The 72,089-nt window shown below is 44.0% G+C and overlaps 1 protein-coding gene across 1 annotated transcript; it reads left to right on the top strand.

The window, feature by feature from the left end:
- Positions 1-35,236: 35,236 nt before the first annotated feature.
- On the top strand, positions 35,237-65,980 carry LOC138672361 (stromelysin-1-like). Its single transcript, XM_069760301.1, has 5 exons — positions 35,237-35,372; positions 57,152-57,372; positions 61,620-61,768; positions 61,963-62,088; positions 63,479-65,980. The coding sequence occupies exons 1-5, from the start codon at positions 35,262-35,264 to the stop codon at positions 63,652-63,654; spliced, it is 783 nt and encodes a 260-aa protein (XP_069616402.1). The 5' UTR covers positions 35,237-35,261; the 3' UTR covers positions 63,655-65,980.
- Positions 65,981-72,089: the final 6,109 nt, after the last annotated feature.

Genomic DNA, 72,089 nt, shown 5'->3' with positions numbered 1-72,089 from the left:
CAGACCCATCCAGCAGCGCAGCAGCAGGTGGGCCTTCCACACTAACTGGAGACCAGGGAGCTGGCCCATCAGGTCTTCCCCTTTCGCAGTCATCTTCCACAGCACCCTTTTTTTTGGGCTCAGCCCGGCAGCAACAGAGGGCTTTGGACAGGTCACTCATGCCCGAGTTTTTGACCGCAGCGGATGATGATGGAAATCAGGCAGAGGGTGTGCAACTGGTTCATCCAGTTCAATGTGGGGGCGCTCCTTAGTAATTATGTAATTGTGGAGAACCACACAGGCTTTGATCACCTCGTCGACTGTTTCCACTTTTAGATTTATGGCTGTTGCAAGAATGCGCCATTTAGCAACCAGAATGCCAAAGGTACACTCTACTGTTCTCCGGGCCCTGGTCAGTCTGTAGTTAAAGATCCTTCTAGTGTGGTTCAAGTCCCAACTGGAATATGGCTTAAGTAGATTTTCACACATCTGGAAGGCCTCATCCCCAACCATAACAAATGGTAGCTGTGGGTCTTGAGTGTTGGGGAGGGGGAAAATTAAAATTGTTGCCATACACACGCCGGCCCATATCCGAGCTTTTGAAAGTCTGGGAATCATTGCCACGGCCAAAAGCTCCAATGTCCACGGCGATGAAGCGACAGTCCGCATCAGCTATTGCTATGAGCACTACAGAAAAATATTTTTTGTAGTTGAAAAACTCCGATCCGGTTCTGGCAGGTTTGATAATGCGGATGTGCTTTCCATCCACCGCTCCTAAACAGTTGGGGAAATTACACACATTCAAGAATTTATCTGCAATTTCACGCCACATGTCCGCGGTGGGTACTGGTATAAACTTCTCACGGAGTACATTCCATAAAGCCCGACAGGTGTCCACAACTATTCAGGACAGGGTGGATATTCCAATCCGGTATTGGAAGTGGAGGGAAGATAAACTCTCCCCTGTGGCAAGAAATCTAGATGAAAAACACAAACAAAAAACAACATTACAATCTACTCTTTTTAGGGTGTGGTTTAAAAAAAAAAAGAGGAAAACACAAAAAAATTTTCAGAATAAACAAAATTGGGACTGTCATTAGTTTAGATTTTTAACGTACCTTAATGTCACCAGCAGACGTTCCTCGGGTGGAATCGCTCTACGGAGCTGGGTGTCCTGGCGCCGTATCGCTCCTTGGACACAAGACAGCAAATCCCGGAACGATTCTTGCGACATTCTCGTGTACTTCTGGAATTTCTCCGGGTTGGCATTCAGCTCGGCATAGAGCGTGTAATAGGCTCCACGGCTCTTACGCACTTCTATTATGGGGTGCCTCCAAAAACGCCTACGTTGTCTCTTTCTCCATCTTTGGCGGTTTCGGTCTTGCTCCCAAGCAAAAGCACAGGCCAGAAAAATCTTGAAGCTGAAATCCAGGTTGAAATAAAAGCTCTCCATGCAAAGATCCATCATGACACAGGAATCAGGAGCAAGCTGTTAAAATTTATGTAGCCCTAGGATCTATACATAGAGAGCCCATGATAAAAGCCCTCTCTATTCCTATTGGTGGTGTCTGGTTATCTTTTTTTTGGCTCCTGTGATATTTCTGGACATGTGCACAAAAAAACGCAAACGCATGAAAAAACGCATGTGAACGCGTACAAACGCTGCGTTTTTTTGGCGCATGCATTAACGCATGCGGCTAAAAAACACAGCGTTTGTACGCGATCACATGCGTTTTTTCATGCGTTTGAAAACGCATTAAAAACGCTGCAGATCAAAACGCAAGTGTGAAACCAGCCTTAAACAGTTCTTTAGCAGACGGCAGTAATGAAAATAAATCAATAAAATCATTACGCCAATTTTTCCCTTTTATGCCTGCTGACAGATGAAAACTGAGAGTGGATAATTCACAAGCTAAAGACTCTTTTAACTAAACCTCATGAGCATTTTCAACATTAGCTGTGTTATCATTAAAATGGCCAATGGCATCACTTCCAGCGCCACCCTTTTCTTTCTGCTTTCCCGTCAGTAGGGGAGTATGCAGATGATGGTCTCCTTCTTCTGTCGGTAGCCTTTCAACTAGGAATCTTCTCATTCTACTGTCATCCGATGTCCTCCTGCCAAGCTCTAGTGGGTACTGTCAGTTACTCCTCAAATCAGCAAAGCAGCCAAGCTTCCCCTCCGGTCCTTTTCTCCCTGAGATGGATGAGCAGCTCCTCCATCCTGGATCTTCAAACTTGACAGGTCAGGATGCTGACAGCCTGGGGGTTAAGTAGATGGCTCCTCTACCGCCTTTGAGCTGATCCACCAAATCCTGGGGGTCTGAGATTCTGGCAGGATAAGGTTCCACATCTGCCCAGCAAGCTCACTCCAGCCAAAAAAGTGCAGGCTTGACCCTTTAATATGCTCGCAAACATGAACATTATTAGTAGAGTGCAGAAGGGCACAATTTTACAAAACTGTGCCTTAAATTCCCATGTGCCCCCTTAATTTAATACACGTGGGCTAAATATTTGAACGGTTTCTACCTGGGAATCAATTTCTTTCTTTTTTTTTTTAACCTGTGCTGGTTCCTCTATTTGGTGCTTTCTTTTGTCCAATTTGGGGGAAAAAATGATTTATGAGTCATCCGACTATTAATGGCACCCCACTGGCTGGGAGCCCCTGTGAGAGTGGGGGCCCTGGGCAAATGCCCAGTTTGCCTCATCCTAACACTGGCCCCGTCAATGGGACTAAAATGGAGACCTTTATAGTCTTTGTTATGCTTAATACTAAACTGACGGACAATCCATGCATGAGAAAACCTTTTTTTATATTTGATCTATGGGATTTAATTCGCTTATGCAGGTGTTATGTTATCCTCCCAAAATACTGCTTTTTACAATGGCATTCAATTACGTATATCACAAAAAGATGTTATGCACGAAAGGTAGTTGTTAATGGAGAGTATTTCACCAGTACTATTAAAGGAAATAGTAGTAGAGCCATAACAAGTGGAGGAGCAGCAAAGGCAATTTCTTAAGTTGCATTTGAAAATACCGTATGATAATTATGAATGATTCACACTATCAGTATTGTTATTACACTGTGATTTGAGTTGGCTCGAGGCCACAATGTTTTTAATTGTAGGTGCTTTAGGGAAGGTCAATGGCTGGTTTATCAGTACAGTAATTATTTACCCTAAATGGGATCATTTAAATGGATGGGCCAGTGCTCTTGAAAAACTTATATTTCCTTGTGGAATACATTATAGGGGGTAATCAAATTCTATTAATATTCATCCTGTTTAGTTATTTTCCTATCAACTTCAAATAGTGTCTCTTGATTATGTGTGATAGCATTAGAAAAAAACACAATTTAGCAGTTTTTGGGGATATTTTTGATCCTCAAACTTTTCACTTTGAGTTTTAACCCTAATATTGAAATCAGAGTCTAATGTACAATTTTTTGATGCTCATAAATTGGTTTTGTGGTATATTTTGCAACCATTTACTATAGTCTCCACTGTTAAAATGTAAAGAACTGTTAGAATCAACTTTTAAAGAAAAAAAAAAAAAAGACGTTCTGGTGCAAATGCGATTGTCAGAGACGAAAATGGTGATATCCAGAAAATTGATTGGGGAAAATGAAGGGGGGAAAATATATACCCCAATTATTTATGTTAATATCATGAATAAAAGATTGTATGATTTTTTTTAGAATTATCCCAAATGAGAAAGAGATAATTGATAAATGTTTATTATGAAATTATGCTTCCCTTGTATTCGTCATTATAGATATATATTTCTTTAAATGCCCCTATAAACGAACAAATTAACATAAGTAGGTGCGATCTTGGACCCCATTGCAGTCCCACACATCTGGTGATAATATTCTCCTTGAAAAGTAAAGTAGTTGTTCTTTAGTATGAAGGACAGACTGTTAGGGTTGGCGGAACGCACCAAATATATAATTTATTAAATGGAATTGGTGCGTTCGCAACCCGGGATCCACCGTGCAGGAAAGCACCTGCTGCTAAATAATGGCGGCTCTATATGGCGGTATATACCAACTCTGTTAGCTTCACAGAGTAACCGCGAGAGGAAAGCTCTGTGCCCTGTTAGACTTTCACAGAGGCACAGGCCAACTACCCAGATGTGAGCAGTGAGTGGTCATGCATGCATACAAAACTCCTCGCCGGAGGTGCCAGCATTTTAGGGGCTTATTTCAGCCGGGTCCCTGAACACACTTAAACACAATCTCCTCGCCGGAGGTGCCAGCATTCTAGGGGCTTATTTCAGCCGGGTCCCTGAACACATTCAAACACATGACCACATTGGCGCAAAGCATATAGCATAAGACGAAACTAGCGCATAGCCATGCGGTCATGCGCAGTTTATATAGTTGCAGCACAGGAAGCTGCTACTGAAGTTTTTGCCCTTTCAGGACCTTCCAGAAGGACCAATGGAAAGTGCTGCAGTACCTGAGCATGTTTTGCCCTTTCAGGACCTTCCAGAAGGACCAATGGAATGTACTGCAGCACCTGAGCATGTGACCGAACATGTGGTCCTCGACCTCCAATGGGAGACCCTGCCCTGGGCATGCTCAGTGTGAGTAAACAAGGACTTAGTCCCAGAGAGGCTTGCTCGCCGCAGATCAGTGCAGGGTACCACAGGAAAGCCAGAAAAGGCAGTAGTGACCCTATGCACCGAATCAGCCCCAGCGAGACGCTGGGAGCGACGTCTCTGCTGAGCAGAGCTCGCTGCGGCCGATACCGAATGGGAGACCGCAGCAGACACGGATCGAGATTCCCCCTGTGCAGCAGAGGAAACTCGACTCCTAACATTACCCCCCCCCTCCTAGGGCCCCCCCCCCCTCCTTGAGCCTCACTACGCTCAAAAGCTGCGATAAGCAGCGGAGCCCGAATGTGCTCCACAGGCTCCCAGGTTCTATCCTCTGGGCCGTGACCCTTCCAGTCCACCAGATAAAATTTCTTGCCACGTACCACCTTGCACCCCACAATAGCATTCACCTTAAACTCATCCGTGGATGAACCCGATGTCCCTGCAGATGACTCGGAAAACCGGGACAAATGAACGGGCTTTAAGAGGGAAACGTGGAAAGTATCGGTGATACCAAGGCGTGGAGGAATAGCCAAACGGTAGACCACAGGGTTGACCTGTTCCAGAACCTTAAACGGGCCAATGTAGCGAGGAGCAAACTTAGTGGACTCAACTCGCAGCCTGATGTTACGGGCGGAGAGCCACACTAAGTCGCCAGGAGCAAAGACCGGAGCGGGGCGCCGGTGTGTATCAGTCGAAACCCTCATTCTCTCCTTGGAGGCCCGGATGGCATCCTGTGTGCGGTCCCAGATGTCACGTGCCTCCACCGCCCAGTCTGCCACCCTAGAATCGGTGGATGACACGGGCATGGGCACAGGGACACGCGGATGCTGGCCGTAATTAATGAGAAAAGGAGTTTGACCAGTGGAATCGGCTACGGCGTTGTTCAGGGCAAATTCCGCCCAAGGTAGCAAAGATGCCCAGTCATCCTGCCTAGCAGAGACGAAATGTCGCAAATATGTCACCAGAGTCTGGTTGGTTCTCTCCACCAACCCATTCGTCTCGGGATGGTATGCGGAGGAGAGGTTTAACTCTATGCTGAGTAAACGGCAGAGCTCTCTCCAAAACCGAGATGCGAACTGGGGACCCCGATCGCTGACAATCTTATCAGGCATACCATGCAAACGGAAAACGTGTTTAATGAACAACACCGCCAAGGCCCGTGCTGAGGGTAACCGAGGAAGCGGCACCAAATGCACCATCTTGGAGAAATGGTCGGTGACAACCCAAATAATGGAGCAGCCACGCGACTTGGGTAGACCCACCACAAAGTCCATCCCGACCATCTCCCAGGGCCTGTCTGCCACCGGTAGAGGGTAAAGCAACCCAGCAGGCCGTTGCCGAGGAGACCGATTCTGGGCGCAAGAAACGCACGCCTGAATATAGTCCTTGACATCTCGGGCCATATGCGGCCACCAGTATGTTCTCGCCAGAAGCTCAGATGTCCTCTTGGTCCCAAAATGCCCACCCACTCTGGAGGAGTGAGCCCAAGAGAGAACCTCCGGTCGCAAGTTAGCTGGTACGAAAGTCTTGCCCGGGGGCACAGACTCTAGCGAAACCGGAGCTACAGTTCTCAGGCTCTCAGAAGGGACAATAAGCCGAGGCTCCTCCTCCTCCGATGACACCACGGAGCGGGAGAGAGCGTCAGCACGAACGTTCTTCTCCCCGGAGAGGAAATGGAAAGTAAAATGGAACCGGAAGAAGAACAGGGACCATCTAGCCTGGCGAGAATTCAGCCGCTGGGCCGTTTGCAGATACACCAAGTTCTTGTGGTCAGTGAAGACTTGGAAGGGAAAGCGAGCTCCCTCCAAGAGATGTCTCCACTCCGAAAAAGCCAACTTCATGGCCAGCAACTCCCTGTCCCCGATGGAATAATTCCTCTCCGCTGGTGTGAAGGTCTTGGAGAAGAAGAAGCAAGGATGCTTCCGACCTTGAGCATCCTTTTGGAAAAGGACTGCTCCAGCACCAACGGATGAGGCATCCACCTCCAAGATAAATGGCTTATCAACATCGGGGCGATGTAGGATGGGAGCGCTAGCGAAGTGTGACTTGATCGAGAGAAAGGCTTTGGAGACCTCCTCTGACCACAACTTGGGATTTGCTCCCTTCTTGGTGAGGGCAACCAAGGGAGCTACCAAAGTTGAGAAGTGTGGAATGAACTGGCGATAGTAATTAATGAACCCCATAAAGCGCTGCACCGCTTTAAGAGAATGGGGTTCCTGCCAGTCCATTACAGCCTGTAGCTTGGCAGGATCCATAGCCAAACCCTGGGCAGAGATGATATAACCAAGGAAAGGCAAGGACTCCTGCTCAAACACACACTTCTCCAACTTGGCGTAGAGGGAGTTTGCCCGTAAGAGGTCGAAGACTTTGCGAACATCTCTCCGATGGGAGTCAATATCTGGAGAGAAGATGAGAATATCATCCAGATAGACTACGACCGAGGTGGTGAGCATATCCCAGAAGATGTCGTTCACAAAGTCTTGGAAAATGGCTGGGGCATTACAGAGCCCGAAGGGCATCACCAGATATTCATAGTGCCCATCCCTGGTGTTAAAAGCCGTCTTCCATTCATCCCCCTCACGGATGCGAATCAGGTTGTAAGCACCCCGCAGATCTAACTTTGTAAATACCCTTGCTCCCCGTAGCCTATCAAACAGCTCAGATATCAGGGGTAGTGGGTACTTGTTCTTAACGGTGATGGCGTTAAGACCCCTGTAGTCTATGCATGGACGTAAGTCTCCAGTCTTCTTCTGTACGAAGAAGAACCCTGCCCCTGCCGGTGACACTGACTTCCTAATGAATCCTCTTGCCAGATTCTCCTGGATGTACTGGGACATTGCCTCCGTCTCCGGGAGAGATAACGGATAGACTCGACCCCGGGGAGGCTCAGCACCAGGCAAGAGGTCAATAGGACAGTCATAGGGGCGGTGAGGCGGAAGAGTCTCCGCAGCTCTTTTAGAGAACACGTCTGCATAGGGCCAATAGTGCTTGGGGAGAGAGGAAAGATCTGCGGGTACCTGTGTAGTGGCAACCTGAACGCACTCCCTCAGACATCTACCCTCGCAAGATTTACTCCAGCCCAAAATTCTCCCAGAGGACCACTCAATATGAGGAGAATGGTAGCGAAGCCATGGTATCCCCAACAGGAACCCATCAACTCCCCCAGGAATGACCAATAGGGAGATTATCTCCTGATGTGATGGAGACACAGATAGCGTGAAAGGAATGGTTTGGTGGGTAATCTGTGAAGGTAGTGTTGACCCATTTACCACTCAAACGGTTACCGGCTTGGCGAGCATCACCAAGGGTATTGCGTGACGCTGGGCAAAAGCGGAAGACATAAAGTTACCCTCTGCCCCAGAATCCACGCATAGCTCGACCATAAGAGTGGATGGGCCTATGGTAATTGTCCCCTTGAAGGACAACTTTGAGGCAAACGTCGCCGTGTCTAGTGTACCTCCTCCAACTGCCACTAGACGCTGACGTTTCCCCGACCGCTGAGGACCCTTGGAGGCAAGGTGTCCTGACTGCTGGCAAACATGACGGACCTTATGTGCACGGGCAGACTGAGACTTGGATCCCGCTCGTGTCACCTCTAAGGCCTCATGTGACTCGGATGCCTGGACTGGAGATTCCAAAGGTTTGGTGAAGGTGGGAGCCAGCCGAAACCTCTGCTTACACTGGGCTCGCTCCAACCTCCGCTCGTTAAAACGGAGGTCAAAACGAGTAGATACGGCTATGAGCTCCTCCAGTGTGGCGGGAATCTCCCTAGTGGCCAAAGCGTCCTTCACATGGTCAGCCAGCCCCCTCCAAAATACGGGAATGAGGGTTTTATCTGGCCATTCCAACTCAGACGCTAATGTCCGGAAGTGAACAGCAAAATGGCTGACCATGGTTGAACCCTGAGTCAAAGCCAGCAGTTGGAGCGCTGTATCATGGGTGACTTGAGGTCCTAAAAAGACCTGTTTCAGAGTGTCCAGAAACCTAGGAACACTCCACACCACATGATCGTTGCGCTCCCACAGCGGCGTAGCCCACTCCAACGCTCTGTCCGACAGGAGAGAGATTATGAATCCCACCTTTGCCCGCTCAGTAGGGAAACGTGCAGCCAGAAGCTCGAGGTGTATACCACATTGGCTCACGAAACCCCTACAGGACTTACTGTCCCCAGAGTATCTCTCAGGCAAAGGAAGGTGAGATAGGGTCGGAACAGAGGTGGCAGTGGGTAAAGCTGCTGCAGCCATGCTAGCAGCCTGAACAGCTATTGCGGTAACATCCACCGCCGAGGTTGCACGCTCAAGAGACGCCAACCGGCCCTCCAGCAGCTGGATGTACCCCTGCAATCGCTGTTCATCCGCCATTACTTAGCCAGATCCTGGCGCTAGTATACTGTTAGGGTTGGCGGAACGCACCAAATATATAATTTATTAAATGGAATTGGTGTGTTCGCAACCCGGGATCCACCGTGCAGGAAAGCACCTGCTGCTAAATAATGGCGGCTCTATATGGCGGTATATACCAACTCTGTTAGCTTCACAGAGTAACCGCGAGAGGAAAGCTCTGTGCCCTGTTAGACTTTCACAGAGGCACATGCCAACTACCCAGATGTGAGCAGTGAGTGGTCATGCATGCATACAAAACTCCTCGCCGGAGGTGCCAGCATTCTAGGGGCTTATTTCAGCCGGGTCCCTGAACACATTCAAACACATGACCACATTGGCGCAAAGCATATAGCATAAGACGATACTAGCGCATGGCCATGCGGTCATGCGCAGTTTATATAGTTGCAGCACAGGAAGCTGCTACTGAAGTTTTTGCCCTTTCAGGACCTTCCAGAAGGACCAATGGAAAGTGCTGCAGTACCTGAGCATGTTTTGCCCTTTCAGGACCTTCCAGAAGGACCAATGGAATGTACTGCAGCACCTGAGCATGTGACCGAACATGTGGCCCTCGACCTCCAATGGGAGACCCTGCCCTGGGCATGCTCAGTGTGAGTAAACAAGGACTTAGTCCCAGAGAGGCTCGCTCGCCGCAGATCAGTGCAGGGTACCATAGGAAAGCCAGAAAAGGCAGTAGTGACCCTATGCACCGAATCAGCCCCAGCGAGACGCTGGGAGCGACGTCTCTGCTGAGCAGAGCCCGCTGCGGCCGATACAGAATGGGAGACCGCAGCAGACACGGATCGAGATTCCCCCTGTGCAGCAGAGGAAACTCGACTCCTAACACAGACCTTCAAGAATAAAGGTTTGTCGGTGACCAGGAAGTTTTAAATCACTCATTAAATAATTTTCAAAGCATAATAGCCCAATATCATGTGATATACTGGAACACAGGGAGGCAACATTTAATATAAGAAATATGTACGTAGTGTTTCATCCAATGCTTTGCATTAATTGAATCAAATGAGTCCCTGAGGTGGCCAGTTAGATTAAAAACATGAATCTGCATGGATTGTCAATAACAATTTTTATAATGTCGATAAGGTAATTAGATGGATAAAAAAGAAGAGATCTATGTATAATAAAATCTTGAAAAGTTCAATAATGTATTATATTAAAAAACATGCAAATAAATAATGTCATAAAACAGGGAGTACCTCTAGGGACATAAACATGCCTGTTATAAATCATTAATACTTACTATGTGATAAAAGGATCCAAAACATTTATTAGTATAAATTAGACTAAGCTGTGTGATAGGCTCCAACAAAAAGTGTATGTGGTTCCCATGAATGTCCAAAACCTCTTATATCTATATACATGTGCAAAGTAGAGGAGTTTCTAATATGGAACATAAAGGGCCATAATTGGTATCATCAAACACCTATTACCGTATTTTCTGGCGTATAAGACAACTTTTTAACCCCTGAAAATCTTCTTGAAAGTCGGGGGTCGTCTTATACGCCGGGTGTCATCTTGTACGCCGGGTGCAGACACCAATGTGTATATGGTGGGTGGGGGGGAGTGGTCCCAATGACGAAGAGGGGGTGTCTCACAGGAAAGTGTGAGTGGAGTATCCCCCATTACCTCATTGTAGCTGCAGCGTGGGGTCTCTGTGCTGGGGAGCGGCAGAGGCTGCTCCTCTTTGTGCCGCGTAGGTGCTGTGCTGTGGGGCAGCGGCTACTCTTCGTGCAGCGTCAGGGCTCTGTGCTGTGGGGCGGCGTATCTTTGAGGAGCCCCGACTCTGCACGAAGATACGCCGCCCCACAGCACAGAGCCCTGATGCTGCACGATGAGGATCCACCGCCCCACAGCACCCACGCGGCACAAAGAGGAGCAGCCGCCGCCGCTCCCCAGCACAGAGACCCCACGCTGCAGCTACAATGAGGTAATGGGGCATACTCCACTCACACTTTCCTGTGAGACGCCCCCTCTTTGTCATCGCGACCACTCCCCCCCAAAAGGCACATTAGTCACGGGCCCTATAAGACGACACATGGCATAAAGACCCCCGACTTTTAAGAAGATTTTATATTTTAACTGGAAAAGTTGGGGGGTCGTCTTATACGCCCAGTCGTCTTATATGCCGGAAAATACGGTAAGCCACATGTAGGTATGTGAAAATTAATAACACAATTCTAGTGCATAGACAAACACCCATATACACCCACATGATTAATACACTGCATTCTCTTGGACTGCATATTGCCAGCTACTGTACCAACCCATATAATGGGACAAAGTGCTTTAAAAATAGAGAAACGTAGTGCTGGATATGATTTGAATAGTGATTGCAGACCACTGGCATGAGAAAATCCCGCTACCCTGACACGCCCCAAAAAGATGCAGAAAATGGTGGAACGCGCATTGGGGTAGTGGGAGTTTTTCATGCCAGTGGTCTGCAATCACTAATCAAATCATATCCAGCACTACTCATAGTTGGTCGTGAAAATTTTCCATGACTCATGTGGATAAAAGGATAATAGGATATTTCCTTCCCTTGATGGGCAGTGTATAATATTATGCAGGAGCTGGGAAGCAGAATGACAGCAATAGGATCTTACCTGGTAGAAATCCACAGGTTGTCCGACTGGTATTAAAGATATGGGAGAAATTTGTTGAACTTCTATTGAATTGATAATAAGGTCCAGATACTGTATTTAATGCCAGTTTTAATTGACGCACTTCAAAGAACACACACTTCCTCAGGATAGAACCACGTGTAAATATATGAAATATAGATGTATTCAGGGAGTCACACTAGAGAGAGATGTTTATTGAAGGACTTGGTCATGTGACTCCTTCTTTTATATGAGCTTGTTGATTTTGTACTGACAAATGTTCAGATGTTATGTTAATGGATTTGTGAGATATGGAATAACAAATAAGGAAAAATAAGCAATACCCCCCTGAAAGATATTTGGGGGTCTGGTATGATTGGACATAATAAGGTATCGAGAGACACAATATTTGTTTATTAATGATGCAGCAAGCATCTTATCTATACCTAATGTAGCAACTTAGATACCCGCTTTGGTAATACAGATAGGGTACTATGGCTGTGTTATTTATTACTTTACCTATGAGTAACCCATTGTACCTACGGGAACCATAGAGCAGGTCTAAGTAAATCCGAACATTCTGTGTACTGGGGTAACGAGACCACAATTCTCTGAGAGCATACTAAGAGTGGCTGAACCCGTACACTTTGGTATACAGACGTTATTTTATTTTGCACTGGATATATTTTTTTCTTGGCACTAAGAACGTTTTATACACCGCTATGTTCATTGCACATTTTTTTGCAATTTTAAGGAGTTTGTAGTAAAAGTTAAGTTTTAAAACAATTTCTCAAGGCTGCTGGTACCTTTTTACTCTATAAACTTCTGACAACATGTCTCCGAAGCAGTAAATTTTGTATTTTTTTTTCTGACAAAGAAAAATGTTCAAAATTAACAAAAAAAAACTTTCAGACCTCAAATAATGGAAAGAAAACAAGATCATATTCATTTAGAAACAACAATACTAATGTTCTAACTCAGGAAGAGTTCAGAAATCAATATTTTGTGGAACAACCATGATTTGTAATCACAGCTTTCATGCGTCTCGGCATGCTTTCCACCAGTCTTTAGGAATGGTTGTATGTGGAATTTCCTGAAGAAGAGGTTGCACTGACCTTGAAACGTGTTGAATAAACCACCTTTTAAATGTATTATCCTTGGAACTTCATCATTAAGGCAGCGCGGATTTAATCCACACCTCCTGCACAGTTTATATTCCACCAGTCTTTCACACTGCTTATGACGCAAAAATGTAAGCAGTTCTTCTTTGTTTGACGGCTTGTGACTATCCATAATCCTCTTGATTACATTCCAGAGGTTTTCAATGGGGTTCAGGTCTGGAGATTGGGCTGCCCATGACAGGGTTTTGATGTGGTGGTCTCTTTTTTTCAGAGCTGTATATGGTGTCAAATCATCACTACACATGTAGATAAATTCCTAAAGGGGTGTAATTTCCAAAATGGGATCCCTTGAGGGGAGTATTCTACTCTTCTAGCACTTAAGGGCTCTGTATGTGGAGTCTGCAAACTTTTCTTGGAGAATCTGCGCTCCAGGAGGCCAATAGTGCTCCATTCCTCCCGAGACTCGATGTATGGCAAAGCAGTACTTTTCTGCCCAGTGGGTCATAGCACTTGCAAACCCTAACAGTAAGACACTAAGTTACGGTGCTCCTTCCCTTTTAAGATTTGCACTGGGCCTCAAAAGTACTTCCTGATTACATGTAGGATATTGGCGCTCTCAGGAGAAATTGCAAACAAACTGAGGGGTCCTTTTCTTCCCATTAGCCTTTAGAAAAATTTTAAATTTGGGGCTAAAGCAACATTTTAGCTGTAAAAATGTAATTATTCTTTCTTCACCGCCTAATGGTATAAATTTCTGTGAGGCACATGTTATGTCAATATGCTCACTGCACCCCTAGATGAGTTCATTGAGAAGCGTAATTTGTTAAATGACATTACTTATGGGGGTTCTACTGTTCTGGCACCTCAGGGGCTCTGCCAATATGACATGGTACCCGCAAACCATTCCAGCAAATTTAAACTCCAATATGGCACCTCTCCCCTTATGAACTCCAAAATGGCGCTTCTTCCCTTCTCAGCTTTGCTTTGTGCCTCAAAAGTAGTTTTCAATTACATATGGGCTATCATTGTACTCAGGTGAAATTGCACAGTAAATTGTATGGTCCATTTTGATCCTGTTACCTATTTGTAAAATAAGGCAAAACCAACATGTTTGCAGGAAAAGTTATTTTTTTAATTTTCAAAACATTGCAAACTTCTGTGAAGCATCTGTGGGTTCAAAGTGCTCACCACACATCTAGATGAGTTCCCTGAGGGGTCTAGTTTCAAAAATGGTATCACTTGTGGGGGATTTCCACTGCTTAGGGGCATCAGAGGCTGTCCTAATCCAACATAGTGTCTGCTAACGAATCCAGACAATTTTGAGTTAAAAAGTGGCACTCTTTTCCTTTTGAGCCCTTCTGTGTGCTCAGACAGTAGTTTTCCCCCACATCAGTGTACTCAGGAGAAATTGCACAACAAATGACATGGTTACCCTTGTTAAAAATAAAAAAAAATTGGGGCAAAAAGAACACTTTTGTGGGTAAAATGTGATTTTTATTTTGACAGCTCAATGTGAAGCACCCGGGGGGGAGGGGGGGAGAGAGAAAAGGTGTTCACCTCACATCTAGATACATTCCTTGAGGGGTCTAGTTTTCACTGTTTAGTTACATCATGGGCTCTCCAAATGCGACATGGCATCTGCTCTTGATTCAAGCCATTTTTGCATTGAAGAAGTCAAATGGTGCTCCTTCTCTTCCATGCCCTGCCATGTGCCCGGACAGCAGTTTTCCCCCCACATATGGTGTATAACTCAGGAGAAATTGCATTAAAATTTTGGTACCCGATTTCTCCTGTTACTTTTGTGAAAATAAAAATTTGTGGCTAAAGTAAAATATTTGTGAAAAAAGTAAAATGTTTCATTTTTTCCTTCCACATTGCATTAATTCATGTTAAGCATCTGAAGATTTAATAGTCTTCCTTAATGTGTTTTTGAAGACTTTGAGGGGTGATTTTTTTTAGAATGGTGTCACTTTTGGGTATTCTATGTCATGTAGGTCCCTCTAATAAAATAATAAAATGTTACCCCTTCTAATGTTTCAAAAATTATGCTGATGTGAAGTAGACATGTGGTAAATGTTAAACATAATACTCAAACCCATTTTCCTTAAACGAGGAATGGGTAACAATCTACAAGATGAATAGACATACTGATCCTGCAGTAATTATACTATATACAGATCAAAAAGTGTTTCACACTCTAGTGTATAAAAAAATACTTTATTCCAAATATATCTAAAATACATATAAATACTAATCAGATAAAAAGATGGTAAAAAAGGTTGCCTAAAAAGAACATTGAAAAGAAAAAAGGTTGCCAAAAAAACACACAAAGAGAAAGAGGGCAGCTGAAGCAGCATGCATTAATACATAAGAAAATATATATGCATGGCAAAAATTATATACGGTACATAGCACAATATACAATGTCAATCAGTAATCATTCATATAAAGAATGAAACAAAGCGCAATCATGGTACAGTGTCTGCTCTAATCATCACAGGACATGATTGACACGATCTGGCTGCACCTAAAAAACCACCATATAATCATTTGCACTAATCCACACTAGCACATAAATAAGCAGGAAAGCTAAATGCTAAACCTCAAAAATGTGCCACAATCCAAATGGACTGAGTAATAGTCCGCACTATTAAAGTGCATGTACAGAGGGATTTCAGTGGTATCCCTATATATCCTTAATGGCAATTGGTGTTAATAATGCATGCCAACTAGGTGAATAGTAAAGTTCCAATAGCCTATGCTGTACACGTATTACCTGGGTCTGCGCTGCTTCACAAGTGAGATGCCGAGTGACACGCTGCTACTCCTGACCCCGACGCGCGTTTCGCACCGTGCGTTTTCCTGGGTGCTTGGTAAATGTTATTTAATAACCATTTTGTGTGACATAACTGTCTGGTTTAAGGACATGACAATTAGGAGTTTGAAAATTGAATAATTTTCAAAATGTTTAGCAAACTTCTGACATTTTCACAGATAAACGCAAGTGAAATCGACTAAATTTTACCACTAACATGGTATCGTATATACAATCAAAGTGATCCGTTGAAGCGTTCCAGAGTTATTCATTCATTCTATATGCCCACTCTCTGACATTAATACACAAAAAGCATGAGTTCAACTCCAATTCCACATATTTAATAAAATTTATATTTTATTTATTTATATATAATATTTATTTATACCACATGCAAATGTCAAGCATATTTCTTTAGAACTTTATTTTGGTTGATTTAAATGTTTTCATGTAATGAAAAAGTTTTTTTCAGAGCACAAATGACAGTGAGTGAACTTTGACATACCATGTGCCTTTTTGGCGCCATTATGTGAATTTCAACCCCAATAAATCTTTCTGCCTGTTTCATGCATCTACATGTGGTTATAGCCTATCCTACAGTCATCAATGACCTACCAAAGGAAACTGCATTGGCGTCAGACAGCAATAGTATAAAAAATAAAAACAATGGTAGAGACAACTGATAATATTAAGGAAGTGGCTTCTGGACAAGACAGGAAAACACCATTTTTGAACACAAATTTTCATCATCCTCATTTGCATCCTTTTATAACACAAAACAACATCTTGAAAGCATCAGGGAACAAATCAACAAAATCAATAATGATAGGGGGACAACTCTCTCATATAAAAGTAGTAATTTAAATTTGAGAACCTCCTTACTAATAAATACTCCTATGGCAAAAAAACAAAAAAATGCACCTTTGAATCTGGTGAACCCTCTAACGTCAATTAGTGTCATTAAATCTGAATCGTTTATTGAGTTTGGAGATCCCATTGCCACCAGACTATTGGATCTATCTTTATATGATGCTGCACCCAAATTGATTTCCACTCAAAATTCTAATTATAATAATGAAACAATTACCATGGATAACACTACCACTGATACCAGGACTCAGGTTCCTTTTTTACCCCAAGTTCTCTGTCCCAAAAAATGACTGATAAGTCATTTTTTCCCCCAAACTGGACAAAGGAAAAACCAAATAGAGAAACCAGAGCAATTAAAAAAAAATTGGAAAAATCAACCCAATCCCAAGTAGACAACCCTTCTAATGTGTTCAGTTTATCAGATCATAAATTAACCCCTTCCCGACCCATGACGCCACGTAGGCGTCATGAAAGTCGGTGCCATTCCGACCCATGACGCCTATGCGGCGTCATGGAAAGATCGCGTCCCTGCAGATCGGGTGAAAGGGTTAACTCCCATTTCACCCGATCTGCAGGGACAGGGGGAGTGGTAGTTTAGCCCAGGGGGGGTGGCTTCACCCCCTCGTGGCTACGATCGCTCTGATTGGCTGTTGAAAGTGAAACTGCCAATCAGAGCGATTTGTAATATTTCACCCATTATAACGAGTGAAATATTACAATCCAGCCATGGCCGATGCTGAAATATCATCGGCCATGGCTGGAAATACTAGTGTGCCCCCACCCCACCCCTTCGATCGCCCCCCCACCCCCCCGATCTGGCCGGTACACTGCTCCGGCTCCCCTCCGTCCAGTGCTCCGCTCCCCCCCGTGCTCGTGTCCGCTCCCCCCGTGCTCCAATCACCCCCCCGTGCTCCAATCACCCCCCCTGCACTCCGATCCACCCCCCCCCGTGCTCCGTTCCACCCCCCCGTGCTCCGTTCCAGCCCCCCCGTGCTCCGTTCCACGCCCCCCGCGCTCCGTTCCACCCCTCCCGCGCTCCGATTCCCCCCCCCCCGTGCTCCGATCCCCCCCCCCGTGGTCCCCCCCCACCCTATCATACTTACCGATCCAGCCGTGGTCCCGTCCGTCTTCTCCCGGGCGCCGCCATCTTCCAAAATGGCGGGCGCATGCGCAGTGCGCCCGCCGAATCTGCCGGCCGGCAGATTCGTTCCAAAGTGCATTTTGATCACTGAGATATAATCTATCTCAGTGATCAAAATAAAAAAAATAATAAATGACCCCCCCCCCCTTTGTCACCCCCATAGGTAGGGACAATAAAAAAATAAAGAATTTTTTTTTTTTCCACTAATGTTAGAATAGGGTTAGGGTTAGGGGTAGGGTTAGGGTTAGGGTTAGGGGTAGGGTTAGGGGTAGGGTTAGGGTTAGGGGTAGGGTTAGGGTTAAGGTTAGGGCTAGGGGTAGGGGTAGGGTTAGGGTTAGGGGTAGGGTTAGGGTTAGGGGTAGGGTTAGGGGTAGGGTTAGGGTTAGGGTTAGGGCTAGGGTTAGGGTTAGGAATGTGCACACGTATTCTGGTCCTCTGCGGATTTTTCCGCTGCGGATTTGATAAATCCGCAGTGCTAAACCGCTGCGGATTTATGGCGGATTTACCGCGTTTTTTTCTGCGCATTTCACTGCGGTTTTACAATTGCGATTTTCTATTGGAGCAGTTGTAAAACCGCTGCGGAATCCGCACAAAGAAGTGACATGCTGCGGAATGTAAACCGCTGCGTTTCCGTGCAGTTTTTCCGCAGCATGTGTACAGCGATTTTTGTTTCCCATAGGTTTACATTGAACTGTACACTCATGGGAAACTGCTGCGGATCCGCAGCGTGTGCACATACCTTTAGAATTAGGCTATGTGCACACGGTGCGGATTTGGCTGCGGATTCGCAGCAGTGTTCCATCAGGTTTACAGTACCATGTAAACATATGGAAACCAAATCCGCTGTGCCCATGGTGCGGAAAATACCGCGCGGGAACGCTGCGTTGTATTTTCCGCAGCATGTCAATTCTTTGTGCGGATTCCGCAGCGTTTTACACCTGTTCCTCAATAGGAATCCGCAAGTGAAATCCGCACAAAAAACACTGGAAATCCGCGGAAAATCCGCAGGTAAAACGCAGTGCCTTTTACCCGCGGATTTTTCAAAAATGGTGCGAAAATATCTCACACGAATCCGCAACGTGGGCACATAGCCTTAGGGTTAGGGTTGGAATTAGGGTTGTGGTTATGGTTAGGGGTGTGTTGGGGTTAGGGTTGTGGTTAGGGGTGTGTTGCAGTTAGGGTTGTGTTTAGGGTTATGGCTACAGTTGGGATTAGGGTTAGGGGTGTGTTGGGGTTAGTGTTGGAGGTAGAATTGAGGGGTTACCACTGTTTAGGCACATCAGGGGTCTCCAAACGCAACATGGCGCCACCATTGATTCCAGCCAATCTCGTATTCAAAAAGTCAAATGGTGCTCCCTCACTTCCGAGCCTTGACGTGTGCCCAAACAGTGGTTTACCCCCACATATGGGGTACCAGCATACTCAGGACAAACTGCGCAACAATTACTGGGGTCCAATTTCTCCTGTTACCCTTGTGAATCTAAAAAAATGCTTGCTAAAACATAATTTTTGAGGAAAGAAAAATGATTTTTTATTTTCACGGCTCTGCATTGTAAACGTCTGTGAAGCACTTGGGGGTTCAAAGTGCTCACCACATATCTAGATAAGTTCCTTGGGGGGTCTAGTTTCTAAAATGGGGTCACTTGTGGGGGGTCTCTACTGTTTAGGCACACCAGGGGCTCTGCAAACGCAACGTGACACCCGCAGACCATTCCATCAAAGTCTGCATTTCAAAAGTCACTACTTCCCTTCTGAGCCCCGACGTGTGCCCAAACAGTGGTTTACCCCCACATATGGGGTATCAGCGTACTCAGGAGAAACTGGACAACAACTTTTGGGGTCCAATTTCTCCTGTAACCCTTGGGAAAATAAAAAATTCTGGGCTAAATAATTATTTTTGAGGAAAGAAAACGTATTTATTATTTTCACGGCTCTGCATTATAAACTTCTATGAAGCACTTGGGGGTTCAAAGTGCTCACCACACATCTAGATAAGTTCCTTTCAGGGTCTAGTTTCCAAAATGGGGTCACTTGTGGGGGGTTTCTACTGTTTAGGCACATCAGGGGCTCTGCAAACGCAACGTGACGCCCGCAGAGCATTCCATCAAAGTCTGCATTTCAAAACGTCACTACTTCAATTCCAAGCCCCGGCATGTGCCCAAACAGTAGTTTACCCCCACATATGGGGTATCACCGTACTCAGGAGAAACTGGACAACAACTTTTGGGGTCAAATTTCTCCTGTTACCCTTGGGAAAATTAAAAAATTCTGGGCTAAATAATTATTTTTGAGGAAAGAAAACGTATTTATTATTTTCACGGCTCTGCATTATAAACTTCTATGAAGCACTTGGGGGTTCAAAGTGCTCACCACACATCTAGATAAGTTCCTTTGGGGGTCTAGTTTCCAAAATGGGGTCACTTGTGGGGGGTTTCTACTGTTAAGCCACATCAGGGGCTCTGCAAACGCAACGTGACGCCCACAGAGCATTCCATCAAAGTCTGCATTTCAAAACGTCACTACTTCACTTCCGAGCCCCGGCATGTGCCCAAACAGTGATTTACCCCCACATATGGGGTATCAGCGTACTCAGGAGAAACTGGACAACAACTTTTGGGGTCAAATTTCTCCTATTACCCTTGGGAAAATAAAAAATTGCAGGCTAAAAGATCATTTTTGAGAAAATAATTTTTTTTTTTATTTTCATGGCTCTGCGTTATAAACTTCTGTGAAGCACTTGGGGGTTCAAAGTCCTCACCACACATCTAGATTAGTTCCTTTGGGGGTCTAGTTTCCAAAATGGTGTCATTTCTGGGGAATCTCCAATGTTTAAGCACACAGGGGCTCTCCAAACGTGACATGGTGTCCGCTAATGATTGGAGCTAATTTTCAATTTAAAAAGCCAAATGGCGTGCCATCCCTTCCGAGCCCTGCCGTGCGCCCAAACAGTGGTTTACCCCCACATATGGGGTATCAGCGTACTCAGGACAAACTGGACAACAATATTTGGGGTCCAATTTCTCCCATTATCCTTGGCAAAATAGGAAATTCCAGGCTAAAAAATCATTTTTGAGGAAAGAAAAATTATTTTTTATTTTCATGGCTCTGCGTTATAAACTTCTGTGAAGCACCTGGGGGTTTAAAGTGCTCAATATGCATCTAGATAAGTTCCTTGGGGGGTCTAGTTTCCAAAATGGGGTAACTTGTGGGGGAGCTCCAATGTTTAGGCACACAGGGGGCTCTCCAAACGCGACATGGTGTCCGCTAACAATTGGAGCTAATTTTCCATTCAAAAAGTCAAATGGCGCGCCTTCCCTTCCGAGCCCTGCCGTGTGCCCAAACAGTGGTTTACCCCCACATATGAGGTATCGGCGTACTCGGGAGAAATTGCCCAACAAATTTTATGATCCATTTTATCCTACTGCCCATGTGAAAATGAAAAAATTGAGGCGAAAATAATTTTTTTGTGAAAAAAAAGTACTTTTTCATTTTTACAGATCAATTTGTGAAGCACCTGAGGGTTTAAAGTGCTCACTAGGCATCTAAATAAGTTCCTTGGGGGGTCTAGTTTCCAAAATGGGGTCACTTGTGGGGGAGCGCCAATGTTTAGGCACACAGGAGCTATCCAAACGCGACATGGTGTCCGCTAACGATGGAAATAATTTTTCATTCAAAAAGTCAAATGGCGCTCCTTCCCTTCCGAGCCTTACCATGTGCCCAAACAGTGGTTTACCCCCACATGTGAGGTATTGGTGTACTCAGGAGAAATTGCCCAACACATTTTAGGATCCATTTTATCCTGTTGCCCATGTGAAAATGAAAAAATTGAGGCTAAAAGAATTTTTTTGTGAAAAAAAAGTACTTTTTCATTTTTACGGATCAATTTGTGAAGCACCTGGGGGTTCAAAGTGCTCACTATGCATCTAGATAAGTTCCTTGGGGCGTCTAGTTTCCAAAATGGGGTCACTTGTGGGGGAGCTCCAATTTTTAGGCACACGGGGGCTCTCCAAACGTGACATGGTGTCCGCTAAAGAGTGGAGCCAATTTTTGATTCAAAAAGTCAAATGGCGCTCCTTCCCTTCCAAGCCCTGCCGTGCGCCCAAACAGTGGTTTACCCCCACATATGAGGTATCAGCGTACTCAGGACAAATTGGACAACAACTTTCGTGGTTCAGTTTCTCCTTTTACCATTGGGAAAATAAAAAAATTGTTGCTAAAAGATAATTTTTGTGACTAAAAAGTTAAATGTTCATTTTTTCCTTCCATGTTGCTTCTGCTGCTGTGAAGCACCTGAAGGGTTAATAAACTTCTTGAATGTGGTTTTGAGTACCTTGAGGGGTGCAGTTTTTAGAATGGTGTCACTTTTGGGTATTTTCAGCCATATAGACCCCTCAAACTGACTTCAAATGTGAGGTGGTCCCTAAAAAAAATGGTTTTGTAAATTTCGTTGTAAAAATGACAAATCGCTGGTCAAATTTTAACCCTTATAACTTCCTAACAAAAAAAAATTTTGTTTCCAAAATTGTGCTGATGTAAAGTAAACATGTGGGAAATGTTATTTATTAACTATTTTGTGTCACATATCTCTCTGGTTTAACAGAATAAAAATTCAAAATGTGAAAATTGCGAAATTTTCAAAATTTTCGCCAAATTTCCGTGTTTATCACAAATAAATGCAGAATTTATTGACCTAAATTTACCACTAACATGAAGCCCAATATGTCACGAAAAAACAATCTCAGAACCGCTAGGATCCGTTGAAGCGTTCCTGAGTTATTACCTCATAAAGGGACACTGGTCAGAATTGCAAAAAACGGCAAGGTCTTTAAGGTCAAAATAGGCTGGGTCTTGAAGGGGTTAAAAAATACCGAACTTTCACTTTTGTCACAAGGCCTTTAATTTTGTCTCATTTTTATACCTAAGGACTATATCTTTTTTTTAGAACTTCAGATTTTAATCAGGAAAATGACACTAAAAATACATTTTATTATTAATAAGGATAAATAAATTCCATCCCACTGGCATCACAACTTGATGTAAATCACCATATAACTGTAAAAGCAAAATCTAATTTTTATCAAAAAAGAACAAGGGACATCACTTAAGCATTTTTAATGATTTTGTTCTTAAATTTAAATCCGTTACTGACAAACCAGTCTTTCACAAGGAAAACCTCTCACAATCTGACTAAAATAGAGAAAGAAGCTCTTCGGTCTCTAAATGATAATAAGAACATTGTCATTAGATCTGCTGATAAGGGGTGAATAATTACAACAAATATTATCGTGAAGCCTAAGGCCGGCGTCACACTCGGCGTAAGACAATACGGTCCGTATATTACGGCCGTAATACGCAGAAAAGTCCCCAAAATAGTGGTCCGTAGCTCCTCCGTAGGCAGGGTGTGTCAGCGTATTTTGCGCATGGCATCCTCCTACTCTGGTGGAGAAAATTGCGCGGGAGCCCACGCCAAATTTTTCCGCCATTTAACCCTTTAATTTAATAGCTAGAACGACCAAATTTTGCACATACACACTACTAACATTAGTAGTATGGAACATGCAAAAAAAATGGTGATATGAGATGGTTTACTGTATGTAACCATGTCTCATATCATGTCGGGTTTAGGAAGGAGATAGCAAAAGTCGGCAATTGAATTAACAGCTTTAAAGCTATCTAGCGCTGTATGAAGTAATAATATATATACATATATGTGTCTACTGACATTATATATATATATATACCTATTCTATGTGTAGACATTTATTCTACCTATTGTACTGTAAGCTGTCAGTGTGATTTTACTGTACACCACACTGAATTGCCGGCTTTTCTCTCTGACACCGCTGCATATTTCTCGCAAGTCACACTGCTGGTCCGTGTGTAATCCATATTTTTCTGGCTTCCATAGACTTTCATTGGCGATTTTTTTTGCGCAATACGGTGATAAACGCAGCATGCTGTGATTTTCTACGGCCGTAGAAAGCCGTATAATACGGATCAGTAAAATACGGCAGATAGGAGCTGGGGCATAGAGAATAATTGGGCCATGTGTAATGCGTGTTTTACAGACGTATTGTATGCGCTCATACGTCCGTAAAACTCGCTAGTGTGACGCCGGCCTAACAGTTTTTTTACATTTTAGCAATGGACACTATAGCAAATGTTTGGAAAATATACCCCAAAACCAATATATGAGGAACCAAAAAAATTGTACATTAGACTCTGATTTCGATATTATGACTAAAACTCGTGAAAGGTTTGAGGATCAAAAATATCTTTTAAAAAAATGCTAAATCATGCTTTTCCAATACTATCAAACATAATTAAGAGACATTACTTGAAGTAGATAGGAAAATAACTTAACAGGTTGAATTTAATACAATTGTTATTAGTACACATAATTTGTGTATTTTCATTTTTAGTAATAACTTATTACTAAAAATGAAAATACACAAATTATGTATACGCCCGCGCTACGTCCTACGTTGCTATAAGTAAAAACACCATTGATGTAAGATTTACCTGCTCGATGGAATGAGGTGCTCAAGTTGTTCTAATGGGAACGTGAATCAAATCAGAGATAGTGTGAATATACTTTCTAAAAAGGAGACAAAAAGAAATATTAGGTATATGTTCAAATGTTGTGTTTGGGTACGTATATATATACACACATTAATAACGTTGTTCTATGGTGAAAGGCTGAGTAGTCTGTTCCAAGATGTCTTTGGCGTGGAGATAAGTGCTCTGGATGTGTACCTGAAAAGGTAAGGGATCTTTATACATTTAATAAATATATGTGCGCATAAAATATTAGTTACTAATTATAAAACCCCTATGCGGGTGACTGGGCTATAAGTTGCTTTGTACCTGTTTTGCAAGACAAACATATACAGTGGGGCAAAAAAGTATTTAGTCAGTCAGCAATAGTGCAAGTTCCACCACTTAAAAAGATGAGAGGCGTCTGTAATTTACATCATAGGTAGACCTCAACTATGGGAGACAAACTGAGAAAAAAAAATCCAGAAAATCACATTGTCTGTTTTTTTAACATTTTATTTGCATATTATGGTGGAAAATAAGGTTTTCTATAGGGTTGAGATCTGGAGACTGGCTAGGCCACTCCAGGACCTTGAAATGCTTCTTACGAAGCCACTCCTTCGTTGCCCTGGTGGTGTGCTTTGGATCATTGTCATGTTGAAAGACCCAGCCACGTTTCATCTTCAATGCCCTTGCTGATGGAAGGAGGTTTGCACTGAAAATCTCATGATACATGGCCCCATTCATTCTTTCATGTACCCAGATCAGTCGTCCTGGCCCCTTTGCAGAGAAACAGCCCCAAAGCATGATGTTTCCACCACCATGCTTTACAGTAGGTATGGTGTTTGATGGATGCAACTCAGTATTCTTTTTCCTCCAAACACGACAAGTTGTGTTTCTACCAAACAGTTCCAGTTTGGTTTCATCAGACCATAGGACATTCTCCCAAAACTCCTCTGGATCATCCAAATGCTCTCTAGCAAACTTCAGACGGGCCCGGACATGTACTGGCTTAAGCAGTGGGACACGTCTGGCACTGCAGGATCTGAGTCCATGGTGGCGTAGTGTGTTACTTATGGTAGGCCTTGTTACATTGGTCCCAGCTCTCTGCAGTTCATTCACTAGGTCCCCCCGCGTGGTTCTGGGATTTTTGCTCACCATTCTTGTGATCATTCTGACCCCACGGGGTGGGACTTTGCGTGGAGCCCCAGATCAAGGGAGATTATCAGTGGTCTTGTATGTCTTCCATTTTCTAATTATTGCTCCCACTGTTGATTTCTTCACTCCAAGCTGGTTGGCTATTGCAGATTCAGTCTTCCCAGCCTGGTGCAGGGCTACAATTTTGTTTCTGGTGTCCTTTGACAGCTCTTTGGTCTTCACCATAGTGGAGTTTGGAGTCAGACTGTTTGAGGGTGTTCACAGGTGTCTTTTTATACTGATAACAAGTTTAAACAGGTGCCATTACTACAGGTAATGAGTGGAGGAAAGAGGAGACTCTTAAAGAAGAAGTTACAGGTCTGTGAGAGCCAGAAATCTTGATTGTTTGTTTCTGACCAAATACTTATTTTCCACCATAATATGCAAATAAATTGTTAAAAAAACAGACAATGTGATTTTCTGGATTTTTTTTTCTCAGTTTGTCTCCCATAGTTGAGGTCTACCTATGATGTAAATTACAGACGTCTCTCATCTTTTTAAGTGGTGGAACTTGCACTATTGCTGACTGACTAAATACTTTTTTGCCCCACTGTATACAGGCGTAGGTGGATTCCCCAATATAGTGAGCTACTTAAGACTATTGGTTCCCACCACGATCCATACGTCCCAAGAGCAGCACCACGTGACTGCCGAACACGTGATCCAAAGGTCCTTCTCAACTTCCGGCACAGATCTTCAACCACGCGCACACCTGTCACCGGCCGGGACGGCACGCGCAGAAGATGTGACTTTACAGCTGCCAGGACCACAACGGAAATAGGACAGCTAAGTAGCTTTACTTTATGAACTATTTTTTTATTATACCGCGACTTGTGACTTCTGGACTCTGCTTCAATCAATCCAGCCACAATATATAGCTATAAAAGCAGCTCACTATATTGGGGAATCCACCTACGCCTGTATATATGTTTGTCTTGCAAAACAGGTACAAAGCAACTTATAGCCCAGTCACCCGCAGCGGTTTTTACACCCCAGTAGTGATATAGGGTCCACCCGCTGCAGTCCGTATCTACCATACGCAATGGCGCCGCTATTCCATACACTACTACTTCGGTTTAATTGTTATTACTACCTATAATGCATTCCACAAGGAAATACAACAAGTTTTACAAGAGTACTGGCCCATCCATTTACATGATCCCGTTCTCGGTAAATAATTACCATACCCAAAAACCCGACATTAACTTTCTGTAAAGCACCTACAATTAAAAACATTGTGGCCTTGAGCCAACTCAAATGACAGTGTAATACCAATACTAATAGCGTGAATCATTCACAATTATCATACAGTATTTTCAAATGTAACATAAGAAATTGCCTGTATTGCTCCTCCAGTTGTCATTGCTTTACCACTTTTTCCTCTAATAGTACTTGTGAAATGTTCTCTATTACCTTTCGTGCATAACATCTTTTGTGATATACATCATGGAATACCAATGTAATAAGAGGTATGTTGGGAGGACAATTCTATCCCTGCATAAGAAAATTAATTTCCCATAGATCAAACATAAGAAAAGATTTTCTCAAGCATGGATTATCCCATTTTGATGCCTTCAGTGTGAATGTACAATTTTCATAGTCATGAAAATACAGAAAAATCTTTAAATGAGAAGGTGTGTCCAAACTTTTGGTCTGTACTGTATATACAATTTTACCTTTTTAAATGTAGATAAGTAATTGTTATATTTTTACATATGAAATCACAGCAGACTTGAATTCCTTATTCCTGTTCATTGCCACGTTACAGCTTCTTTCTATGTCCTCCAAATACTATGCTCCTTCTTGCTGAATCACCAGGCAGAAAAAGAGGCTCTCTGACCTAGTTACTACGTATACATCATTGCTGACCTACAATCAATCTCAGCAGTAGAGGAATTCCAGGAGATCACTGTAGTACAATGAAAGGGACATTCCAGCTGACCTACATTCTCATTCATATGTCACATATTCAGTCATTTCATACCTTCTTATTCTGAAAATCCCAAACTCATAGATTATGGTGTGGGCAGGGCCGACATTAGGGGCAGGCAGACCAGGCAGCTGCCTAGGGCCCCCACTCTTCCAGGGGCCCCCAGCCAGTGGCATGCTGCTAATAGTGACAAATCATGTGGATGCTATAAGGCCCGTAAGTAAGAGGGGTCCGGCACCGAAACAACCCATCGTTCACTCAACTTATCGGCATCATAAATGCCGATACAGTTGAAAGCAGTGATGGAGGATAGAGCATCATGTGATGTTCCCTCTCCCATCACTCCCCCTCAGCTTATGACTCAGCGGGCGCATTATGATGTCACTTCATCATGCACCACGCTGTGCCATCAGTGGAACTGATGAGACTGGAAGAGAGCCTGGAGCAGCGGAGGAACGAGGAAGCTGTGTGAGTGTGTGAATGTATGCATTATACTGTGTGTGTGTCTGCACCTTACTGTGTGTTGGGGGTCTGCACTATACTGTGTGTTGGGAGCAGCTGCACTACACTGTGTTGGGGGGAGCTGCACTGTACTGTGTGTTGGGGGAGCTGCACTGTACTGTATGTTGGGGAGCTGCACTATACTGTGTGTTGGGGTAGCTGCACTATACCGTGTTTTGGGGATAGCTGCGCTATACTGTGTTTTGGAAGTAGCTGCACTGTATTGTGTGTGGGGTGAACTGCACTATACTGTGTGTGTAAGGGGAGCTGCATTATACTGTCTGTGGGGGGCTGCACTATACTGTGTGTGGGGAGATGCATTATACTGTGTGTGGAGAGGGGCTGCATTATACTTTGAGGGGGGCAGCATTATACTGTGTGTGGGGGCTGTATTATACTGTGAGTGGGGGGCTGTATAATACTGTGTGTGTGGGGGGCTGCATTATACTGTGAGTGGGGGACTGCATTATTACTGCGTGTGTGGGGAGGGGCTGCACTATAATGTGTGGGGGACTGCATTATGATGTGAGTGGGGGGCTGCATTATATTGTGTGTGTGTAGGGGCTGTATTATACTGTGTGTGGGGGGCTGCATTATACTGTGTGTGGGGGGATGCATTACACTGCATGTGTGTGTGGGGGCTACATTATACTGCATGTATGTGGGGAGGGGCTGCATTATACTGTGTGTGTATGTGGCTGCAGTATACTCTGAAGGGGCTGCAGTATACTCTATCAAGGACCATCGGAAGTGCACTATACTATATGTACTATATGGGACCTGCATTACATGGTATCGAGGACTATCTGTCCCCATCATTCTTCCTCAGTCACTGAAAAGAAACTCGGGAACAAGCGTTGAACGACTTCATTATTATCGTGGATGCTCAATCAATGGCCTGAACTCTGCACCTGTAAATACAACCAAAATATTTGTGTGATATGGAATATGTGAGCATTTGGGGCACCACTTAAAACTTTTGCCCAGAGCCCCACTTTTGCTAAAATCGTCCCTGGGCATGGAACAGTATAATGGACAGGAGAGGGATATTGTTGTTTTATTACAGGAGAAGAGGGATTCAGTAGAATTAGGCATTAGGTGAGTATGTGAGAACTGTGTTTGTTATTTTTAAATAAATAAGTGATGTAATTTTGTTGTTCAACACCACCTTTTTCATGCTGATGCAGTAGTAGGGCTTGGTATCAGCAGCTGTCAATGACACCTAGATCTAGGCTTAGTAAGCCCGACACCTTCATTACTAAGCCAATAAGAAAACATAAACACACAAGCACACACATTGTCACCAGCCTATGTAGGAGCGTTAACAGAACAAATGTACATAGGCTGTAACCAGACAGCAACTGTTAATTTTAAAGAAAAAAAAATTAAAAGAAAAAATTGTGTGGGCTCCCGCGTAATATTAATTAACAGCAGAGGGAAAGATGATGGCTGAGGGCTAATGTTAATATTCTGGGAAGGAGCCAATAGCCGTAAAGGTTCCCAGGCTATTAATATCAACTTACAGCTGTTTGCTTAGACTTTACTGGCTAGTTTACAGGTGGACCCCAGAAAATAATTGACATAGGGTCCCCCTATAAAATCTAACAAGCAAAGGCTAGGCAGAAGCTGTGAGCTGATATTACTAGCCTAGGAAGGGGCAATGAATATGGGCCACGTCGCAGACTAAAAAAATGCCTCTCAGCAAACCCAGAAAAGGCGCATCTGTAAGATGCACCAATTCTGACACTTAGCCTTGCTTTTTCCACTTGCCCTGTAGCGGTGGTAAGTGGGGTTCATATTTGTGGGGTTGATGTCACTTTTGTATTGTCAGGTGACATCAAGCCCACAGGTTAGTAATGGAGAGGCTTCTATAGGACATCTATCCATTACTAACCCCATAGTGATAGTATATAAAAACACAGACACCCAGAATAAAGTCCTTCATTTGAAATAATGCATACTCACTGAACGCCTAATCCACCTATGCCAACGTCTCCTGCAACAAAAATAAAGTAATAAACCACAATATTCCTCACCACTCCGCCGAGAAGATAATCAATAATCTCCCACGACGGTCCCGATCACTTTGAGAGCAGTCACATCGCTGATGTGACTGCTCTCAAAGACAGCCTGCAATACACTGACAGGATGTAATCGCTCCCGCATTGTATCACTGAGCTGCAATGAGAGAGTACACCGGAGTTCATCAGCTCCGGTGATCTCCATTATGGTACCACTGCTGCGTGGGAAAATTCTCATGCAGCAGTGCCGTAAGTGAGAGCACCTTCGCTGATGAACTACGGTGAACTCTCACGACAGCTCCATGATACACTGTAGGAGCGATTACCTCCTGTCAGTGTATTGCCGGCGGATGGATAGAGCGGTCACGTGAACTGTTGTATACATGAGATCTCCGTGGGACACTCTGGATTACCTGGACTATGGCGGAAAGGTGAGTCTATGTTGGCTTTTTATTTTACATTATTTCTATGAGACGAGGGCATCGGGGATTTAGTGTTTGGTGAGTATAATGGGTTTTTATTTTTATTTGAATATGTATGTAATTTTACTTTTTATTTTTAACTGTGAGCACAAACGCCGGCAGATGATACTACATCTCCCATCTGCGGCACCTGCTGTCACTGTTATCAGTGACTGCAGATGTAGCCGATAGGAGCAGTAGTCTTATTGGCCCAAACCTTTGGATCATAGTCGCAGCTACGGAGGTCACGCTGACATCTGCCAGCATAGTCCTGCAGCGCTGTGACCCACAGTATCGGTGGTAGTGTTACTGCGGGTGACAGTCACAGCTTCGGGGTCACGCTGATATCTGACAGCATGACCCTGCAGCGCTCTGACCGACAGTCTGCGGTAGTGTTACCGCGGAAGACAATCACAGCTGCGGGGTCATGCTGACATCTACCAGCATGAACCAGCAACGCTCTGACCAATGGTCTTACCGATTGTTGCATTACCACCATTAAGAATTACCATGCCGGTGTTTCCCACGCTGTCACATAGATGACAGCGTGGAAAACACCATAGGAAACCTGTAAAACACAAAACAAAAACTCAGCAAATCTGCAAATATTTTTATACCTGCGTTTTTGCTGCAGATTTGACAGACTCAATTGAAGTCAATATGTGCAGAAATGCTGCAGAAACGTAAAAAGAATTGACATGCTGCAGAAAAAAATGCACTGCAGATTCTCAAAGGAAATTTACTGACCATGTGCACAGCACTTCAGGATTGTCATTGAATAAGCTTAACTAAGGACTAGTGATGAGCGAATATACTCGTTACTTGAGATTTCTCGAGCATGCTCGGGTGTCCTCCGAGTATTTTTTAGTGCTCAGTGATTTAGTTTTTCTTGCCGCAGCTGAATGAGTTACATCTGTTAGCCAGCATAAGTACATGTGGGGAGAAGTACATGCTGGCTAACAGATGTAAATCATTCAGCTGCGGCAATGAAAACTAAATCTCCAAGCACTAAAAAATACTTGGAGGACACCCGAGCATGCTCGAGAAATCTCGAGTAACGAGTATATTCACTCATCACTACTAAGGATTCAATTGTGTTTTTGGCCCATTTCCGGGTGGAAAAAACACAACGAAAACGCATCAAAAATGCACAGTGTTCACATAGCCTATTAGTTTCCAAATAATTCTGCATTCATAGAATATCACAGAGTATTATTATTATTATTATTAGTATTTATTTATATAGCACCATTGATTCCATGGTGCTGTACATGAGAAGGGGTTACATACAAGTTACAGATATCAGATACAGTAAACAAACTAACAATGACGGACTGATACAGAGGGGCGAGGACCCTGCCCTTGCAGGCTTACATTCTACAGGATTATGGGGAAGGAGACAGTAGGTTGAGGGTTGCAGGAGCTCCGGTGTTGGTGAGGCGGTAGCTCCGGTGTTGGTGAGGCGGTAGCTCCGGTGTTGGTGAGGCGGTAGCTCCGGTGTTGGTGAGGCGGTAGCTCCGGTGTTGGTGAGGCAGCAGCGGTGTCAGTGCAGGCTGTAGGCTTTCCTGAAGAGATAAGTTTTCAGGTTCCGTCTGAAGGATCCGACTGTGGTTGATAGTCGGACGTGTTGGGGCAGAGAGTTCCAGAGGATGGGGGATATTCGGGAGAAGTCTTGGAGGCGATTGGATGAGGAGCGAATAAGTGTGGAGGAGAGAAGGAGGTCTTGGGAGGACCGGAGATCACGTGAGGGAAGATATCGAGAGATTAGTTCAGAGATATATGGAGGAGACAGGTTGTGGATGGCTTTGTAGGTCAGTATTAGCAATTTGAACTGGATACGCTGAGGGAATGGGAGCCAGTGAAGAGATTTGCAGAGGGGGGAAGCGGAGGAGTAGCGAGGAGAGAGATGGATTAGTCGGGCAGCAGAGTTAAGGATGGACTGGAGAGGTGCAAGGGTGTTAGCAGGGAGGCCACAGAAAAGGATGTTGCAGTAGTCAAGGCGGGAAATGATGAGGGCGTGCACAAGCATTTTAGTAGATTGGGGGTTGAGGAAAGGACGGATCCTGGAGATATTTTTGAGCTGGAGGCGACAGGAGGTGGAAAGAGCTTGGATGTGTGGTTTGAAGGACAGGGCAGAGTCGAAGGTTACTCCGAGGCAGCGGACTTCGGGTACAGGGGAAAGCATGATGTCATTGACTGCGATAGATAGGTCAAGTAAGGAAGATTTGTGGGATGGAGGAAAGATGATGAGTTCAGATTTGTCCACATTGACTTTGAGGAAGCGAGAGGAGAAGAAGGAGGATATGGCTGATAGGCACTCTGGGATTCTGGACAGCAGAGCGGTGACGTCTGGGCCAGAGAGGTAGATCTGAGTGTCGTCAGCATAGAGGTGGTACTGGAATCCATGGGACTTTATGAGTTGTCCCAAGCCAAGTGTATAGATTGAGAAGAGTAGGGGTCCTAGAACAGAGCCTTGGGGGACTCCAACAGAGAGAGGGTGGGATGAGGAGGTAGTATGGGAGTGGGAGACGCTGAATGTGCGGTTGGAAAGGTACGAGGCGATCCAGGATAGGGCGAGGTCTTTGATGCCAAAGGAGGAGAGCATCTGCAGTAGGAGGCAGTGGTCAACTGTGTCGAAAGCAGAGGACAGGTCTAGAAGGAGGAGTACAGAGTATTGTCCAGTAGCTTTGGCGGTAAGTAGGTCGTTAGTGATATTGGTCAGGGCAGTCTCAGTTGAGTGATGGGGGCGGAAACCAGATCAGTATCAGCAAAGTAGCTATTATCCGCAAATTTAGAAAGTCACCAACCAAAGTAGAATTAATATAATAAAATATAGCTTTTAATAATTTCTTTAAAATATGATGATACAATTCCACAATGCTATGCGCTGGTCTATCTGGCAAAACTAATTAGAGGATCAATATAGCAGATGTCCTAAACTTTTTATTTTTACTTACCAGAACAAAATAGAGATAAACTCGTGTCATGCACTATAATCTAATCAGGACTCAGGAGATGACACCTCTGCAGTCAGCACTGCTTATGATCTGCAGTGCAGTAAGCAGATCTCCTAATCACCTATCATATCTATGCTTTTCACTCACTGGGTGGGCACATCAGGAGACACACTGTGTGTTAATATTAATATGGCACTAGAGTCCTGATGTTGATGCTAGTGACCACAATATGAGCAGCACGCAGTGGCACCGATGCCGATTTTTTATAAACAACTGCCAGACCCTCCAAAGATGAAGCGAAAGCTGCAGAACCAATCTGCCTATTCATACCATCCAGCCAATCAGGGATAGCTGCTCAGGATCAAAAGATTAAGCATCATAGGAGACGTGTTAACAGTTCTGGTAACCAGGGATGCTCAATACCAAAGATTCAGGTAAAGTTACCAGAATTCACAGCCACTGGGGCTCCAAGCAGCTCAGAGGCCTGGAAACCTTAAGGGAGATTTTATGGGAAAATTTAAGGTCACTGCAGTTTTCTGATGCTTTAAGACCTAGAGACTGTGAACTAAGGTTACCTTGGGTATGTATTTTACTGTACATTTTAATAAATAAATATGTAAAAAAAAGCAATGTGGGGTGCCCCTTATTTTTAATAGCCAGTCAAAGGAAAGCAGACAGCTGGGGGCTGGTGTTATTATTCTGGGAAAGGGCCAATATCCATCAAGCTTCTCAACCTATTAATATCAGTTCACAGTTGTCTGCGTAGCTTTTACTGGTTATTAAAATGGGTGGACCACCCAAAAAAAGATGCGCAGTCCCCCTATATTTAATGACCAGCAAAGGCTAAACAGACAGCTGTGGGCTGATATTAACAGGCTGAGAAGGGGCCATGGACATTGGCCCCCTCCCAGACTAATAAGATCTGCCCTCAGCTGCACCAGAAATGGTGGGGAAAAGAGGAGATTTGTCGGGGAGTGTTTTGCTAAATTAAAGAACTAATTTTCACAACAGGGTTAGTAATGGAGTTGTCTTATAGACGCCTCTCCATTACTAACTGCTGGGCTTGATATCAGCTGATATTACAAAGCTGACATCAACCCCAAAATATTATCCCACTTGCCAATGCACCAATGCAAGCGGAAAGAGCCGGGCAAAACTGCTGAGGGCTGATATTATTACTCTGGGAGAGGGCCAATATCCATGGCCTGTTCCCAGCCTATTATTATCATCCATCAGCGCTGTCTGCTTTAGCTTGGCTGATTATCAAAAATGGGGGCACCACATGCTGTTTTTTTCAATAGACCCCTCTATTTCTGATAACCAGCCAAAATAAAGCTGACATCTGAGGTCTGCAGCCTGCAGCTGTCAGCTTTACATGCGCTTGTTATAAAGAATAGAGGAGACCCCATGTCTTTTTTTTAACACAGTGAGATGGCCAATCACAGCCTTGAAAATACTTGACAGGGCAGCGATGGGGCCAAAATTGCCCAAACAGAAAAATCTTGTTGCTTGACTGCACTTCCTCCTTTCAACAAGCTTTGTTCAGGCTGCCAAACTCAAACAGTAACACGGAACTTCTGGGGAAAGTCCATGTTTGGGGTCAATAGATATCCAATACTGACCACGATTTTTACCATTTGGGTTTGCCTATCTCTAGTCAGCAAGACAGACAGATATCAATCAAAAGAGAGATGTCTTGGATGTAAATGAACAAGGGATTTTTTTTTAGGTGCTCTGCGTGGGACAAAGCATCTGATGCTTACTTTGCATATTTATGAATACATAGATTTCACCAAAGTAACTGATAGAAGAGCAAATAAAAAAGGTATCAAATCAATACATTTATCTTTAAAATGTTTAAAAAAGAGTAAACTTGCTGACAGATTCCCTTTAAGTAAGTTACTATGTACTGGAAACGTGTGGGTTTGCCACAGAATAAAATACGTGGGCCGATATTTGCTGTTCTATGATTACAGTGTACATGTGTCTGTACTGTTAAAGGAATATTAATGTAAAACGACCTCTGTTAATTTCGTAACTAATTACTACATTGCAACACACCTTCAGCTATAAAACATGACGATGTGAGTGGCACAGTACAGTGCAGGCTGTATACTCCGACTGCCACCATGATGCAAGTACATTGCTTGGTCCTGCTTTCACTGTGTTGTGGCGCTCTTTCCATGCCAAGACTCCATGACAACTCTGGCTTCAGTTCTTCTGAACAGAATTTAGCAGAGGTATGTTTCTGTAAAAAAAAAAAATTACATAAAACTCAAAAGGGTTAACATAGTTTCATCAATTAAGAGGATTTATTGTATAATTACAGGATACAAAAAATAACTAATATATACATTAATTTGTCACAATTTTCAAGATTTCTGCTTGGTATTGTACACTAGAAACCTTCATTGTTTATTTCTAGGAATGAAAGAGATGTGAGATGTGATGACTGTACTGTAAGTGTAGAAACATAGAAATAATGGGGTGCTCACTGTATACAGTTGGTGCTCTGGAGTAAACTATTAGCCAATTAAAAATTCAGACAACCCCAGCACTCAAAATTCAAGTTTTTATTTGTGAAATGGTTCCTTGAAAAATGCCCACAGGACAATTGCCCACAGGAAAATTTCCCACATGAAAAATAACCCCAGCACTCAAAATTCAAGTTTTTATTTGTGAAGCAATGCTCGGTTCCAGATGATAGACATGCATGGATAAAAAGATTCACAGTTCATCAGACCCAAGTGACAACAGACAATTCATCGACATTTCAGCTTTAAAATGCCGTTCTCAAGATATATCTGTGAGGAGAAGGGTTCTGAATTCTCAGTGGTGGGATTCACATGTGTACTGTGGCCAAGTGAAGTGCGCACTTCTGTGATCTTTATATCCATGCATGTCTATCATCTGGAACTGAGGTTTTTTTTTCACAAATAAAAACTTTAATTTTGAGTGCTGGGGTTATCTGAATTTGTGATTGTACTGTAAGTGTATCCAGTCCTGCGACTATGTATCCATCAGATAAGTAATGTAGATTTTTATGGTTTATTTGCAAAGATTGAAGGTTAAATGACAGAAAGCAGAGTTGAAAAATGTGAGGAATTTATACAAATAGCAAAATGGAAAACTGGGTAGATTTTGATCAACAAATGCTAACTCTGTGAGCTAATAATAATGGCACTCAGATGGGTTTTCCAGTTGATTTAAATGGCCTATAACTTTGTAATCTGCCTTGCTTTAATTTATCAGCATTATCAACATAGGTTTATGTCAGTAAATATGAATACTCTAGACTAAATTTAGAAGCTGAAAATATGCATTGCTAGTCCTGGATATATTTGCAACCAGTTTAAACAATCCTCTGAGAGCTAAATATGTTAGCAAATGTAAATTAGTAAGATATAAGGAACAGATAACATAATGTATAATTGCTTAGTCAGAGTAAAAGAATGTTTGCCATCTGATAAACAAGTAAAAGTCTGCCAAATGTGCTGTACACAAAATTACTTTGAAATTGTTAAAGGTACTGTCACACTAGACGATATCGCTAGCGATCCGTGACGTTGCAGCGTCCTCGCTAGCGATATCGTCCAGTGTGACAGGCAGCAGCGATCAGGTCCCTGCTGGGAGATCGCTGGTCGGGGAGGAAAGTCCAGAACTTTATTTCGTCGCTGGACTCCCCGTAGACATCGCTGAATCGGCGTGTGTGACACCGATTCAGCGATGTCTTCACTGGTAACCAGGGTAAACATCGGGTAACTAAGCGCAGGGCCGCGCTTAGTAACCCGATGTTTACCCTGGTTACCAGCGTAAAAAAACAAACAGTACATACTTACATTCAGCTGTCTGTCCCTTGCCGTCTGGTTCCTGCACTGACTGCTGGCCGTAAAGTGAAAGCAGAGCACAGCCACAGCGGTGAGTCACCGCTGTGCTGTGCTTTCACTTTCACTTTACGGCCAGCAGTCAGTGCAGGAACCAGACGGCAAGGGACAGACAGCTGAATGTAAGTATGTACTGTTTGTTTTTTTACGCTGGTAACCAGGGTAAACATCGGGTTACTAAGCGCGGCCCTGCGCTTAGTTACCCGATGTTTACCCTGGTTACCGGGGACCTCGGGATCGTTGGTCGCTGGAGAGCTGTCTGTGTGACAGCTCTCCAGCGACCAAACAGCGACGCTGCAGCGATCCGGATCGTTGTCGGTATCGCTGCAGCGTCGCTAAGTGTGACGGTACCTTTAAAGGAAATATATCATAATATAAATCCTTACAAACCAAATATATGGGCATGCAGGTCTTTAAAATGTAAACCCATCAACTTTTTATAACTTCTATCTGTTGCTGTATTCCTGAGCGTTTAGCATTTTTAGCATTTACATCCATACGCAAAGCAAGACTTAGCGTACTGTCACACAGTGGCACTTTGATCGCTAGGACGGCACGATCCGTGACGTTCCAGCGATATCGTTACGATCTCGCTGTGTCTGACACGCTACTGCGATCAGGGACCCCGCTGAGAATCGTACTTCATGGCAGATCGTCTGAAACTTTATTTAATCGCTGGATCTCCCGCTGACATCGCTGAATCGGCGTGTGTGACGCCGATTCAGCGATGTCTTCACTGGTAACGATCCCGAAGTCCCCTGGTAACCAGGGTAAACATCGGGTTACTAAGCGCAGGGCCGCGCTTAGTAACCCGATGTTTACCCTGGTTACCAGCGTAAACGTAAAGAAAACAAACACTACATACTTACCTTCAGCTGTCTGTCCCCGGCGCTCTGCTTCTCTGCACTCCTCCTGCATTCTGTGTCAGCACCGGCCAGCCAGAAATCACAGCGGTGACAGTGCAGAGGAAAGCAGAGCGCCGGAGGACAGACAGCGGAATGTAAGTATGTAATGTTTTTTTTTTTTACGTTTACGCTGGTAACCAGGGTAAACATCGGGTTACTAAGCGCGGCCCTGCGCTTAGTAACCCGATGTTTACCCTGGTTACCAGGGGACTTCGGGATCGTTGGTCGCTGGAGAGCTGTCTGTGTGACAGCTCTCCAGCGACCAAACAGTGACGCTGCAGCGATCGACATCGTTGTCGTATCGCTGCAGCGTCGTTTCAGTGTGACGGTACCCTTAAGCCTCTTAACCCCCGAGGGTGGTTAGCATGTTAATGACCTGGTCAATTTGTACAATTCTGACCACTATCGCTTTATGAGGTAATAATGCTGGAATGTTTCAACGGATCCTGGTGATTCTGAGAATGTTTTTTCATGACATATTGTACTTCATGTTAATGGTAAAATTTCTTCGATATAACTTGCGTTTGTTTATTTGTGTAAAAAATTGAATTTTGGCGAACATTTTGCAATTTTCAAACTTTGAATTTTTATGCCCCTAAATCAGAGAAATATGTCACACAAAATAGTTCATTAATAAGATTTCCCACTTGTCTACTTTATATAAGCACAATTTTTTAAACATAATTTTTTTTCGTTAGGAAATTATAAGGGTTAAAAGTTGACCAGCGATTTTTCAATTTTGCAACAAAATTTACAAAACCATTTCTTTTAGGGACCACCTCACATTTGAAGTGACTTTGAGGGGTCTATATGACAGAAAATTCTCACAAGTGACACTCATAAAAAAACTGCACCCATCAAGCTGATCAAAACCACATTCAAGAAGTTTATTAACCCTTTAGGTGCTTCACAGGAATGAATGAAATGTGAAAGGGAAAAATGAACATTTCACTTTTTCCACTAAAATGTAAATTTAGACTAATTTTTTTATTTTCACAGGGGTAACAGGAAAAAATAAAACCCAAAATTTGCAATGCAATTTCTCCTGAACATGCCAATACCCCATATATGGGGAAAAACCACTGGGTGTATGGCAGAGCCTGGAAAGGAAGAAGCGCTGTTTGACTTTTTCAACGCAAAATTGGCTGGAATTGCGATCGGATGCCATGTCGCGTTTGATAGCCCCTGATGTGCCTAAACAATGGAAACACCCCACAAGTGCCCCCATTTTGGAAACTAGACCCCCCGGAGGAACTTATCTAGATGTGTGTTGAGCACATTGAACCCCCAAATGTTTCACTAAAGTTTATAGTGTAGAGCCGTGAAAATAAAAAGTCATATTTTTTCCACAAAAATGATATTTCAAACTCCCAATTTTTTATTTTCCCAAGGTAACAGGAGAAATTGGATTTCAAAAGTTGTTCAATTTGTCCGGAGTACGTTGATACTCCATATGTTGGGGGGAATCACCACTGTCTGGGCGCATGACAGAGCTCGGAAGGGAAGGAGTGCCGTTTGACTTTTTCAACGCAAAATTGGCTGGAATTGAGATCAGACGCCATGTCGCGATTGGAGAGCCCCTGATGTACCTAAACAGTGGAAACCCCAAAGTGACCCCATTTTGGAAACTAGACCCCTCAAGGAACTTTTCTAGATGTGTGTTGAGCACTTTGAACCCTCAAGTGTTTCATTAAAATTTATAATGCAGAGCCGTGAAAATAAAAAATTATATATTTTTTCCACAAAAATTATCCTTTAGCCCCCAATTTTCATTTTCACAAGGGTAACAGGAGAAACTGGACCCCAAAAGTTGTTGTGCAATTTGTCCTGAGCATGCTGATATCCCATATGTGGGATAAAACTACTGTTTAGGCACACATCGGGGCTCGGAAGGGAAGTAGTGACGTTCTGGAATGCAGACTTTGATGGAATGGCCTGCAGGCATCATATCGCATTTGCAGGGCCTATGATGTGCCTAAACAGTAGAAACTCCCCAGAATTGACCCCATTTTGAAAACTAGACCCCTTAATGAACTTATCTAGGTGTGCCAAAACACTGGCAATGCCCAACAAGTGCATTCTTTTTGGAACTAATCTACTGTTTCCTGGTATGTGAATTTAATAATGTAGTGGCATATGTGAGTTGTGTAGTGTTTGTCAGGTTGTCATACGTCAGTTGGGTAAGTCAGAAATGAATTTAGTAGTCCATGGATGTGGGGTACAGTCTGAAGTATTCTTTCATACACAGGCCCGGTTTATTGGGGCAGGTGTTGAATTGATAAATGGTGTCCTTGCATATTCCTAGCCTGATACCTAGCCTTGACCTATTCAAGCGTGCTTTAAAAACCCATCTCTTCAAACAAGCCTACCACATCAACTACTCAGTAAACTACCGTATATACTTGAGTATAAGCCAACCCGATTATAAGCCTACCCCCCTAATTTTGCCACAAAAAACTGGGAAAACTTATTGACTCGAGTATAAGCCTAGGGTGGAAAATGCAGCAGCTACCGGTGAATTTCAAAAATAAAAATAGATGCTCCATACCATTCATTATTGCCCCATATATGCTCCATATAAAGTTGTGCCATATATAGTGCTGCATACTGTTCATTATCGCCCCATAGATGCTCCATATAAAGCTGTGCCCCATATATAATGCTCTGCACCGTTCATTATGGCCCCTGTTTTGAATAGGTAATTCAGAACCACAATGGACCTTAAAGTTCAGAGCACACAAGTAACCTGACAAAAACCACAAAACATAGGACGAGCTCTGAGATGTGGGAACTCTGCTGACCGCAATCCCTAAACCTATCAAACCACACTAGAGGTAGCCGTGGATTGCGCCTAACGCTCCCTATGCAACTCGGCACAGCCTGAGAAACTAGCTAGTCCTGAAGATAGAAAAATAAGCCTACCTTGCCTCAGAGAAATTCCCCAAAGGAAAAGGCAGCCCCCCACATATAATGACTGTGAGATAAGATGAAAAATACAAACACAGAGATGAAATAGATTTAGCAAAGTGAGGCCCGAGTTACTGAATAGACCGAGGATAGGAAAGATAGCTTTGCGGTCAACACAAAAACCTACAAACAACCACGCAGAGGGGCAAAAAGACCCTCCGCACCGACTAACGGTACGGATGTGCTCCCTCTGCGTCTCAGAGCTTCCAGCAAGCAAGAAAAAACAAAAAAGCAAGCTGGACAAAAATATAGCAACAAAAGAACACAAGCAGAACTTAGCTTATGCTGAGCAGACAGGCCACAGGAACGATCCAGGAGGAAGCAAGACCAATACTAGAACATTGACTGGAGGCCAGGATCAAAGCACTAGGTGGAGTTAAATAGAGCAGCACCTAACGACTTAACCTCATCACCTGAGGAAGGAAACTCAGAAGCCGCAGTACCACTTGTGACCACAGGAGGGAGCTTGATCACCGAATTCACAACAGTACCCCCCCTTGAGGAGGGGTCACTGAACCCTCACCAGAGCCCCCAGGCCGACCAGGATGAGCCATATGAAAGGCACGAACAAGATCGGCAGCATGGACATCAGAGGCAAAGACCCAGGAATTATCTTCCTGACCATAACCCTTCCACTTAACCAGATACTGGAGTTTCCGTCTCGAAACACGAGAATCCAAAATTTTCTCCACTATATACTCCAACTCCCCCTCCACCAAAACCGGGGCAGGAGGATCAACAGATGGAACCACAGGCGCCACGTATCTCCGCAACAATGACCTATGGAATACGTTATGGATGGAAAAAGAATCTGGAAGGGTCAAACGAAAAGACACAGGATTAAGAACCTCAGAAATCCTATACGGACCAATGAACCGAGGCTTAAACTTAGGAGAGGAAACCTTCATAGGAATATAACGAGATGACAACCAAACCAAATCCCCAACACGAAGTCGGGGACCCACACAGCGTCTGCGATTAGCGAAACGTTGAGCCTTCTCCTGGGACAAGGTCAAACTGTCCACTACATGAGTCCAAATCCGCTGCAACCTGTCTACCACAGTATCCACACCAGGACAGTCCGAAGACTCAACCTGCCCTGAAGAGAAACGAGGATGGAACCCAGAATTGCAGAAAAACGGTGAAACCAAGGTAGCCGAGCTGGCCCGATTATTAAGAGCGAACTCAGCCAACGGCAAAAAGGACACCCAATCATCCTGATCAGCAGAAACAAAACATCTCAGATATGTTTCCAAGGTCTGATTGGTTCGCTCAGTCTGGCCATTTGTCTGAGGATGGAAAGCCGAGGAAAAAGACAAATCAATGCCCATCCTAGCACAAAAGGCTCGCCAAAACCTCGAAACAAACTGGGAACCTCTGTCAGAAACGATGTTCTCTGGAATGCCATGTAAACGAACCACATGCTGGAAGAACAATGGCACCAAATCAGAGGAGGAAGGTAATTTAGACAAGGGTACCAAATGGATCATCTTAGAGAAGCGATCACAAACTACCCAAATGACCGACATTTTTTGAGAGACGGGGAGATCCGAAATAAAATCCATAGAGATATGTGTCCAAGGCCTCTTCGGGATCGGCAAGGGCAAAAGCAACCCACTGGCACGAGAACAGCAGGGCTTAGCCCGAGCACAAATCCCACAGGACTGCACAAAAGAACGCACATCCCGCGACAGAGACGGCCACCAAAAGGATCTAGCCACCAAATCTCTGGTACCAAAGATTCCAGGATGACCAGCCAACACCGAACAATGAACCTCAGAGATAACTTTATTCGTCCACCTATCAGGGACAAACAGTTTCTCTGCTGGGCAACGATCAGGTTTATTAGCCTGAAATCCCTGCAGCACCCGCCGCAAATCAGGGGAGATGGCAGACACAATCACTCCCTCTTTGAGAATACCCGCCGGCTCAGGCAAACCCGGAGAGTCGGGCACAAAACTCCTAGACAGGGCATCCGCCTTCACATTTTTAGAGCCCGGAAGGTACGAAACCACAAAGTCAAAACGGGAGAAAAACAGCGACCAACGAGCCTGTCTAGGATTCAACCGTTTGGCAGACTCGAGATAAGTCAAGTTCTTGTGATCAGTCAAGACCACCACGCGATGCTTAGCTCCTTCAAGCCAATGACGCCACTCCTCGAATGCCCACTTCATGGCCAGCAACTCTCGATTGCCAACATCATAATTTCGCTCAGCAGGCGAAAACTTCCTGGAAAAGAAGGCGCATGGCTTCATCACCGAGCAATCAGCACCTCTTTGTGACAAAACAGCCCCCGCTCAAATTTCAGAAGCATCAACCTCAACCTGGAACGGAAGTGAAACATCTGGTTGACACAACACAGGGGCAGAAGAAAAACGACGCTTTAACTCTTGAAAAGCTTCCACAGCAGCAGAAGACCAATTGACCACATCAGCACCCTTCTTGGTCAAATCGGTCAATGGTTTAGCAATACTAGAAAAATTACAGATGAAGCGACGATAAAAATTAGCAAAGCCAAGGAACTTTTGCAGACTCTTCAGAGATGTCGGCTGAGTCCAATCATAAATGGCCTGGACCTTAACAGGGTCCATCTCGATGGTAGAAGGGGAAAAAATGAACCCCAAAAATGAAACCTTCTGAACACCAAAGAGACACTTTGATCCCTTCACAAACAAAGAATTAGCACGCAGGACCTAGAACACCATTCTGACCTGCTTCACATGAGACTCTCAATCATCCGAGAAGACCAAAATATCATCCAAGTATACAATCAGGAATTTATCCAGGTACTCTCCGAAGATGTCATGCATAAAGGACTGAAATACTGATGGAGCATTGGCAAGTCCGAATGGCATAACCAGGTACTCAAAATGGCCCTCGGGCGTATTAAATGCAGTTTTCCATTCATCGCCCCGTTTAATACGCACAAGATTATATGCACCACGAAGATCTATCTTGGTGAACCAACTAGCCCCCTTAATCCGAGCAAACAAATAAGATAGCAGCGGCAAGGGGTACTGAAATTTGACCGTGATTTTATTTAGAAGGCGGTAATCAATACAAGGTCTCAGCGAACCATCCTTCTTGGCCACAAAAAAGAACCCCGCTCCCAATGGCGATGACGACGGCCGAATATGACCCTTCTCCAAGGATTCCTTTACGTAACTCCGCATAGCGGCGTGCTCAGGTACAGATAAATTAAACAGTCGACCCTTAGGAAACTTACTACCAGGAATCAACTCGATAGCACAATCACAATCCCTATGCGGAGGTAGGGCATTGGACTTGGACTCATCGAATATATCCCGGTAATCAGACAAGAACTCTGGGACCTCAGAAGGGGTGGATGATGAGATAGACAGAAATGGAACATCACCATGTGCCCCCTGACAACCCCAGCTGGACACAGACATTGATTTCCAATCTAATACTGGGTTATGGACTTGTAGCCATGGCAACCCCAACACGACCACATCATGCAGATTTTGCAACACCAGAAAGCGAATATCCTCCTGGTGCGCAGGAGCCATGCACATGGTCAGCTGGGTCCAATACTGAGGCTTATTCTTGGCCAAAGGCGTAGCATCAATTCCTCTCAATGGAATAAGACACTGCAGGGGCTCCAAGACAAACCCACAGCGCCTAGCAAACTCCAAGTCGATCAAATTCAGGGCAGCGCCTGAATCCACAAATGCCATGACAGAGTAGGAAGACAAAGAGCAGATCAAAGTAACGGACAAAAGAAATTTCGACTGTACCGTACCAATGGTGGCAGACTTAGCGAACCGCTTAGTGAGCTTAGGACAATCAGAGATAGCATGAGTGGAATCACCACAGTAGAAACACAGCCCATTCTGACGTCTGTGTTCCTGCCTTTCAGCTCTGGTCAAAGTCCTATCGCACTGCATAGGCTCAGGTTTATGCTCAGATAATACTGCCAAATGGTGCACAGATTTACGCTCATGCAAGCGTCGACCGATCTGAATGGCCAAAGACATAGACTCATTCAGACCAGCAGGCATAGGAAATCCCACCATGACATCCTTAAGGGCTTCAGAGAGACCCTTTCTGAAGATTGCTGCCAAAGCACATTCATTCCATTGAGTGAGCACAGACCACTTTCTAAACTTCTGACAATAAATCTCTATCTCATCCTGACCCTGACACAGAGCCAGCAAATTTTTCTCTGCCTGATCCACTGAATTAGGTTCATCGTACAGTAATCCGAGCGCCAGAAAAAACGCATCAATATTACATAATGCAGGATCTCCTGGCGCAAGGGAAAATGCCCAGTCTTGAGGGTCGCCACGTAATAAAGAAATTATGATCTTAACTTGTTGAACTGGGTCACCAGAGGAGCGAGGTTTCAACGCCAGAAACAGTTTGCAATTATTTTTGAAACTCAGAAATTTAGCTCTATCTCCAGAAAATAACTCAGGAATAGGAATTTTAGGTTCTAACATAGGATTCTGAACCACTAAATCTTTAATGTTCTGTACACTTATAGTGAGATTATCCATCAAAGAGGACAGACCCTGAATGTCCATGTCCACACCTGTGTCCTGAACCACCCAAATGTCTAGGGGAAAAAAAGGCAAAACACAGTGCAAAGAAAAAAAAAATGGTCTCAGAACTTCTTTTTTCCCTCTATTGAGAAGCATTAGTACTCAGGGCCTCCAGTACTGTTATGAATAGGTAATTCAGAACCACAATGGACCTTGAAGTTCAGAGCACACAAGTAACCTGACAAAAACCACAAAACATAGGACGAGCTCTGAGACGTGGGAACTCTGCTGACCGCAATCCCTAAACCTATCAAACCACACTAGAGGTAGCCGTGGATTGCGCCTAACGCTCCCTATGCAACTCGGCACAGCCTGAGAAACTAGCTAGTCCTGAAGATAGAAAAATAAGCCTACCTTGCCTCAGAGAAATTCCCCAAAGGAAAAGGCAGCCCCCCACATATAATGACTGTGAGATAAGATGAAAAATACAAACACAGAGATGAAATAGATTTAGCAAAGTGAGGCCCGACTTACTGAATAGACCGAGGATAGGAAAGATAGCTTTGCGGTCAACACAAAAACCTACAAACAACCACGCAGAGGGGCAAAAAGACCCTCCGCACCGACTAACGGTACGGATGTGCTCCCTCTGCGTCTCAGAGCTTCCAGCAAGCAAGAAAAAACAAAAAAGCAAGCTGGACAAAAATATAGCAACAAAAGAACACAAGCAGAACTTAGCTTATGCTGAGCAGACAAGCCACAGGAACGATCCAGGAGGAAGCAAGACCAATACTAGAACATTGACTGGAGGCCAGGATCAAAGCACTAGGTGGAGTTAAATAGAGCAGCACCTAACGACTTAACCTCATCACCTGAGGAAGGAAACTCAGAAGCCGCAGTACCACTCGTGACCACAGGAGGGAGCTTGATCACAGAATTCACAACAGGCCCCATAGATGCTTCATATAAAGTTGTGCCATATACAATGCTGCTGCAATAAAAAAAATCACATACTCACCTCTCTTCGCTCAGGACGCTGGCGCTTTCATTATTTACCTGCTCCTCGTGCGGCTCCATCTCCAGCACTGACACTCAGCAGAGGGCACGCACTGACTACGTCACCGCGCCCTCTGACCTGAGCGTCACTGCCAGAGGACGCTGGAGACGGAGCCGCACTGGAATGAGGAGCAGGTAAATATCGCGCAGCGCTCTCCTCCCCGTATACTTACCTGCTCCCGGCGCGGTCCCTGCGCGTCCCTGCTTCTGCCACCGCTGCATCTTCTTCCTGTATTGAACGGTCACAGTTACCGATCATTACAGTAATGAATATGCGTCTCCACCTCTATGGGAGGTGGAGACGCATATTCATTACTGTAATGAGCGGTGCCATGTGACCGCTCAGTACAGGAAGAATCTGCAGCGCTGGAAGAAGCAGGGACGTGCAGGGACCAAGCCAGGAGTAGGTAAGTATAACTAGACAGCCCCCGCTCCCCCTCCCCTTCCGACCCCTCCTGGGTATGACTCGAGTATAAGCCGAGAGCGGGACTTTCAGCCAAAAAAAATGGGCTGAAAATCTCAGCTTATACTCGAGTATATACGGTAACTTTGTCCTGTTCCCTCCTTCCAAATATTATCTGCATGTGAATCTGCACCCTACTATTCATCTGTCGCCACACCCTCCATGCACATGATAACTGCACTTGATACTTGACTATTGCACTTAAACACACGGGCTGATGACCGGATCATGCAGCTTTATATGAAAATCCCTATTTATTATAATTGCCAGACCTGAAATAACAAGCACTTTTCACCTATTGTGTCCCCCCATTTCCTTGTAGATTGTAAGCTTGCGAGCAGGGACCTCACTCCTAATGTCACTGTTTAAATTGTCTTAACTTGTACTGAATTTATTGTCTGTACATGTCCCCGCTTAATTGTAAAGTGCTGCGGAATATGTTGGCGCTATATAAATAAAAATTATTATTATTATTATTATTATTATTATTCCCCTTCAGTAACATACTTGACACCTCTTTTGTGACATACGAGCATCTTCATTTCCGGAAGTACTTGGGCCTGCTCCTTCTGATCTCCAGAGATTAAGGCCTTGATCACTATCTCCTGGAACTGAAGGTACCGTGCGGTCTGGCCTGCACATTGTGACAGAAGGAAAGCGTTGAGCATTGCCAGCTGTATGATGTGCATGGCCAGCTTCTTGTACCACACCTCGGCCTTTCTCAAAGCACTGTATGGCTGGAGGACTTGATCAGAGAGATCAATGCCCCCCATGTTTTTGTTGTACCCTAGTACACAGTCCGGTTTGCAGACCTGTGTGGACGTACCTCGTACAGTGCTGAGGGTGCTGCTATTACCATGTATGGTGGTCAAGAAAAATACATCCCTCTTGTCCTTGTACTTGACCACCAGCAGGTGGTTGCTACATTGGGCTCTTCTGTCACCCCTTCTGAGCATCTGCCCAATTAGCACTTTTGGGAGGCCTCTCTGATTTTTGTAGACAGTACCGCAGGCAGCGGCACATTGCACAGAGAGGGACTTGAAGAGTGGGATGCTGGTATAAAAGTTATCCACGAAGAGGTAATAACCTTTAGCCAGCAGTGGGTGCACCAAACTCCACACAACTTTCCCACTCACTCCCAGGACAGGGGGGCATTCAGGGGGTTAAATCCAGATGTCCTTTCCTTCATGAACTGTAAACCTGTGGATGTACCCTGAGGTACTCTCACATAGCTTATAGAGTTTAATTCCATACCTGGCCCTCTTACTGGGCAGGTACTGATGGAATTTGAACTTCCCCTTGAAATGAATTAGGGACTCATTCACGCAGATGTCCCTTTGGGGTACAAACACTTCAGCAAACTTTTCATTAAAGTGTTCGATGACCAGACGAACTTTGAACAGACAGTCAAACTTGGGGTCATCTCAGGGAGGACACTGTGCATTATCATTATTTTGCAGGACTTTGTGGATGGCCTCAAAACATGTCCGGGCCATGACCATTTGGAACACTAGAGTGTTGTATAAAACATCAACACTCCAATATTGCCAAAGTTCTGCATTCTTCAGGATCCCCAGGTGAAGGACCAGAACCCAAATCATTACAGGAGACCAGTTAGAAAATGATGAATTGAGGTTTTGGGCCAAAAGTTGATAAGCGTACAAATTAGTTTGGCTCACCATAAGGTTAACAAAATCCTCAGAAAAAAAGACTTTGAAAAAGTCTAGTTCTGTGAGGCCGATGGTGTCAAACTTGATTCCTGATGGTGCTACAAAGTCAGGAGTCAGTGGCTCATAATTTTTTTGGGGAGGCGAGGTCCATACGGGGTCAGTAATGGTCAGTAATGGGGGCGCTGGTTCATCTTCTGGAATGGGGGCACTGCTTCAACTTCTGGGAGGTCCTCGTAGCAGTTCAGCAGCACCCGAGGAGGAGGAGGACAAGGAGGACGAGTCTGAAAAATAAAGAAAGGTGGGATTCTCTCCTACGCCATCAGTGCCGGAGGCAAGGAAAGCATATGCCTCCTCCACTGAATACCATTTTTTGGACTAGCGAGACAACATTTTTTTTTATGTATTTGGTGATTGTGTCAGTACTTTATTTAGTTGTATGTGTGATAGAGTGCTTGGTGCAAACATTTTTATTCAGTGCTGATGAGTGAACTGAGTCATTAATCAATGCTCGGCAGCTGCTGGATGTGCGCAGGGCATGGTGCAAAGGGGGGTGAAAAAGAAAAGTGTGTAAAACTGAAGGCAAGAGCTCTGATGAGTAGAGATGGGTGGATACTTGGATGGTCAGGTTCGGCGGATTCGGCTGAACAGTTACAAAAAGTTTCGAGTTCGGGTACCAGAACAGTACCTGGACCCCCTTCAGTTGAATGGGGGGCCTGAACATGCAGTGTTTGCAACACTGTCATGTGCGTGAAAGCGCCGCAAACACAGATTCTGATTGGCAGTGAAATTATTCCCACAGGTCAAAAAGACAGCGTGAGCTCTCAGCTGTGATCGGAGGTATAAAGTTTACCTCCGGTCACTGGCATCAGCAGATGGGACTACAGCTCCCATCATCTGACACCTGCTGCCGCTAATAATAGGGAGAGCAGGAGCGGTTGATTGGTGTATTCATTAGTCGGCTCCTGCGCTTTACATAAATAATTAAAAAAAAAACTCATGGGATCCCCTTTATTTTTAATAACCAGACATCAAAACTTACAGATGGGGGATGCAACACTCAGCGGTCAGCTTCAGCAATGCTGATTATCAAGAATAGAGGGGTCCCCACATCATATTTTTAAATTATTTAAATAAATAATATAAAAAAAATGACGTAGGGTCCCCCCATTTTTGACAACCAGCCTTGCTAAAGCAGACAGCTGGGGGCTGGCATTCTCAGGCTGGTAAGGGGCCATGGATATTGGCCCCCAGCCTAAAAATAGCAGCCCACAGTTGTCCAGAAAAGGCACATCTATTAGATGCACCAATTCTGGCACTTTGCATGGCCCTTTCCAATTGCCCTGTAGCAGTGGCACGTGGGGTTCATACTTGTGGGGTTGATGTCACCTTTGTATCATCAAGTGACATCAAGCCCACAGATTACTAATGGAGAGGCATCTATAAGACACCTATCCATTACTAATCCTATAGTGGTATGGTAAATACGCAGCCAGAATGAAGTCCATCCTTCCTCACGGTGCTAGTGGGGATCTCACCGAGGTCACTGCAGTTCAGCCCGGCTGGGAATGCAGCTGCAGTGACCGGAGGTAACTTCAATGATGTCATCACCAGTCACTGAGGCTGCGCTTGCAAGCAGTTCAGTCACCAGTGGCTCTCAGCCTGGACGGTCGCATCTTGGCACCGTCCAGGTTGAAAACTGTTTATCCCCCAGACATGGATTATGGCATGGGACAGAGCGACAGACAGGTGAGATATTGTTGTTTTTTTATTTTAGTTTTACTACAGGAGAACAAGGGCTTCGGTGGAATAAGCGTTAGTTGAGTATAACTGTGTTTGCTATCTATCTATATAATTGTCTAAGGTCCACTTCCTTCTGCTTGTCTGTCTGTCTGTTTCTCTGTCACAGAAATCACGCTGGGCGACGACCAATCAGCAACAGGCACAGTTCGGCCGCGAATTGGTCCCTCCCTACTCCCCTCCAGTCAGTGCCCCCTCCATACTCCCCTCCAATCAGCGCCCACATAGCATTTTAGCAGTCCGTTAAATGGACTGCATTACACCGTGGCATAAAGTGGTGTAACGCAGTCCGTTAATGCTGCCATTATCCCTGTAGTGTGACCAACTTTTTACTATTGATGCTGCCTATGCAGCATCAATAGTAAAAACATATACTGTTAAAAATAATAATAAAAAAATCATTATATTCTCACCTTCTGGCATCCGTGGCAGCCTTTCCCGCTCCTCGTGACGCTCCGGTCCCAAGAATGCATTGCAGCAATGACTGCAGATGATGTAGCGGTCTCGCGAGACCGCTACATCATCACGTGCTATTGCTGCAAGGCATTACTGGGAATGGAGCGTCGCGAGGAGCATCGCTAAAGGCCTGGGCTGGATCCAGGGGCCGCCGGAAGGTGAGTATATAACTATTTTTTATTTTAATTCTTTTTTAACAGGGATATGGTGCCCACATTGCTATATACTACGTGGGCTGTGTTATATACTACGTGGCCTGTGTTATATACTGCGTGGGCTGTGTTATATACTGCGTGGGCTGTGTTATATACAGCGTGGCCTGTGTTATATACTGCGTGGGCTGTGTTATACAGTACAGACCAAAAGTTTGGACACACCTTCTCATTTAAAGATTTTTCTGTATTTTCATGATTATGAAAATTGTAAATTCACACTGAATGCATCAAAACTATGAATTAACACATGTGGAATTATACACTTAGCAAAAAAGTGTGAAACAACTGAAAATATGTCTTATATCCTAGGTTCTTCAAAGTAGCCACCTTTGCTTTCATGACTGCTTTGCACACTCTTGGCATTCTCTTGATGAGCTTCAAAAGGTAGTCACCGGAAATGGTCTTCCAACAATCTTGAAGGAGTTCCCAGAGATGCTTAGCACTTGTTGGCCCTTTTGCCTTCACTCTGCGGTCCAGCTCACCCCAAACCATCTCGATTGGGTTTAGGTCTAGGGACTGTGGAGGCCAGGTCATCTGGTGTAGGACCCCATCACTCTCCTCTTGGTCAAATAGCCCTAACATAGCCTGGAAGTGTGTTTGGGGTTATTGTCCTGTGGAAAAATAAATGATGGTCCAACTAAATGCAAACCGGATGGAATTGCATGCCACTGCAAGATGCTGTGGTAGCCATGCTGGTTCAGTATGCCTTCAATTTTGAATAAATCCCCAACAGAACTCTGTGTGGCATTTTCCTGGTCTTTAATCTGAGCTGCTGTTAACCTGTGATTTCTGAGGCTGGTGACTCAGATAAACTTATCCTGAGAAGCAGAGGTGACCCTTGGTCTTCCTTTCCTGGGGCTGTCCTCATGTGAGCCAGTTTCTTTGTAGTGCTTGATGGTTTTTGCAACTGCACTTGGGGACACTTTCAAAGTTTTCCCAATTTTTCAGACTGACTGACCTTCATTTCTTAAATTAATGATGGCCACTCGTTTTTCTTTACTTAGCTGCTTTTTTCTTGCCATAATACAAATTCTAACAGTCTATTCAGTAGGACTATCAGCTGTGTATCCACCAGACTTCTGCTCAACACAACTGATGGTCCCAACCCCATTTATAAGGCAAGAAATCCAACTTATTAAACTTGACAGGGCACACTGTGAAGTGAAAACCAATTCAGTCTGAATTTACAATTTTCATAGTCATGAAAATACAGAAAAATCTTTAAATGAGAAGGTGTGTTCAAACTTTTGGTCTGTACTGTATACTACGTTGCTGTGCTATATGCTACGTGGGCTGTGCTATATACTACGTGGCTGTGCTATATACTACATGGCTGTGCTATATACTACGGGGGCTGTGTTATTTACTGCGTGGGCAGTGCTATATACTATGTGGGCTGTGCTATATACTATGTGGGCTGCATTATGTACTGCGGGGCTGTGTTATATACTGTGTGGGCTGTGCTATATACTACGTGGCTGTGCTATATGCTAAGTGGCTGTGCAATATACTACGTGGGCTTGCTATATACTATGTGCCTGTGCTATATACTATGTGAGCTGTGCTATATACTATGTGGGCTGCGTTATATACTGTGTGGGCTGTGTTATATACTGTGTGGGCTGTGCTATATGCTATGTGGGCTGTGCTATATACTGCATGGGCTGTGTTATATGCTACGTGGGCTGTGAGACTCTGTCGCCTGGGGCCCTGAAAAACCTGGAGCCGGCCCTGGCTTCACTGATTGGTCGTCCGGCCGGTCGCGAACAATCAGCGACAGACACAGTCCGGCTGCGAATTGGTGCGGGATTTGAACCACACTTCGCTAATTGGTCGCTCCCGGCTGGCCAAATCCTGTGTATTCATTGCATTATTCTGAACTCTTCATAAATAAACTACATACATATTCTAGAATACCTGATGCGTTAGGCTAGGGTCACATTGCGTTAGTGCAATCCGTTTAGCGCTAGCGCTAGCGGATTGCGCTAACGCAATGTTTTCTATGGGGCTGCGGTCGGGGTCGCGGTAACGTCCCCGCTCTCGCAGATCCCCAATCTGCGAGAGCGGGGAACGGACCGCAGGCGCACCTCGGACGCTGCAAGCAGCGTCCGCGGCGTGCCAGGAATCACCGGCGCGTCGTTAGCGCGTGCCGAACATGGCTTGCCTTCAATGGGCGCGTTAACGGATGCGTTGCACGGTGTTAATTTCGCCGTGCAACGCTGTCCGTTAAACGCGGTCCCATAACGCAATGGGAACCCAGCCTTAGAATCGGGCCATCATCTAGTTTTTAAAAGTGTGTTTTGTTTTATTTCAAATAAAGGACTTAATTCTGGCTGTGTCTTTATTTGCCATACAACTATAGGATTAGTAATGATAGGCGTCTTATAGATACCTCTCCATTACTAAGCCGTGGGCTTGATGTCACCAGACAATGCAAAGGTGACATCAACCCCACAAATATTAACCCCACTTGCCTCCACTACAGGGCAAGTGGGATGAGCCGGGCAATATGCCAGAATTGGCGCATCTAATAAATGTGTATTTTCTGGGCAACTGCGGGCTGTTATTTTTAGGCTGGGGGGCCCAATATCCATGGCCCCTTACCAGCTTGAGAATACCAGCCTCCAGCTGTGAGCTTTAGCAAGGCTGGTTGAGAGATTCCATTGAATTAAGACTTTTTCCTTTTATAAATTAAATACTCTGTGATAAAAAAGGTTGTGAAGGTGGGCTACTGCCACACTCCATGCAGTGGGACTTTTTTTACTAGCATAAAGGAACACTAAGTATTGAAATGAGTGTTTACATGAAACAATATTCTTGTTCATACTCTTTATTAGGCTCTAGCACTTTTTGCATGATCCTGAAACAGCAAATCTTTTTAATAATTATGCAGCGAACAGTACCATTTTTAGCCAGTGGCCAATTTAGTCCGACGCTCTTAGAAAAAAGGTAGGATTAAAAAAAGGAAGAGATTAAAAGAGAAAATATTGGGATATAATATAAATAGTAAATATATATATATATATATATATAGACTGTGTATATCGACTCATTACACATGGGCTAATTTATTCAAGTGAAATTGAATTCTACGGTACTTTAATTTTACAAAAGTTGTAATTTGCTCCACACCACTTTAGCAAAATGGCATCCAACTTCCCGCCATTTTGCTGTATCAAAGAGGGCAGCAAAGGGTTAAAAAAAAGACAAAAAACATAATACCCCGCTGCTCGCTGTCAAGTTGCTCCACAGTGCTTCTTTACACCATTCACTACATCTTCGACATCTTCAGCCTAGAACGAGACTTCTGGGCACGAGCAGACCTTGAAGGTCACTGCAAGTTGTGACATGACGGCGCATCTGCACAGCACACAGGAATATCCGAGGCCTAGTTGTGCCTGGAAGTCCCATTCTAGAGTAAAGATGCTGCAAATACTGCGCTAAATGGCAGCAAGATAGCAGACAAGGAGCAGAGAATAATTTGCAGAGAATAACTTTGCTGCAAATCGTATTTGCATGATCTAGCACATTTTTCCTCTGTCTAGATCCGCTCATCTCTAGTATTCATCTGCAACGTTATTCCCCGAAAATAAGACAGGATCTTTTATTGTTTCTTGCTCTAAAAGATGAGTTAGGGATTATTTCCAGGTGTTGTCTTATTTTTTCCATGAACAACAATCCACATTTATTCATTACAAAAAAATAATTATTTATTCAAATATAACCATGTCATCATGCATACACATTGCACATACACAAGTATATGCACACATTGCACATAGATATGTATGCACACTGCACATTCACATGTATACACACACTGCACATACACATGAATATATATATTTAAACACACGCATGCACATGTGCTGTTCCATGTAAGTTATGCTCCTCAGTTTCTACATGTTGTTTCCATGCTGTGTTTATCTGTTCTTACATTTCTGCTCTGCTGCCATCTGGTAGCCTTCCCTGTATAGCACCCTGTAATTCATTAATTTTATGGCATGCCTTCCACTTCCAGTTCAGGGGTCACGTCTTCTTCTTCCTGCTGGCAGCCATTTCATTTTAGTCTGTTTGCTGTTGTGAGAGGACACGCTTGAACCGGGCTTAGGAAGGCATCAGTCTTTCGACCACTCGCTGTCACAAATACACTTGCTGTACTTGGCTCAACTCTGGAGAAGTTACTGTATAACCATCGTATGCTGAATGTTCAGATTTACAAATAAGCAAGTCTGGATTGCACAATCCCTGGTGTGCATCATCTCTCTGGACACTGAACAGCATTGGTCCTGTCTGCTCTGCATGGAGGAAACGGAAGGAACAAATCTCTCACAATCCCTATTAATCAACCACACCTCCATTCACCTCATGTGGGGACGGACCAGCACACACATACACATGTATATACGCACACACTGCACATACACATGTATATCAGGCAAGTCAAAGAAAAAATGCGGCAGCACTCACCGATCTTGGGCTGAAAGAAAGTCCTTTATTCAAGCATGTGCAAAGACATCTTCACGGCTCGGGGGTATGTGGTGGCGGTGTAGGTGAGCAGGGAACGGCAAGCGAAACGTGCATTGGAGTGGTGTGTGCGGGGCAGGTGGCGTCCTATTACTGGTTGCTATTGCACTTAGCTTGATTTGGTATACTGTAATAACCTTTGTGGTTTTTGGCACTGATATATTTTGGTGTATTTATTCGTTTTAAGTACCTTTTCACTAAGTTACAGGATTCAGTTGGTTTTCATATTTATTTAGCAATTTTGCACTTTGCACTTTTTTTATATTATGGTTATAAAATATAAAATGGGCTAGAACATATACATTGTTTACCACTTGAATTTATTATTATTTTTTTCATATATATCACATATATCTATTTTAGTTATATGAATTGCCATATATATAGTTTTTACCAATCAGTTTTAGTATGCCCTGCCCTGTACATACACAGTTTTCAATGAATTTTTGATCCCCACAATTCGCATATATTGAGTATATTTTATATATATTTTTATTTTTATATTTTAATAATTTATTTTATCAACATTTAATAAATGTTTCAACTATATGAATTTTGGTGGTGATATAATTGTGATTTTATCAAAATAAAAATTATATTTTTATTTAAAAGTTGGTCTGATGAATATTTTTTGAAGGGTATAACATCTTGTCATAACCCTAACCTGGCCACCAAAAAATAATAAAGCTTATACTCATTTCCCATGCTGACACTATTTTTGCAGTGTCCGCTCTCGATATCTCCGGAGCTCCCATGCTGTTGTAGTGAGATGTGACGCCCGTGACCAATGAGCGCTGATGTCACTGCCCTGCCTCCTGTTGAATCCTGTTGACTTCCTCCATCAAGAGGAAGTCCGAGATCAGCTGCGGCCATGACTTCCTCTTCATGTTCAATTCATACTCAGGCGGGGCAGTGACGCTGGCGCTGATTCATCACCAGGGTCATGTGTCACAACAACTGCACGCAAGCCCTGAGACCGCAAGTGTGAACACCACAGGAACAACACTGGCTTTGGAGGAGAGTAGAGGCTTTTTTATTTTGGGGGGGCCAAACATTTAGATCAAGAAGGGGTTGTCCTAGTAGTGAACCAACCCTTTAAGCAATCTAAATCTCAGAATAGAAACAGTGGGTTCCCTAAAAGTGGAGACCCTGAGAAATTGCCCAGTTTTCCTTCCTCCTTCCCTTAGACCGGCCGTGACTGTAACTAGGGCTTATTTTTGGAGTAAGGCATATATTTCAAGCATACTTAAGAAATTCTGTAAAATTATGCTAGTGCTTATTTTTAGAGTAGGTCTTATTTTTGGGGAAAATATATACAATATATACACAGGGGCGGACATACCATTGGTGAAACCTGTGCAGCTGTACAGGGAACCGAGAGGTATAGGATTCGTGCAATTTTGCATCATGATGACCTATTGCACTGCAAAGGGCCCATATTTTATTCTTGCACAAAGGTCTTTTCTGTCTGTGTCTACTGCTGTATTTAAATATATATTTGCAATGCAAATAATATCAAGTACTGTCAGTATACTCTTTATTAACCAGTCTCTTAATCCTTGACTTTCTCACAGGGATATTTAAAGAAATTTTACTCCTCCACCACTACAGAAAATAGTTCACTTATGGAAAGGCTTGAGGCAATGCAAAGATTCTTGAGGATGAAAGTTACAAGACAGCTGGACACAGACACAGTCTATATGATGAAAGCCCCAAGATGTGGCATCCCTGACGTTGCGGAGTTCTCTACATCAAGTGGAAGACCAAAATGGCAGACAAACTCTATTACCTACAGGTAGGTTTCATGGATCAGGGCATAGTAGAACAAGTCGGGCCCAATTTTCTTTCTAAATTCCGACCTAAATAGGCAATAAAGAGCATAATAATAATAATAAGAATAATATCTCATTCTGGAAGCCATAGCATTCTCATTTTTCATTATCATTTTTTGTACACATATTCTTAACCCCTTCATGACATTTGATGTACTTATATATATCGTGGTAAGGAAGGGGTTCCCGATCGATGACATATAGGTACGACTACGATTGCTGTAATTGGCTGTTGAATTCCAGATAGAAAAGAAATGCCTGAAATACTGATGTCCAGCAATGATTGCTCCTATAACAGCAATGATCATAGGCTGGTGCTAGGCAACTTCAGTATCAGCAGCTCCAGCACTGATTGGTGCGATAGGACGATGATTCCAGCTTGGACACATGTGCAGAGCGGTAATAGTGTCCTTCTGCTGCACCTCATTTTGCCACAGATTATTTTAGTGCTGTTGCTGTTGCTGACTGAAGCCAAGAAGAATGAAGATATGCTTCTGACCTGTTCCAGTCCTCTGCTTATTTCTAGTCCATGCCAATCCCACTCACGTTCCTTACCCCCTTTTCCCCATTTCCCTCCTCTCCCTAACCCCTTCCCCAGCCCCCACATCTGCTGCCAAGCGCTGATCAGTATTTGATCGCTCGATTTTTGGCAGTTTTTTCAGTGCTCACTTTTGGCCAGGACATTTTTTTCCTGTTCATTTTTTTTATCCCCGGTTTGCACCACCTACATGCGTGTGCCCTACAGCCGCTGAGCTCCGATTATTGTGGATGGATACCTTGTTTTGGCATAGGTGGTTTTCCCTTTTGGGATGCTGCCCTTCCCGTGGTTGTTCCTTCCCGGTGAAAGACCTGGCTATTTATTGCTTGCGTTGAGAAACACGTGATGGTGTCTCCACGGCTTTTCTACATGCATTTGCATATTTCCCATAAGGGATGGGGGCAGTGTTCTGGATCACTGCGTTGAGAAACACGTGATGGTGTCTCCGCGGTGTTGGATGTTTTGATCTCCCCGAGGTCATTCATCCTTATGTTTATAGTCCTTTTACTAGGCACTGCTCCAAATAGCCAGTTTCCTACTCCACACTGATGAGAGGCAAATACCCCAAAACAGCTGTCTGTGGATGGATACCATGTTTTGACATAGGTGGTTTTCCCTTTTGGGATGCTGCCCTTCCCGTGGTTGTTCCTTCCCAGTGAAAGGCCTGGCTATTTATTGCTTGCGTTGAGAAACACGTGATGGTGTCTCCGCGGCTTTTCTACATGCATTTGCATATTTCCCATAAGGGATGGGGGCAGTGTTCTGGATCACTGCATTGAGAAACACGTGATGGTGTCTCCGCGGTGTTAGATGTTTTGATCTCCCCGAGGTCATTCATCCTTATGTTTATAGAGCTCCGATTAGTGACATGGTTGGCATCTGGTTTTGTTTCTTTTGTGAAAAATAAAATATCGAATAAAAATAATTATTTTGATTACTTGATAGGGCTAGATTAGGGACAGTAAAATATACTGTAGTAATCAGCTTATACTACAGTACTTTCTAGAAAAATATAATCAAAATTGACGTCAGTGAAGTGTAAAAAAAAAAGAATCAAACAAAAATAATTTAGATTAATTGAAAGAGCTAAATTGGGGACCTTGAAATCCAAAGAAAAAATATACTGTAGTAATTTACTACAATCTCCTTTGTATTTTTATCTTTTTAATTCTAGATTCATTTCTTCTATTCTTCCTATTCTTTCTTCTATTCTAAATTTAATAAATTAATTAAAAAAAGTTTACACCAAACACACACAAATAAAATTTGGTACACACACACAAACATACACGCACACACCACCCATATGAAAAACAAAATGTCCCTTTGTTCCCAAAGATGGTGTTTAGCCGAGGAGGCATGCGCAGTCCTTGCCTCTGACACTGATAATGAGGGAATGTCACCTTCCTCTATTTTTCCTCCTCCTCCACTAGTGATAACGAACCCCCACGCAGATGCCCTAGGACAGCAAATGACCTAGCGCCCACCATTAATGACCCCCTATGGACCTCACCCCCGAAGATTATGAGTCACAGATTCCTGATTTTGTGTGCAATCAGGAATCAAAGTTGACACTGCCATTCTCACAGAGGTTGACTTTTTCAAAATATTTTTCTCTGACAGTTTTGTAGATCTCATAATAATAATAGTAATAATAATAATAATCTCATAGTGGCCCAGACAAATTTATATGCCCAGCAATTTTTATCACAAAATTCCACTTCAATTTGCTAACTGGACACCCTTAGATGCAGTAGAAATTATGATATTTTGGTGCTTTGTCCTTCACATTGGACTGGTGAAGAAACCAGAAGTTCGGTAATATTAGAGTGTTTATTTTTTACATAACATTCCAGCTTTCAGCATGTCTATGTCCCTGACATGCTTTGCACAACAAATTTTTGGGGTCCATTTTTTACTTTTACTTTTGGGAAAATAACAAATTTGAGGGTAAAACAACATTTTTGTGGGAAAAATTAGATTTTTTTTATTTTCACTGCTCAACGTTATACATTTCTGTGAAGCACCTGGGGGTGCAAGGTGCTCACCACACATTTAGATAAAATCCTTGATGGTTCTAGCTTCCAAAATGGTGTCACTTGTAGTGGCTTTCCACTCTTTAGGCACATCAGGGGCTCTCGAAACGTGACATGGCGTCTATTGTCAATTCCAATGTTGTGTTCAAAAACTCAGACGACGCTCCTTCACTTCCGATTCCTGCCATGTGCCCAAACAGGAGTTTAAAACCACATATGGGATATTGCTATACTCAGGAGAAATTGCACAACAAATTTTGGGGTCCATATTCTCCTGTTACCCTAGGAAAAAATAAAAATTTAGTTCTAAAACAACATTTTGGAGGGGAAAAATATAATTTTTTTAATTTTCACGGCTCAACGTTCTAAAACTCTGTGAAGCACATAGGGCATAAAGGTGCTCACCACACATCTAGATAAATTCCTTTACGGGCCTAATTCTCAAAAAAGAGTCACTTGTGGGAGGTTTTCACAGTTTAGGCACATCACAAGGTCTCCAAACGCTACGTGGCATCTGCTATCAATTCCCGCCAATTTTGCGTTCAAAAAGTCAAATGGCGCTCCTTCCCTTTCAAAATCTATCGTGTCCCAAAACAGTGTATGGGGGTATCACCTCTTTCAGGAGAAATTGCACAACAAATTTTGGGTGTCCATTTTCCACTGTTATCCTTGTGAAAATAAATGATTGGTGCTAAATCAACATTTTTGTGAAAAAAAGTTAAATGTTCATTTTTGTACTTCCACGTTGTTTTAATTCCTGTGACACACCTAAAGGATTAATATAATTCTTGAATGTGGTTTTGAGCACCTTGAGGGGTGCAGTTTTTAGAATGGTGTCAGTTTTGTGTATTTTCTGTCACATAAACCCCTCAAAGACACTTTAAATGTGATGAGGTTCCTAAAAAAAATGGTTCTATAAATTTTGTTGGAAAAATTAGAAATTCTTGATAAGCTTTTAATCCTTCTAACTTCCTAACAAAAAAAATGTTTAAGAAATTGTGGTAAATGAAATTATTTATAAACTATTTTGTATGACATAACTCTCTGGTTTAAGGGCATAAAATAAAAAGCTTAAAAAATGCAAAATTTTCTAAATTTTTGACACATTTTTACAAATGAAGTCATATTGAACAACTTTTGCCATGATAATGAAGTACAATATGTCATGAAAATTTTTTTTCTTATAATCACTGTGATTTGTTGAAGCGCTCCAGAGTTGTTACTTCATAAAGGGACACTTGTCAGAATTGAAAAATTTGGCCTTGTCAGGAAGGTGAAAACAAGCTCAGGGTTAAAGGGCTGCCCCACCCAAAATTAAAAACATACTCAAAATAAAAATGAATATCTATTAATAAATTACAAATTTAGCTAACATTTATTGGCAGAGATTGTGACTTCATGACTCTTTTTTTTGAAGAAAAGTTTGGAAAATGATTGCAAAAGGTGTCTAATAACATGCAAAACAAAATGGCCTGCACTCATATTTTTCATCACAGCTTCTATCAGAATTCTGAGTAAACCTCCTCCCCTGCGTAGATAACATTTTTAACTGCCAAGTACGGTATTTATGTTTCGTTGAATTTGTCCAAAAATAAGGGATTATTACGGTAAAGAGATATATTGTCTTCTTGCACAGAATTGTGAATTATACCCCAGATCTTCCCATTCGTGTGGTTGATGATTTGATCCAGAAGGCATTCAGTGTCTGGAGCCAAGTCACTCCTCTGAGGTTCACCAAAGTGAACAAGGGAGAAGCAGATATCCTCATCCAGTTCAGTGCAGGAGGTAAGTGTTTTATGATACTTTTAAATAATAGTAAAGTAGAATATATTACAGCTATGTTCAAATTTAGCAGATTTTATCTGTGTTCCCATTGATTTTTTGGGTATTTGGAATTTGTTCCATCAAGTCTACAGAAGCTCAATATGCACCAACAAAGTCACAAGCACAATGATGGTAATTTATATGTTTTCTTGCAGCACATGGTGATCGGAGACCATTTGATGGTACCGGTGGTGAATTCGCTCATGCTTATGCTCCTGGGGATGGAATTGGTGGTGATGCCCACTTTGATGAAGATGAAAGATGGACAAATAGCCAAGCAGGTAGACTACTAAACAATTACGTCTCACCTCTAAATGCATTTCTTTAAAATAATGTAAAAACACACAGAAATCTCTCTCGATAGCCTGAAGAGAATCTATCATATATTTAACTTTAGTTTCATGAATTAGAAGGGAAATAGTTTAAATTATTAAGATATTTTTTATTATTTAACTAAAAATCCTGGTGGTGGCCATATTGGATTCATGGACTTCCTTCCTGCATTCCCTGCATACACATTGCAGCAGTATGTGGGCGCTTCAGGTCAGCTACCAGAAATGGAATTTATTTAAAAAATGGGCCCAGTAAGGTCTAAAATTTTATTTAAAAAAAAAAAAAACATGATGTACTTATTGTCTAAAATGATCACACGTTATACTTGCTGAAAGAGGAAGTGAAGACAGTGGTGGTGGGACCTGGACTGCTATATGAAGGAGTGGTGGGGAATTGGTTGGGGAAGACCATGCTGGTCTTGTTTTTTTAAATAGAAAAAAAAAGGTTAATTACCCTTTTAATTGACAGAGAAACATTATTAATTGTCTCCATAAGATTATGGGGCACAGCCCCTTCCCCCAGAGACCAGGTATTAACAAGGCAGCTTTATACATAATGTTTTTATCCTACTTTATTTTGGTATCCACCGCCACCACAATACAAAATTTATTAAAATCTGTTGATTCTGTCCCAATCTACGCAGAAAAATTGTCACGTGAGCTGCTGAAAGCAGGAGATGTCAGCCTATTGTTTACTCCTGTGAAAACTGAAATCTCTCAAGATTTTGTAAAATTCAGTCTCATTAAGAAAATTTTTTTTAAAGGGATTCACCACTCTAATTTTAATTTTAAAAACAGACTAGCTTAATTTAAAAAATCATTGCAAAATCTCCTAATAATCTTTTTTGCCGTTTTTCTCCATGCAGTGCTTAGGTGCACTGTCTTCTTGCTTCCTCTTCCAATGGGCATGTCACCAGTTCTAAATATCCTACTTGGGTTGGATAGATATGTGACTGCTACAGCCAATCACTGGCAGCAGCAATGATGCATAGCTCACGGCTTTAGAAAAAGTTATTAGCTGCATCATTCACACACAAATTTCTGTTGGAAGAAGAAACAAAGAGGTGGTGATCTGAGTGGTACTTGGAGAGGAACAGTGAGGATCAGTAGGAGCGTATGCTAGATTTTTTGCTTTTTAGATTATGTTAGGCCCCCATTTTAAAAAAATATAAAAGAAGTGGCCATCCCCTTTATGAGGTTAAAATTTTTCATATGCAGAATTATTTAGTAAACCAAGACGAACACAAAAAAAATCAAAACATCTGCCTATGATAGTACAACAAGCTACATACCTCTGTTGAATATATCTCCTTTTAACCTACATAATCCTTTCCTTTAGACATCAATCTGTTTCTGGTGGCTGCACATGAGTTTGGCCATTCCTTGGGGCTCTATCACTCTAAAGACCCGCAGTCCCTGATGTTTCCAACCTACCGCTATGTAAACACAGACAATTACCGCCTGCCACAAGATGACGTCAACGAAATACAGTCACTGTATGGTCGAAGGCGCTAGTAACTCCTTCAACCTCCCAGAGGGCATTTTATCTAAGTGCGAAAAATGCTAATTGTTGGTATAAATGTGCAATAAATATATAAATATAAGAGAAGACTATCTGAACTATATGAACACACGGAACCAACTACCTTCCCTCCCCACTTTTCTCACTTCTCCCCTTTCCTCCCCCAATGTCTTCTCTTCCTCTTCCCCACCTCCCCCTTTCCACATATACATAATTCCCATTTGCAAACCTAATGACATACAACACTCTGGGCCCTGTCATGATAAGGTAATTCAGTACCACAATGGACATTGAGGTCAGAGCACATACAGTGACCTGACAATAACCCAAAAACATAGAACGAGCTCTGAGACGTGGAAACTCTGCTGACCGCAATCCCTAATCCTCTCCAACACACTAAAGGCAGCTGTGGATTGCGCCTAACGCTCCCTATGCAACTCGGCACAGCCTGAGAAACTAGCTAGCCTGAAGATAGAAAATAAGCCTACCTTGCCTCAGAGAAATATCCCAAAGGAAAAGGCAGCCCCCACATATAATGACTGTGAGTAAAGATGAAAAGACAAACGTAGAGATGAAATAGATTTAGCAAAGTGAGGCCCGACTTTCTGAACAGAGCGAGGATAGGAAAGGTAACTTTGCGGTCAACACAAAACCCTACAAAAACCACGCAAAGGGGGCAAAAAGACCCTCCGTACCGAACTAACGGCACGGAGGTACACCCTCTGCATCCCAGAGCTCCCAGCAAGCAGGAAAAAACAAATAGACAAGCTGGACAGAAAAAAACAGCAAACAAATAGCAAAGCGGAACTTAGCTATGCAGAGCAGCAGGCCACAGGAACGATCCAGGAGGAAACAGGTCCAATACTAGAACATTGACTGGAGGCCAGGATCAAAGCACAAGGTGGAGTTAAATAGAGCAGCACCTAACGACTTCACCACATCACCTGAGGAAGGAAACTCAGAAGCCGCAGTACCACTTTCCTCCACCAACGGAAGCTCACAGAGAGAATCAGCCGAAGTACCACTTGTGACCACAGGAGGGAGCTCTGCCACAGAATTCACAACAGGGCCCCCCACAATACAATTCATTATAGGTTTATACAAAACCTACCTTATTTTTATACCTTACTTCACATGTACATCCAATACAGCCTTCACATCATCCTCTCCTCCATACTACCACCTGGTCCTGACCCTAGTCACTTCAGCAATTCCTCCCATTATGCATAATAACCTTGCCCGCTAAGATTCATGGCTACCCTGCCTGACAAGACACCTTTCCGCATAGTCACTTTATTAAAAACATCACAGGGTCCATCATAACACACAAGCAGTAACACAAGTGGCTTGCCTTCAACAGCACAGGCTCAGCCTTCGCCTGTTCCCATGGTTACACTTAAACATCAGCTGCAGGTGACGCAACCCTACGGGGGGCGACCTGCCCCATCAGTCTCACTCAGTTCTCGTCACGTCATCTGCCAGTGACACAACGTCTGGAGGAAGTGTCACCACACACGCACTTTCAGCCCAGCAGCAACCTACTTTAAATTTAAAACTAGGGTTTAACCCTAGCAGATGCACGAGACAAAGGCGCAGGTGCGCCAAATGACAGTCGGCCTAAAGGTAACATGCCACGCACACCACAATGCTGGTACCACACAACCTATGGTTAGTCCATCACTTTCACTTTGAGAAACAGACTGTTCAGCATAGCAAGTTCCTAGAGAACGTAGACCCCACACTTGGTAGATTAAACTGCATATCAGGACAATTTGTTTGGGGGACTCACATAACTCATATAACTCTGTTGGACTTCCACCTTTTTGACCCCATCCTATACCACCTAAATCTTACCATTTTCCTACTTCTTGGTTCTCCTCCATTTTTTTAATACTTTTTTTGCTTCTTTTGCTTTTACCTTTCCTCTATCCTACAGTACGACCTAGGCCACTCTACTAGCTGTACACCAATGTTATACTCTGTGATCTAAATACCAACCTTTGCCTACCAACATTACTTACATGAAGGACGGATGTCCTTGGCCCCCTTAAGGTTATACTTGTAGTAGTTGTCTTTTGTCCACTATGAACATGGAAATGACTTATATTGTATATAGTGTATATGTGTATATACTGTATATGTATATATGTAGATGTATCTTGATATTTACGTAATGTTTTTCCTTTCTTCATGGCGACATTACGAATAAGTCCCGGGCAGGGTTGAAATGTTAAATTGCTTATGTTGCGTATTACTGTACCTTTTTATGTCTGTGCTAATGTCTGAGTTTCTGCACGTGAAATAAATTGTTTGCATATCTAATGGAGTGTGCAGTGAATTACTACTTACATATACTACACAGAACACATTGGGGCGAATGACTAATCCTGTCTATTATGTAGACAGTGCAAACTAATATGCCCTAAATCTATCACAGCGATGCATGCTGGAGGATACATTTTTCTATCTTTATAGCACCTCTTGGCTTACCTTGTGCTAACTTTTTGCATCTATATGTTCTCACAAATTGGCGTATGTTGCACTTTTTGAATAAACTGAATAGGCTGTCTATAACACACAATAAAGAGAGCTAAAACAAAAGATGACAATTTGCTCCAAACTGTGGGTACGTTTGAGGCATCCAACGGTACCCTAAGGGCTCGTACACCTGTATGGTTGTGTCATCATAGACAACTAGTTTAATAATACTGAAACAGTGGTGGTCAGCCAATCACCTTACCTCTATCTTCCATCAGTTGATTTGTTGAGAGAAGCCATGGCCGACAAAGATTTTTCTCTGCAGAGGCCAATGTAGTATTGCATGGCTGACATAAGTGGTTGTCTATGTAATATAAGGCTGACTCAATTCCGCCTGATCAGGAACCACTATATCTTTCCTATTGATGGAGGTCCGACCACCGTGGCCTCCATTGATTATGAGAACTGGGGCTCTTTGATCCGTATGAATGGAGCGGAGGTCGATCATGCTTAGACATTTCAAGTTCTGCCCATTTCTCCTATAAAACAATGAGGTGATGTCTTTATTGATACAGGTGCTTCTCACAAAATTAGAATATCATCAAAAAGTTAATTTATTTCAGTTCTTCAATACAAAAAGTGAAACTGATATATAGAGTCATTACAAACAGAGTGATCTATTTCAAATGTTTATTTCTGTTAATGTTGATGAATATGGCTTACAGCCAATGAAAACCCAAAAGTCATTATCTCAGTAAATTGGAATACTTTACACCAGCTTGAAAAATGATTTTAAAATCCAAAATATTGGCCTACTGAAATGTATATTCAGTAAATGCACTCAATACTTGGTAGGGGTCCTTTTGCATCAATGCGGCGTGGCATGGAGGCCATCAGCCTGTGACACTGCTGAGGTGCTATGGAAGCCCAGGTTGCTTTAATAGCAGCCTTCAGCTCATCTGCATTTTTGAGTCTTGTGTCTCTCATCTTCCTCTTGACAATACCGGTTAAGGTCAGGCGAATTTGCTGGCCAATCAAGCACAGTGATACTGTTGTATTTAAACCAGGTATTGGTACTTTTTGGCAGTGTGGACAAGTGCCCAATCCAAGTTTTTGATGATATTCTAATTTTGTGAGAAGCACCTGTATTTTGTCTCTTTTCAATACTAAACCATTATACTATTGTATTGTTTTTTTTGGTTCACAATTGTAGTCAAGAGCCAATGTCTGCCGCTCCATGCCTCTACTTTCTGCTTTCATGTCTGAATGAATTAAATGAACAAGTAATAGCTTTAGTTTAGTTACTATTTGTGACATCCTGTCCCATCTACTTCTGTTTTGCTCTCAGCCGATGCAGAGTGAGTATTCAGTAGTCCTCGATTATTCCTGGGGAGTTAAAGAGGCCAGGACAGCTCTTGGGTTCTGGGAAACAACATAGCTTGCGCCAAGCCTGTTTGTGGTAACTATTTTAGAGCTGCCAGATGACTACTTACAGTGCACGTGTGACAGATTGACTAGGTCGATTCATGCAAGATGCAAGATATGGCCAATTTAGTCTAGGGTCTTGAAGGGCAGTTTCAGCATTATGAAACCTCTCCGGCCCAAGCCCCAGCAACACTTCCTATGGTCATTTCTGAACCTAAGGTTAACTTTCCTGACAAGTTTTCTAGAGGCAATAGAAATTGTTTTCTTTAGGGAAACTTATTGTTAGGGTTGGCGGAACACACCAAATATATTGTTTATTAAAAGGAATTGGTGCGTTCGCAACCCGGGATCCACCGTGCAGGAAAGTACCTGCTGCTAAATAATGGCGGCTCTATATGGCGGTATATACTAACTCTGTTAGCTTCACAGAGTAACCGCGAGAGGTGAGCTCTGTGCCCTGTTAGACTTTCACAGAGGCACAGGCCAACTACCCAGATGTGAGCAGTGAGTGGTCATGCATGCATACTCAATCTCCTCGCCGGAGGAGCCAGCATTCTAGGGGCTTATTTCAGCCGGGTCCCTGAACACACTTATACACAATCTCCTCGCCGGAGGTGCCAGCATTCTGGGGGCTTATTTCAGCCGGGTCCCTGAACACATACAAACACATGACCACATTGGCGCAAAGCATATAGCAAAAGACGATACTAGCGCATGGCCGTGCGGTCATGCGCAGTTTATATAGTTGCAGCACAGGAAGCTGCTACTGAAGTTTTTGCCCTTTCAGGACCTTCCAGAAGGACCAATGGAAAGTGCTGCAGTACCTGAGCATGTTTTGCCCTTTCAGGACCTTCCAGAAGGACCAATGGAATGTTCTGCAGCACCTGAGCATGTGACCGAACATGTGGCCCTCGACCTCCAATGGGAGACCCTGCCCTGGGCATGCTCAGTGTGAGTAAACAAGGACTTAATCCCAGAGAGGCTCGCTCGCCGCAGATCAGTGCAGGGTACCATAGGAAAGCCAGAAAAGGCAGTAGTGACCCTATGCACCGAATCAGCCCCAGCGAGACGCTGGGAGTAACGTCTCCGCTGAGCAGAACCCACTGCGGCCGATACCGAATGGGAGACCGCAGCAGACACGGATCGAGATTCCCCCTGTGCAGCAGAGGAAACTCGACTCCTAACATTACCCCCCTCCTAGGGCCCCCCCCTCCTTGAGCCTCACTACGCTCAAAAGCTGCGATAAGCAGCGGAGCCCGAATGTGCTCCACAGGCTCCCAGGTTCTATCCTCTGGGCCGTGACCCTTCCAGTCCACCAGATAAAATTTCTTGCCATGTACCACCTTGCACCCCACAATAGCATTCAACTTAAACTCATCCGTGGATGAACCCGATGTCCCAGCAGATGACTCGGAAAACCGGGACAAATGAACGGGCTTTAAGAGGGAAACATGGAAAGTATCGGTGATACCAAGGCGTGGAGGAATAGCCAAATGGTAGACCACAGGGTTGACCTGTTCCAGAACCTTAAACGGGCCAATGTAGCGAGGAGCAAACTTAGTGGACTCAACTCGCAGCCTGATGTTACGGGTGGAGAGCCACTCTAAGTCGCCAGGAGCAAAGACCAGAGCGGGGCGCCGGTGTGTATCAGCCGAAACCCTCATTCTCTCCTTGGAGGCCCGGATGGCATCCTGTGTGCGGTCCCAGATGTCACGTGCCTCCACCGCCCAGTCTGCCACCCTAGAATCGGTGGATGACACGGGCATGGGCACAGGGACACGCGGATGCTGGCCGTAATTAAGGAGAAAAGGAGTTTGACCAGTGGATTCGGCTACGGCGTTGTTCAGGGCAAATTCCGCCCAAGGTAGCAAAGATGCCCAGTCATCCTGCCTAGCAGAGACGAAATGTCGCAAATATGTCACCAGAGTCTGGTTGGTTCTCTCCACCAACCCATTCGTCTCGGGATGGTATGCAGAGGAGAGGTTTAACTCTATGCTGAGTAAACGGCAGAGCTCTCTCCAAAACCGAGATGCGAACTGGGGACCCCGATCGCTGACAATCTTATCAGGCATACCATGCAAACGGAAAACATGTTTAATGAACAACACCGCCAAGGCCTGTGCTGAGGGTAACCGAGGAAGCGGCACCAAATGCACCATCTTGGAGAAATGGTCGGTGACAACCCAAATAATGGAGCAGCCACGCGACTTGGGTAGACCCACCACAAAGTCCATCCTGACCATCTCCCAGGGCCTGTCTGCCACCGGTAGAGGGTAAAGCAACCCAGCAGGCCGTTGCCGAGGAGACCGATTCTGGGCGCAAGAAACGCACGCCTGAATATAGTCCTTGACATCTCGGGCCATATGCGGCCACCAGTATGTTCTCGCCAGAAGCTCAGATGTCCTCTTGGTCCTAAAATGCCCACCCACTCTGGAGGAGTGAGCCCAAGAGAGAACCTCCGGTCGCAAGTTAGCTGGTACGAAAGTCTTGCCCGGGGGCACAGACTCTAGCGAAACCGGAGCTACAGTTCTCAGGCTCTCAGAAGGGACAATAAGCCGAGGCTCCTCCTCCTCCGATGACACCACGGAGCGGGAGAGAGCGTCAGCACGAACGTTCTTCTCCCCGGAGAGGAAATGGAGAGTAAAATGGAACCAGGAGAAGAACAGGGACCATCTAGCCTGGCGAGAATTCAGCCGCTGGGCCGTTTGCAGATACACCAAGTTCTTGTGGTCAGTGAAGACTTGGAAGGGAAAGCGAGCTCCCTCCAAGAGATGTCTCCACTCCGAAAAAGCCAACTTCATGGCCAGCAACTCCCTGTCCCCGATGGAATAATTCCTCTCCACTGGTGTGAAGGTCTTGGAGAAGAAGAAGCAAGGATGCTTCCGACCTTGAGCATCCTTTTGGAAAAGGACTGCTCCAGCACCAACGGATGAGGCATCCACCTCCAAGATAAATGGCTTATCAACATCGGGGCGATGTAGGATGGGAGCACTAGCGAAGTGTGACTTGATCGAGAGAAAGGCTTTGGAGACCTCCTCTGACCACAACTTGGGATTTGCTCCCTTCTTGGTGAGGGCAACCAAGGGAGCTACCAAAGTTGAGAAGTGTGGAATGAACTGGCGATAGTAATTAATGAACCCCATAAAGCGCTGCACCGCTTTAAGAGAATGGGGTTCCTGCCAGTCCATTACAGCTTGTAGCTTGGCAGGATCCATAGCCAAACCCTGGGCAGAGATGATATAACCAAGGAAAGGCAAGGACTCCTGCTCAAACACACACTTCTCCAACTTGGCGTAGAGGGAGTTTGCCCGTAGGAGGTCGAAGACTTTGCGAACATCTCTCCGATGGGAGTCAATATCTGGAGAGTAGATGAGAATATCATCCAGATAGACTACGACCGAGGTGGTGAGCATATCCCGGAAGATGTCGTTCACAAAGTCTTGGAAAACGGCTGGGGCATTACAGAGCCAGAAGGGCATCACCAGATATTCATAGTGCCCATCCCTGGTGTTAAAAGCCGTCTTCCATTCATCCCCCTCACGGATGCGAATCAGGTTGTAAGCACCCTGCAGATCTAACTTTGTAAATACCCTCGCTCCCCGTAGCCTATCAAACAGCTCAGATATCAGGGGTAGTGGGTACTTGTTCTTAACGGTGATGGCGTTAAGACCCCTGTAGTCTATGCATGGACGTAAGTCTCCAGTCTTCTTCTGTACGAAGAAGAACCCTGCCCCTGCCGGTGACACTGACTTCCTAATGAATCCTCTTGCCAGATTCTCCTGGATGTACTGGGACATTGCCTCCGTCTCCGGGAGAGATAACGGATAGACTCGACCCCGGGGAGGCTCAGCACCAGGCAAGAGGTCAATAGGACAGTCATAGGGGCGGTGAGGCGGAAGGGTCTCCGCAGCTCTTTTGGAGAACACGTCTGCATAGGGCCAATAGTGCTTGGGGAGAGAGGAAAGATCTGCGGGTACCTGTGTAGTAGCAACCTGAACGCACTCCCTCAGACATCTACCCTCGCAAGATTTACTCCAACCCAAAATTCTCCCAGAGGACCACTCAATATGAGGAGAATGGTAGCGAAGCCATGGTATCCCCAACAGGACCTCATCAATTCCCTCAGGAATGACTAATAGGGAGATTATCTCCTGATGTGATGGAGACACAGATAGCGTGAAAGGAATGGTTTGGTGGGTAATCTGTGAAGGTAGTGTTGACCCATTTACCACTCGAACGGTTACCGGCTTGGCGAGCATCACCAAGGGTATTGCGTGACGCTGGGCAAAAGCGGAAGACATAAAGTTACCTTCTGCCCCAGAATCCACGCATAGCTCGACCATAAGAGTGGATGGGCCTATGGTAATTGTCCCCTTGAAGGACAACTTTGAGGCAAACGTCGCCGTGTCTAGTGTACCTCCTCCAACTGCCACTAGACGCTGACGTTTCCCCGACCGCTGAGGACCCTTGGAGGCAAGGTGTCCTGACTGCTGGCAAACATGACGGACCTTATGTGCACGGGCAG

This window comes from Ranitomeya imitator, chromosome 3 (assembly GCF_032444005.1).
Source record: "Ranitomeya imitator isolate aRanImi1 chromosome 3, aRanImi1.pri, whole genome shotgun sequence".
NCBI lineage: Eukaryota > Metazoa > Chordata > Amphibia > Anura > Dendrobatidae > Ranitomeya > Ranitomeya imitator.
The sequence above is the reverse complement of the archived record's forward strand: the minus strand, read 5'-3'. Positions and strand labels throughout refer to the sequence as shown.

Coding starts and splice junctions, on each gene's coding strand:
- LOC138672361 (XM_069760301.1), top strand. CDS start 35,262: ATGATGCAAGTACATTGCTTGGTCCTGCTTTCACTGTGTTGTGGCGCT. Junction 57,373..61,619: donor ACAAACTCTATTACCTACAG/GTAGGTTTCATG, acceptor CTTCTTGCACAG/AATTGTGAATTATACCCCAG. Junction 61,769..61,962: donor CATCCAGTTCAGTGCAGGAG/GTAAGTGTTTTA, acceptor GTTTTCTTGCAG/CACATGGTGATCGGAGACCA.